This window comes from Arachis hypogaea, chromosome 1 (assembly GCF_003086295.3).
Source record: "Arachis hypogaea cultivar Tifrunner chromosome 1, arahy.Tifrunner.gnm2.J5K5, whole genome shotgun sequence".
Taxonomy (NCBI): domain Eukaryota; kingdom Viridiplantae; phylum Streptophyta; class Magnoliopsida; order Fabales; family Fabaceae; genus Arachis; species Arachis hypogaea.
Window position 1 is genome coordinate 2,244,319 of NC_092036.1, and position 70,502 is coordinate 2,314,820.

General features: G+C 31.5%; 8 protein-coding genes and 1 non-coding gene across 14 annotated transcripts in view; 5 read left to right on the forward strand and 4 right to left on the reverse strand.

Annotated features, from left to right (window-relative positions):
• Nucleotides 1-1,544: 1,544 nt before the first annotated feature.
• On the reverse strand, nt 1,545-7,881 carry LOC112790016 (uncharacterized). The gene is made up of 9 exons (XM_025832228.3): nt 6,988-7,881; nt 6,569-6,614; nt 6,292-6,370; nt 6,134-6,179; nt 5,945-6,043; nt 4,281-4,349; nt 3,852-4,185; nt 3,565-3,710; nt 1,545-3,480 (listed from the first exon to the last, which is right to left on the reverse strand). The coding sequence occupies exons 1-9, from the start codon at nt 7,402-7,404 to the stop codon at nt 2,095-2,097; spliced, it is 2,622 nt and encodes an 873-aa protein (XP_025688013.1). The 5' UTR covers nt 7,405-7,881; the 3' UTR covers nt 1,545-2,094.
• An 8,081-nt stretch (nt 7,882-15,962) lies between these two features.
• On the forward strand, nt 15,963-20,391 carry LOC112790024 (probable tetraacyldisaccharide 4'-kinase, mitochondrial). 4 transcript variants are annotated; one of them, XM_072235193.1, is made up of 8 exons: nt 15,963-16,168; nt 16,237-16,365; nt 17,590-17,865; nt 18,698-18,847; nt 18,971-19,180; nt 19,649-19,708; nt 19,916-19,996; nt 20,075-20,391. In XM_072235193.1, the coding sequence occupies exons 2-8, from the start codon at nt 16,303-16,305 to the stop codon at nt 20,234-20,236; spliced, it is 1,002 nt and encodes a 333-aa protein (XP_072091294.1). In that variant the 5' UTR covers nt 15,963-16,168; nt 16,237-16,302; the 3' UTR covers nt 20,237-20,391. The 4 variants fall into 4 exon arrangements, with proteins under 4 accessions (XP_072091294.1, XP_025688027.1, XP_072091288.1 ...); XM_025832242.3 differs by having other exon boundaries at nt 17,590-17,823; XM_072235187.1 differs by having other exon boundaries at nt 15,969-16,168; nt 16,242-16,365.
• An 18,871-nt stretch (nt 20,392-39,262) lies between these two features.
• On the forward strand, nt 39,263-44,612 carry LOC112790038 (GDSL esterase/lipase At5g55050). Its single transcript, XM_025832253.3, has 5 exons — nt 39,263-39,869; nt 40,744-40,889; nt 42,344-42,577; nt 43,339-43,585; nt 44,173-44,612. The coding sequence occupies exons 1-5, from the start codon at nt 39,608-39,610 to the stop codon at nt 44,391-44,393; spliced, it is 1,110 nt and encodes a 369-aa protein (XP_025688038.1). The 5' UTR covers nt 39,263-39,607; the 3' UTR covers nt 44,394-44,612.
• On the reverse strand, nt 41,271-41,343 carry TRNAF-GAA (transfer RNA phenylalanine (anticodon GAA)). Its single transcript has one exon. It is a non-coding gene; the product is annotated as a tRNA-Phe (tRNA).
• A 51-nt stretch (nt 44,613-44,663) lies between the features above and the next one.
• On the reverse strand, nt 44,664-48,387 carry LOC112790050 (DNA-directed RNA polymerases II, IV and V subunit 12). 2 transcript variants are annotated; one of them, XM_025832279.2, is made up of 4 exons: nt 47,684-48,387; nt 46,018-46,131; nt 45,782-45,874; nt 44,664-44,856 (listed from the first exon to the last, which is right to left on the reverse strand). In XM_025832279.2, the coding sequence occupies exons 2-4, from the start codon at nt 46,055-46,057 to the stop codon at nt 44,834-44,836; spliced, it is 156 nt and encodes a 51-aa protein (XP_025688064.1). In that variant the 5' UTR covers nt 46,058-46,131; nt 47,684-48,387; the 3' UTR covers nt 44,664-44,833. The 2 variants fall into 2 exon arrangements, with proteins under 2 accessions (XP_025688064.1, XP_072091522.1); XM_072235421.1 differs by lacking the exon at nt 47,684-48,387 and adding an exon at nt 46,827-47,075 and having other exon boundaries at nt 46,018-46,452.
• On the forward strand, nt 48,151-50,037 carry LOC112790046 (uncharacterized). The gene is made up of 4 exons (XM_025832266.3): nt 48,151-48,400; nt 49,243-49,350; nt 49,531-49,595; nt 49,687-50,037. The coding sequence occupies exons 1-4, from the start codon at nt 48,314-48,316 to the stop codon at nt 49,832-49,834; spliced, it is 408 nt and encodes a 135-aa protein (XP_025688051.1). The 5' UTR covers nt 48,151-48,313; the 3' UTR covers nt 49,835-50,037.
• A 2,252-nt stretch (nt 50,038-52,289) lies between these two features.
• LOC112790074 (small heat shock protein, chloroplastic) lies at nt 52,290-53,999 on the forward strand. The gene is made up of 2 exons (XM_025832310.2): nt 52,290-52,759; nt 53,414-53,999. Exons 1-2 carry the CDS (start codon nt 52,546-52,548, stop codon nt 53,893-53,895), a joined length of 696 nt encoding a protein of 231 aa, XP_025688095.1. The 5' UTR covers nt 52,290-52,545; the 3' UTR covers nt 53,896-53,999.
• A 203-nt stretch (nt 54,000-54,202) lies between these two features.
• LOC112790059 (uncharacterized) lies at nt 54,203-57,895 on the reverse strand. Of its 2 annotated transcripts, none has more exons than XM_025832287.3 (9): nt 57,621-57,895; nt 56,844-56,869; nt 56,424-56,508; nt 56,103-56,312; nt 55,544-55,666; nt 55,205-55,262; nt 55,053-55,126; nt 54,727-54,815; nt 54,203-54,649 (listed from the first exon to the last, which is right to left on the reverse strand). In XM_025832287.3, exons 1-9 carry the CDS (start codon nt 57,750-57,752, stop codon nt 54,580-54,582), a joined length of 867 nt encoding a protein of 288 aa, XP_025688072.1. In that variant the 5' UTR covers nt 57,753-57,895; the 3' UTR covers nt 54,203-54,579. The 2 variants fall into 2 exon arrangements, with proteins under 2 accessions (XP_025688072.1, XP_025688078.1); XM_025832293.3 differs by having other exon boundaries at nt 56,424-56,544; nt 57,621-57,871.
• A 7,864-nt stretch (nt 57,896-65,759) lies between these two features.
• Nucleotides 65,760-70,502, forward strand: part of LOC112790089 (uncharacterized) — an 8,515-nt gene continuing 3,772 nt past the window's right edge. The window contains exons 1-8 of the mRNA XM_025832321.3: nt 65,760-66,328; nt 66,626-66,720; nt 67,509-67,712; nt 68,061-68,158; nt 68,279-68,472; nt 68,618-68,796; nt 69,347-69,691; nt 69,783-69,847. Coding sequence (XP_025688106.1) covers nt 66,232-66,328; nt 66,626-66,720; nt 67,509-67,712; nt 68,061-68,158; nt 68,279-68,472; nt 68,618-68,796; nt 69,347-69,691; nt 69,783-69,847 — 1,277 coding nt within the window. The 5' untranslated portion in view covers nt 65,760-66,231. The remainder of the gene's footprint in view (nt 66,329-66,625; nt 66,721-67,508; nt 67,713-68,060; nt 68,159-68,278; nt 68,473-68,617; nt 68,797-69,346; nt 69,692-69,782; nt 69,848-70,502) is intronic.

Genomic DNA, 70,502 nt, shown 5'->3' on the forward strand with positions numbered 1-70,502 from the left:
AATCATTAGTGTTACATTGTCTTATTAGGTTACGCTTTTGGAATGAGTGGTTTCATGATATGATATTAGAGGTGAACCCCAAAATCAGCTTAAGTTTTTGGGATGAGTGATTTTATGACATGAGATGTTTATTTATCCTGGTATCCGGATGGTTATTCTGGATAATTACTCATTTCGTTATTATAGCATAAGCATTCCATGGCTCACAATTCACGCACATTTCAGCAAAACAACAACATATTTTTCTAAACAGAATTCACCATGTATTGCTGTTCCGATAATCGGTTACGTTGGGCTTCACCAATAAAATCATCTTGAGCGGGGAATGTGATTAAGAAGAAACAATAAAGGTGGGGAAAAAATCAAGATCCTTGTCCAATCTTGAAGCATGAAAGAAGCCCTCACAGCATTGTCATGGACAAACATATTCTGTTGCTACGTGAAATCCTCAGCGCCCAAAGAGTTGATACAAATTTGTAATGGCGATGTTTGCTATCTGGCCGAACGGAGGAGCATGAAGAATCTCAAGAGGGGGAAAAAGGCTAAATCAAAAAGAAAAGTCAAGAAAGGGCTTGATAATAAAAAAATTCGCAATGATTAATATTTAGACAACCATGTGGGTGTGTTTCGGCAGCTAATAATCACTTGTTTCATTAATCAAGTGGTTAGGAATTTAAATTTTACATTAAATTCTGTCATTTGTTTGCTTCTTAATGGATAACTCGCAACGAAGAAATTAATTGCTACATTTGGCAGTGGATAATCTATTAACTCGAGCCCTATCCATTTTCACAAAAGACAATGCGAACTCTAACAAAAAAAAGGACCATTTCGGACTTGCAATTCGAACTCGCAAAAAATCAAACAGACCACTTCGGACTTGTCCTCGTGAGACAATGCGACCCTTCTGTCACTTCCACCCTATTAATAGTAAGCAAAGACAGTGGGGAGTGGAGACAAAGTTGTTTGGGTGCATGGTACACCATAGTTCAGTCCTCAGATCCAGGTATGTGTTAGGATAATGATACTAAAACTTTTAGTGCTAACATGAATACCACATTCTAAGTTTCTAAACATTCATCTTGGAAGAGAAATTGAGAATCAAGTTTATAGGCTCTACAATACAATATCAATGGTTAACATTATAGTGTCCATATCAAGTTTATGGGATGGGATGTATTATACTTACGGATGTATGAGTTTTGAAATTTGTCACATGCTGGAGTGTCTTTTTTCAAGTTGTATTTTGTTGTCGATACTTGCTCCTTACCTTCTTGGTGAGTGGAGCCATGTTGTTTTGAACTAAAAGAGGGGAAAAAGACAAGACAAAACAAAACATAGATTCCAAATAAATTCTTATCTTCCCACTGAATACTGTCACAACAACTAACAAGTGGATCCCATGACTAATTTCGTATTTTCGTCCGAGTAGGAATAAAAAAACAGTTTAATTTGTCTTTGTAAAGTGCAAACTTATATATGGAGTAAAAAATTGTTAACTTCACAGAAGATGAAAAGTTTTGGAAAAAGAAACACAGACGACATGTCAATAAAACATTTAATTCATAAGGAATGGACGCGCATTTAACCAGAATTTGTTCAAAGATGCGACCCTATCAAGTTAGATAAGGAAAATGAAGCAAGCTGTTTCGCCTAAATAACATGTAAATTTAATTGTACAAAATAATAGAGAAGCTAAGAACTTGACCTAACACCAATTCAGATACATTATACATAAGCAATCATTAAATGAACTAATATCTACGCAACTGGATCTCATGTGTAAACAATGTACAAAGGCAACAATGGGATTCTTTTGGCTGCTTCAGTAATCAATTACCAGCAGATTTTCTTCTGTGGCTTCAACACAGAAAGTCGGTCATTAAGAGAGTAACTCCTTTAAGTTAATTAATACACCACGAGCCTTCCAAACTTGCAAGCACATTTTTGAATCAGCATTACCATGCACCAAAGCATAACCAAGGTAGACTTTGGCTCACATTTATGCAAGCTTCTGGGGATGAAAATTCACTATCCGATGATGGGACTGATCAGTCAAATTCCTGCCAAAACACCAAAGACAGCAATGCCACATCATAGCTGCAAAGCTAGGTCTGGTTGCTGCGAGTCAATGACCCCTGAAGACTGCTTCGCAGGTGATCCCGGAGATTGGAAGCCAATATTCAAGTCAGGAGGAAGTGTTTCCTGTTTTTGTCTTGGTTGGCTAGGAGGGCTTGGACCTCGCCAATGGGACTGCATTTGAAATCTAGATAGATCAGCTGATGCTAACTGAGGGATAACCATAGGTCTGTTTGGAAACGGTGAAATAGCAGCTTGCGGTACAAATGCCTGGAATGGAAAATTGTTCTTGTCAGACTGGAAAGGCGCTGCTCCAGGAGGAAAGTTCCCCCGAATTTGGGACATATGCTGATGCAGCTCTCTTGTCGGATTGTACAATGAATATGCAGATATCTGACTTTTGGGTGAGCTCGAATTGTCTGGTACTTGTTTAAACCCTCCTGCCCCTACAGACATCCATGCCCGCGCGGCTGCTGCTGCTGCTGAAGCATTGGCCGAGTCATCTCTCTGTACAGATCGATCTGATGGTGTCACTGGCGGAGTATTACCTGGGGAATGATTAGAAACCTGCTGTTTTTGAGTCCTTTCGGCAAACATTCTCATTAACTGAACTGGGTCACTGACACTCTGCTCCTTGCCATGGACAAGAGGAGGTGCTCTCCCTGCTTGGTTTGATGTACTTTCAGATGATGGATAAGTCACCTGTCTATTCGAATTAGAATTCATTACTTTTCCATTTGGCAATTCTCTACTAACCACTCCATTAGTATCTGGCTGCTTGAATGATACAGATGGAATGGTATTCATGTTCCTTGATACCATTTCTCTGGGCTTAGACAAAGTTGGAGAAGCGTTACTTGGAAACTTTGCAACTGAACTGGAATTATTTTCATTCATTGAAGGCGCAGAGTTCAACTCCACTTGTTTCAAAAACTGATTCTCAGACTTACCAAAATTCCGGGATGGAACATTCTTCTGCTGATTATTGAGGTCAACAGGAGCATTGGGTCTTATTCCACCAGAACCAAACAATGAGGGTTTTCCCTCTGATGCAAGCCCATTGGGAGGACAAATTGGAAACTGCTTCCCCTGAAAAACTTGCCGATCACCATTATGCTCAATGGTGGGTTCCACATTTCTACAATTTTTGTCACCTTTTATAGATGCACTACTACAATGCAACCTCGTAACCAAACTATCATCCTTTTGCATACGATTGCCAAACATTAATACTGGGGTTGGAAGAGGTTCATACTCTCCAACCCAACCACGACCAAATTTACATCCAGCTGGCAGCGCCTGCTGAATCTTATGCGAAGCAACTTTCCAAGCAACAGGTCCTAGACTTGCACTAAATCGAGCCAAACTCCTAGCATAGGAATACTCCGCATGAAGTCCAACCTAAATCCAAAAAGAGAAGAATGATATGAAAAAGATGAGTTGAAATTAATTCAAAAATTTGAAATCAGAACTATGGATACTTACAGTAACCAGATGCTTAGGTTCACTCTCAAAAGTCATAAATATTGAATCTGATCGTGTAATTGGTTGATTTGCCATATTATAAGATGCACGGCGATCTTCATCAAGAGCTAATGACCTCCTTCCCATCTTGGAGAGAAGACCTCGCCCTGAAAAAAATTAGAATGGAATAAAGCAAAAGAAGATGACGTTGTGATTATTATACTTTTCCGACGATGCATAGAAGTGAAGAATGAAGCCCTATCGTATAAGGACAGACAGTCAAGAACGCGATCCCTTGTTTGAGATACCTGGCAAAATATCTTCAGGTTTCTCTTGAGTTGCATCAATCATGAAAGCATTTGCCTCGAGAATGCCATCAATTATTCCAGGTCTCTCACAGCTACCGCCTTGCATTGGAAAAGAAGTTGGCTGTACATCATTAATGGTAGCAAGAGTTGCCCCTGAGGAAAAATCAGAGCCAATGGGTTCCTGTGAGGCTCGACCCAGTGGCTTCTTTCCTTGTTTCTTAACCAAAGAAATAGACCTTGTTTTCTGTTCTAGTTTCAGTTCAGCCTGGGAGCGTTCAAAGTCCATCCTTAACTTCTCGAACTTTTTCCGCCCTTGTTCCTGTATTGATCGTGCCTGCAAAACAGATACAGGTCCAAAAGTAAATACACAAAAATGATAAGCGATGCCACATGTTGGTAGGAAAAACAGGGTATGTATTGAGCCATTACCTGTTTGTGGTAAATAGTCTCTGGTGCATTGTATTGCATTGCATTTGAGCAGATTAAAAATACATCACTCTGCATCCAACAATTTCATTCGCAGATCAGTGAAGTTACACTATTTTTTTGTTGTCTTGCAATTTTTTACTCAATCAGGAAATAAAATTCAAGCAACAGAGGGATCTCTTAGTAGAAAAGTAAATTCATTATCATGTTTCTTGAATATAATGGATATTGCATAACAATTATAATTGATTATGAAAATTCTACAAATTCTATAGCAACGAAAATCCATTTTAGTCAAAGTTAAAAGCAAACTACGAACATAAATGTGCACCCATGACTGTGTAGTAAACATCATGTGACTAGAGATCATTGGATAACATCAATCAAATTATAGTCCATGGAACATAAACTGTTTTATCTGGCAAATTTTAAATGGAGATTTTTGTAAAGCTAACTAAAGATTTGAGGCCAAGAAGTGCTTAATATGGTTGGTATACCATTGCCGTAAAGAAGATGCCTCTGCTGTCCTAGTAAATAAAGCTTTTGAAACTAAGATCTAGGCTATCATATCATGCTGAAACTGTTGCATGTAAATAAATAAACAAAAATAAAAATAAAAAATAGAGTGGCATCCATGAAAAGATGGAAGCCAGACACAAAAACCATAAGCTAAAAACTGCGGGCTTTTCTTTAGAATTCCAGTGTATATATTTTCTATCCCAATATGCAAAACAAAGGCAATAAAGCCTTTTCTTACTAGGTGAGTTTAGCCATACAAATTAAATGACCCTTGCCCGTATAATAAATAGGTAAAATGACATCACTTATCATACTATGGGGATACAATATTTTAGCGTTAAAGTCGCTAAACAAAAATCTCCAATTTCACCACCAGGATACGATATCAAAATTTGATGCCAAACAAATTAACGGCTGAACAGAATCAAACAAATACAAAAGATTTTTTCCTCCTTCTAGGTCAACATAAAAAGTACATCCTTCGTAATTTTATAATCCCCAAATCAGAAACACACATATGTTGAGGCAAAAACCACAACTATATAATACAAGAAACCTCATGTGATGTATCACATATTCCCCATCTTAGATATACACACAACTTCTAACTTTAGGCCATCTTGAGCATGTATTAGCAGAAGATTCTCCATCCGATGAAGATGGCATGATGCATCAAAAAAGAAGAAAATAAAATAGCACAACACATTGAACATCTTCAATATCAATAATAACATAATATTGCAATGGCTGCCGGTAATTAATACTGCAGAAACTTATTACATATCTCATCTTTCCGACATGCATGCAAACCTTGACTACCAGTTCAATAAATTGACAAATAAGCCATTCTAAAGGGTTTGCATTCTAATTTCAAAGAATTAATATTTTTTTACTGACATTTGCTGACAAACTCAATCTTACAGAATCCACCAAATGAAAAGACGGGGAGAGTGTAACAAAAATAAAAAAAGAAAACTAGAGAGAAAGCAGTGCCTTAAATAATTCAATCTCAACTCCCAATTCCAGGAATTGTAAGCAGGCTCAAGATCACATCCCAAATTGCAAAATAATAAAAACCTCAAACAAAAGACAAAAACTCCTCCAAATACAATTCATAAACAATCAAGAAAACTTTGTTTTTAACGTACCTCAAATTGCTCCAAAGTGGGATAGGATCCATTTGCCAACTTCTTCCTGACCGTGGCAAAGTCCATGGGATGCTCAATTACATCGTGATAATCGGGAAGCTGCATGTCAAAATAGAATTTGAGCTTCCAATTCAGCAGGTGTCTTCCAATAGCAAGATTACCAATTCAAAGGAAGAAAATTTCACACACCTCTTCTGGATCAACTGGTTCTGCGAACACACCGTAAGTGTCCTTCCTGCCATCATACAGACCCAAAATGAAGGATCACTACGCAGTCATATGATAAACCAAAACGAGAGAGAGAGAGAGAGAGAGAGAGAGAGAGAGAGAGAACTGAGAACCCATACTTTTGAAGCTTGTCAAGGATCAATTCCAGAGTCCTCTTATCCGGCAGTGGAATCCCAGATGGAGGATTCGTTGGAGTTCCTAACACCAATGACCGAAAAACAAGGCAAAATAAGAGGGGGAGAAAAATCAAAGGACTAGACAGAAACAGAACTATGTGTATTGTATCCTTTTCAGTGCCCAAATCTAATCACCCTTGTAAACAAGAAAAAGAGAGAATTAACAAGTGCACCCCCAACAACAACCACAACCACAATACCCAATTGAAATCACACAAACCTGAAGCACAGTGGAGCCCTTTCAAATCCACTTTTCTGCCTTTTACCTGTCATCATAACAAAGAAACACAGACACCGAACACAATTAATAACTCCATTCAAAGGACCAAAAGACATACACTGCTTTCACAAGACAGAGACAGACATAACTTATATATATTTAGAGAGAGAGAGAGAGAGAGAGAGAGAAATCAGGTGTTGTGGATGGTAGTTTTGACAGTTGACTTGTAAGTTTCTCTCTCTCTCTCTCCTTAATCCCGACACAGACAGAGAAACCTAGAGAGAGAGAGAGAAAGAGAGAGAGAGAGAGAATTGATTATTTATAGCTAGCTACACGCTGAGTTGAGTGAGTTCTCAGTGCAACTGTGGAATTTTTTGCATATTTCGTTTTCCATTTCAACTTTGACTCACATCACTCACCATTTCTTCTTCGTCTTCTGCGTCCTCGTTCTCTTCTCCTCCTTCAATTTCGTCAACGTCTCCTCCTTCTTCATCTTCTTCAAGCGCGTGTTCAGCACGCGAATCGGCACGCGCGTCCTCTTCTTCTTCTGCGTCATCTTCACCTTCCCCTCGAGCTGCTTCTTCTTCTTCTTCTTCTTCTTCTTCGTCACTGTTGAGCTTGTCAACGAGCTTCAGCTTCTTCTTTTCGCGCCTCCTCTCGTCCTCATCCTCGTCAAGGTAATCGTCATCGTAGTCAATGATGTTGTACCTCACATTCCGGCGCCGGAGACTTCGCCGGATATCGGATTTCTCCGCCGCTTGAGACTCTCCGGAGCGCCGTGCCAGATCCGCCTTCGATGGCCTTCCCTTCTTCTTCCTCCTCCCGATCTGACCCATCAGACCAATTTCTCTCTCTTGTTTCTCTCTCTTGTTTCTCTCTCTAGAAGGTGCTGCTTTCTCTCTCTTGCTTTGCTTCGTCGTCTTCCATTTCCTTTGCTTTTTCTTCGCGGAGGCACAGGTTTGGCGTCTTTAGAGAGGCTCGGGTGCGGTATTGTTAGGGTCCGAACCTGGGTGCCGAGGGCACGAACCTAAGGCTCGGATCAGTGGGGGCAATACTAATAAGTAATAAGTGAATGATGAAGGATTTCCTTTTTATTGTTGTATCGGAGTCTGTATATAAAACGGCGCTTTCTGCTGCCCGTTGCCCGGGAGGGCTTGCGTGTCCCTTCTTCTGCCCGCAACTTCCGTCATTTTCATTTATTTTTCTCCGGATAGTAGTACAGAAAAAATCGATATTTTAATATTTTATACGAATTCAAAAAATAATTAAATATATAAAATATAATACTGCAATAAGATTTAAATTGTCGCTCCTTATTTTTCTAGGTCGCAGGAGTGTATATTACAAAAGGATGTGATAAAAGACGTGTTTTATATTGATGTGAATTGGCGCCTCTAATTTTTTTTAAATTGTTTAATTTTTTAACAAAAGATTACAATTTGGATTGTTCGATTTATGTTTTTGAAAATAAAAAAAAATTACATTGAAATCAAATACTATTATTTTTGTTACTAAAAATAAAAGATTTAAAATTTAAAATCAAATAATTTGATTTATAGTTCGTTTTTTCTCTTTAAACAAATCAAATGGTTTGATTTGATTAATATCAACTTTAAAAAAGTAATTTCATATAAAGAAAAAAATACCTAAATTTTTAATAATAAAGTATTACACACATATTAATCTATATAAAAAAAATTAACCTTAAATTATAACCTTATTTGATTAAAAAATGTTGTAAAGTCAGGTCACTTATCTAAAATCTTAATATATAGCAGAAGATTTTAAAAATTAAATTCAGATTATAACCACTATGATAGCATTTGCCATCTACTTGATTATTTTACGAAAATAAATAAACACATAACAATTAAGAGAATTTATTTTTGTTCATTATCTAATAACTCTTTTCTTAATTTTTACTTGTTTTAGGATTTAGCTAATAGATATAGTAATTATATTTTAATTTTGAAAATTTTTAAAATTATGACTAATATTTAATTTGAATCAATTTTTATTTGTTAACGTTTGAAATAAGTTTTTAAATTTATTTTTAATATTAAAAAAAGAAAATAAAAGACAAAAAAATAAGAGAAAAAATATTCAGTTTAGACAGTTCCTTACTCAAAACGACTTTATGAAATTTTGGCCAAGGTAATATCCATTCAACTTAGAGAAAATTTAGGAAGCCAATATTTTTATTAAAATTTGATAAGTACTTAACGAATAAATAAAAAGTAAATAATTCTACATCATTAAATATAATCTTATTAAAAATATTATTGATAACTAATTAATAATTACAAATTACAAAAATTATTGACCTAACACTCCTCTTTCAACTTAATCTTCCTCCCTTCTAGCTCCTCTCTTTGTTTGTCAGTAGGTCAACGATTGTGTTAGCCTCTCTCAACACAAGGCTAAATTGAACTTTCCAGTTAAGACACAATAACTCATAAATTTTGAAAATCAAATTAGAATCATTGCTTTACTGTCGCATTGGAGAAATCATGAACAACAAGGTAAGTATCAAACGAATCTATCTTACAAATAATCTTCTTCAAAGTTCAAACCACATCTTAGGCTACCATAAATTGCACTGCAAACCCAAGATTTATTACCCATCAAAATCTCAACAGTAATGCATTGTTTCATGACCTCAATGACTTTGCAATGATTAATATCAACAGAAGAAAGAAACCAAATTCTATCATTGTGCCCTTGAGCCTTAGAAATGCTAACAGAAGAGTATCCCAAACCATTCCAAAAAAAAAAAAATCATTCTATCATACATCACATGAGTCTCCACAACAATATAAAATGATGGGTGATATTTATGAATTATTTTTTTAAAATGACATGAGACATCTTCTTAGATGCTCCACTAACATTCTAAGCTCGCTACTATCTCTAAAAAAAATAAATAGTAGTGAGAAGATAAAACACCTGTATATGACTTGGAAGACTTTTACACCTTGTTTGTTTGATGTATGTGCCAAGTCAGGATATAAATATGATAGAATGTGCCTATTATTTGGTTTGTGGGATAAAAAAATGAGAATAACACATTTACACACAAACATACATAAGATATGTGTATTTCATATATCAATAAAATAGTGAGACACAGATTTTAAGTGATGGACATAGATTTACATTAATTTTTTAGACTTTTTTACCCTCATTTATTTTTTGAAATTTTAAATATCTCCTTTTTTATTATAAACCCTAACCAATGATAATCTCTTCTCCTGTGCTTCGAGAAAATCTTCATAGTAGTCCCTGAGATTCGCATGAATACTCAATGTAGTTCTCAAGATTCCGATTTTTTTATTGTAATCCTCCAGATAGCGTGGGTTAAGACGAAGCAGAATCCCACACCACTCTGGCCAAAGCGCCTAGTCGGGTATCGGTGAAAACTTCGTCTCGTATACCTTGAACACAGCCCCCTGCATGTACACTGGATGAACATATGGAGCCCACTCGATGCTTGCAGCGGCATAAGTGGCCAACGCATATCGACATGGGTAGGGATGGCAAAAACTCCCGGCGAAGTGGGTACCCGCGGGGATTTACCCGATAAAAGGCGGATATGGGAGAAATTTTGTACCAGCAAGGACGGGGACCCGTTGATTATATGGGGGAGGGTGGGGATAGAGGTCCCCGCCCCGTGGAGATTTTTATAATTCCCGTATATGTAAAAAGACAATAATATCTCATATATATATATATATATATATATATATATATCAAAGTGAGGAATTGAAAATTCCAAGTTTCCAACCTTAGTCGTCACTCGCACTCACTTACTCTGAAATCTGAAGCTCGGTCTCCCTCTTCTCTCCTCTCCTCTCACCACTACCAATCACCACTGTTGTCTGCCATCTCCTACCCCCTTACCGCCGCCAACACGAAGCTCCTACCCTCTCTTCGGGCGCCTAAGTCTCATCAGTCATCCTGTTTGCAATCGCAACATCGTCGTCGCATCTGGCCAGCCGAGGAGAACATTGCTGTCGCCGCCTGACCCAGCCGAGGCAACAGCGTCGCTTCATAGCCTCTTCGCCAACCTTCACCTCTTCGCGTCTTCGCCTTGTCGCCGATCTTCATTGTCAACTCAGCTGCTCTTCCTCCCGGTAAGTTTTGTAAACTACCATTTAAATTCATTTAGTTATGATTTTAGGGTTCATCTATTATATTATCTCTATAATTTTAATTTGCTTTGCAGAACTTGTACTGATTTATTTTAATTTGCTTTGAAGAATTTGTGAATTTATTTTGCTTTGAAGAACTTGTTCTGATTTATCTTAATTTGCTTTGAAGAACTTATTAATTTTAATTTGTAACTTGTTAATTTGCTTTAAAGAACTTGTACAGATTTATTTTAATTTGCTTTAAAGAATTTGTTAATTTTATTTTGCTTTGAAGAACTTGTTCTGATTTATCTTAATTTGGTTTGAAAAACTTGTTAATTTTAATTTGTTTTGAATAACTTGTTAATTTGCTTTGAAGAACTTGTTCTGATTTATTTTAATATGTTTTGAAGAACTTGTTAATTTTAATTTATTTTGAAGAACTTGTTAACTATTATATTATTTCTGATTTTGATTATTCCTGATTTTGATTTTTTTCGTTACAATTTAAATTCCTGTGATTTATGTCATCTGATTTTTGTGATTTTTTTTGAAATTTTATAATTCTTATTCTTTGGGATTTTTTGTTCGATGTAGGATTCAAATAAATTGAAATTTACCATCACTACCATCACAGGACGAAAGAAAGCTTGAGAATGATATTTTTTAGTTTTTGAATATGTTTGGTTGTTTTAATATTTTATAAATATATTTAGTAGAGATGTTTATTGTTTATTGCTGTTTAAGTATTTAGAGACAATAAAAAATATGTTTGTAATAACAATTGGGAATTATCTTCATTTTTTCTATTTTTATTTTTTTCGATTCTTATTATTTTTTATAAAATCTGTGGATATTCACGGAGACTCCGGTACCTGACGGATACGAGATCCCCGTTACCCGTCACGTGGACGGGACATGGACAGATTTTGGAGACGGGGGGCAGGCATGGGGACCCATTGCCATCCTAAGACATGGGAAGTGGAGAGATTGGAAAAGTCTACAATCACACTTATTCACCGTTAGCCGAACACGGAATGAATCTTGTGACCAATATTCGAACGGCTCTAACTCCTCAACGACAAACACTGAAGCCCATCTGTCACAATGGGTAACACACATCTTTAGGAAACACTCTCTGTTCTTTTCAATAGCTGCCATCAGCCCCTGGGAGAAGCGATTTCCAACCGCCAGCTATGTCTGTGTCTCCCTGCCCGTCGTGACGAACAACTTCTGCAGCCTCTCATATGTGATGCGCACGATGGCAGAAACCGGCAAGTACTGTATACCCTTCAGCACTGCATTGATGCACTCCGACAGATTTGTTGTCATGTGCCCAAACCGGTGATCGCCGTCGCACTGTTATAGCCATATTTTTTGTTGAATCTACCAGCCCAGTCCGCCATCTCTTGCGACAAACTTCTCAAGGCATTCATGTACCACTCGTACCCAACCTTACTTGGACTGTAAGCAGCGTTAATGAGGAATCACTTGCCCTTGTCGGACTTGAAACGAGACATGAAATTTGCGGTCATGTGTCTTACATAATAAGCATGGAACTCCCTGGGAGGGTGCCATCCACTATCATTGGCACTCAATGCAGCCTTGATTGCCTGAGATCTATCAGAAATAATCATCAGGACGTCCTGTGGGGTGACATGTCATCTCAGATTAGTCAGGAAGAAAGACCATGCCTCTGTATTCTCGGACTTTACAATTGCAATAAGCAACACACCACCCTATCTGCCATACAAATGGGTACCGTCGACAGAAACAAAAGGCTTGCAATGCTTGAAAGACTCAGCACAGGACATGAATGCCCAAAATACTTTGTCGAATATGCTACAGTCGCATACCATAAGGTGCCCATCATAGTAAGGTACAGCCCTGAGCTCGCATATCATTCCGGAACAACAACTCTACAGTGCTTGTAGAAGCTTTGGCACCTTGTTGTATGACTCTTCCCAGTCCCTATATATATGTGCAATTGCCTTTTGCTTTGCCATCCAGACCTTTCTATATGAGAGTTTGAAGTGATAGCTTTGTCGAACTGCAGCCTTCAAGACAGGGATGCTGATAAATGGGTTGGACTGTATCGACGGTAAAATGACCTTGCAGATGAGGCTACTGTCCAATTGTCGATGGTCTTGAGACATGGTGGGTGCTAAACACGTATGCGCTCCACCAACCCTCCAGATCTCTGTAACGAAATAAAACATTCATGGTTGGAAACTGCACTAGATATAACAATCATAAATGAGTAAATACGCCACAATTAAACTTGACCTCACCAGTATCCAAGTTTCTGTCGGAGGGCTACACTGAGACTCTATGGACATCCAGTTGAAGCTTGGCGACAATGCACACGGTACTTCAATCGGTCCGATTCGATCACTCGATAGTCAACACTTCTGCGAATGCTGTAGTTCTTCACACCCTGCATTACTACATCTCTGCTTTTGAATCTGTAGCCGACACGAAACTCCACCTCACCATCTAGGTTATAATCGTCTTCCCCGATATTCGAAAAAGGAGTTTTATCATACATCGCGTCCAGATCCAATGCATGATAGTGACTTGGTACATCTGATAGCGCCAGAATCGGGTGGGGAGGGGTGAGGCAACACATAGCGCATCGCTGGCTCAGCCAGCATCTTCGGTACAAACTCCTGCTCATCATCATCTTCAGACGAATCACTATCATTGCTATCCGCAATGTAATCTTCGTCGGAGTCTTCATCACTGACGTCCATGCCTTTCACTGGACTAGCAACATGAATCGGTGGTGGTGCAATAGGTGGGTCATCCTACACAAAGGTCGAGTGGGCAGATCCACTGCCACCAACATCACCAACCTTTGCGGAAAGCTCCATCACTTGTTCTGCCATAATTCTCCTATGGATGTCAAACATGAGTTGCACATACTCGTCGCCTTGTAGCCGAAACAGGCGAAACCAAGAAATTCTGTTATTCAATGGTGCTAGCAAGCTATACATCACCCTTCTGATCTCTTTTCTCCCTAAACCACCAAGGTTGCTCAATATCAAACTCGAACTTACTTGCCGAGTGCACAATAGCAATGGATTATCACACTCAAATATCACCCCATTGTTACTGTTCCTCATACGGCAATTGGGATGCAAACAGACAACCACATATCCGCTACTACTAGACATTTTTGCCTATTTTTAGGAAGAAAAAACGGAGGAGAAGAAGATATGAAATGTATGTAGAGAATGTCAATAATTGCGCATTCTTTTATAACTGTTGAAAGTTTGTCTTACTGTATCTTGTTTACATTGTAAACGTTATAATTTAACACGTATAAACGAGGTAAGCTTGTACGTATCTTGTTTATACTCGCTTTTATACTGTAAACGAAATATACACGTATCACACATACTGTCTTATCTCGTTTAAAATATAAATGAAATAGGTGTAAACTTACAGTAATCCTACGTATTTCTGTAATAAATTTTAGGAAAAAGACAGATAGGTCCATGACTTTTCAAACTTTTGACAAATACATCCCTGACAAAATTTAAATACAAAAAAGTCCCTGACTTTAACAAACGGAGGACAATTTAGTCCTTCCGTCTATTTGCCTCTCATACACCTAACGGAACTGGCTGACGTGGCTGAAACGGTGTACAGGTGTCCGTTACGGTGCCACGTTGGAAGGGAAAAAAGTTCGAAGGACAAATAAGTCATTGACGTCATTTTACAAATAAAGTTCGAAGGACAAATAGGTCCTTGAGAATTTTTTTTCATTATACTTCTATTATGCTTCTATTATGAGAATTTAGTTTATAAAATTAGGCTAATTTTTTTTGTATGAAAAAAATATTGGTGTTTTTGTTGAAAATAGGAGAATGTGGTGTAATTATAGATGGGTGGATTTTTTTTGTGGGAAGTCAACACGTGGGGGGCGTGGTGCAACACGTGGGAGGCGTGGTGAATACGTGGCATCATTCTGGCCAACACGTGGGGGGCGTGTTGAACACGTGGCAGCATCTTAGCCAACACGTGGGGGCGTGTTGAATAATTTTCACAATACTATAATACACTTCAAATGTCAATATTCAACCAAAACACCAATTTTCTTTCCATATTAAAAATAATTTCTGATAAAATTATGCTTATATTTTGAAATCTAGTTAACTTATTTTATTATACAATTTAAATTATTTGTATTAAAATTGTAGAAATTGGGCTTGTTATGTTTCTACTCTTTTTCTTAAATTGCATTAGTTTAGTTTTAGTACATTTGTGTATTATATTAGAATTTGTTAAATTGCATTAGTTCAGTTTTCATCATACCAGTGGCATTAGTTAGCATCAGTTCATTTATGCATCAAGTTAGCATTAGTTTATTTGTGCATCATTCATGTATTAAGTTAGCATTAGTGCATTTGTGTATTATATTAGAACTAGTACTTTTATGCATAATAACATTACGAGAATATTTTTTTTTTAAATTATAGTTCACTTTGTTCTAACAGTATAAATTATGCATGACACAAAAGATTTATAAAATAAAACTACTTTTACAAAAAGGTCGTAAGTTGACAAAAGTTTCTGACTAAGAAGACCAAGATATCTGCAGATAAAATATTAAATAATAAGATTTTTAGTTATTATTTTTATATGAAAAAGTCTAATTTTTTATTAGTAATTAATTTTAACATTCGTTATCTAAAATTTAAAATAATTTAATGTGTATAATTTTACATTTAAAATATTTTAATTGTAAAAAATATCGAATGACATATTTTGATTTGTCAAATTACTAATATAAAATATAATTATATATAGAGTAAAAATAATAGAGAGAAATATAAAAATGGAGAGAGGTAGATGAGAGAATTTAGGAAATGAGTTTATTAATTTTGAAAAAAAAAATTCTCAAGGACCTATTTGTCCTTCGAACTTTATTTGTAAAATGACGTCAAGGACTTATTTGTCCTTCGAACTTTTTTTCACTTCTAACGTGGCACTGTAATGGACACCTGGACACCGTTTCAGCCACGTCAGCCAGTTCCGTTAGGTGTATGAGAGGCAAATAGACGGAAGGACTAAATTGTCCTCCATTTGTTAAAGTCAGAGACCTTTTTTGTATTTAAATTTTATCAGAAATGTATTTGTCAAAAGTTTGAAAAGTGAGGAACCTATTTGTCTTTTTCCCTAAATTTTAAAATTATTTATTTTAGTAAATAAAATATTTTTTAATTTATTTAAATAAAAAATGCCGTGGCCATACCTTTCCTTCGCCGTCGAAAAGAAGCGGGAGCAATGATATGGAAAAAGTGAGGAGAGCAGCGAATGAGATAGCTTACGCTCGCAACCCTCGTAAGCTCTGTCGTCTTCACCGCTCTCTCATCCCTCTCCTTTCCATTTCCTCCTCTCTCTACAAACTCTCTCTCTCACTTCGCCACTCTCTCTACCGACACGGCTTCTTCCCAGTCCACCGGTAACCCTTCTTCTCCCTAACTTTGTTTCGAAAGGGCAGAGCTCTAATTTTGTGTTTTTGATTGCAAGATTAGTTTGCCAGTTGCTGTTGTTAGCGTTGGGAATTTGAGCTGGGGAGGAAATGGGAAGACGCCCATGGTTGAGTTTATAGCTCGCTGGTTGTGTCATGTTGGAATTTCACCTCTCATTCTTTCAAGGGTACTCTCTTCTCCTTCCTTGCTTGTCCATCTTTTTTAGTTTAATTAATGGACCTGAATTTTGCAATTTCCATACTTATATCATTATTGGGGAGATATCATAGGTTGTTTAGTTGTCATTGTTGGAGAAGACTAGCATTTACACATATTCTTACAGGTTGCATTCCAGGTGTATTGCCAGAAAAATCCTGTAATGGGAACATTAAAAGTATAGGATCTAGGCTAGCAATACCCTGCAGCAATGTGCATATGATTAATTATTAGGGTAAAGTATATTTTTTGTCGTGATGATTTCGAAAAGTATTAAAAATATCTGTATCTTTTCTTTGAATCAATTTTAAATGAAATGTTTTAATTTTATTCAGCGTCAATTTGGTGATAAATTTGCAAAATGGTGGCAGATCAGTAAAGAAAGCCTTAAATTTTTGGTGGTGAAAGTTAGTCAAAATAACTTTTTTCCTAATTACTCCTATGATAATCCCCTCTTAATCATCCTAATAATATCTCTCATCCGGTCCCTCCCTCATGATCTCCAGCACCCCACCTGCTTCATCAACATCAACATCAACATCATCATCTCCTCCTCATTATCACCATCACCCCTCCCTCACCCCGTTGCCACCCCACCCACCGTCACCTCCACCTGAATTTCGTCCCCAACCTCTCCCTCACCACCACCACCAACAACAACAACAATCTCGAAGGCTCTCTTCCACTTGGTCTACTTCTTTTATACACTATCTAAGGCCAATAGCTGAACTGACTTCAATACACTTCCTTTTCTTTGTACATAAATTTGAGAGTAAATATCTTGCCGACCGCTGACCATTTGCTCGAAAGACAGCTCTCCTTCACAATTTGAAAATTCCTAACTAGTTCCCAGCCATCCAAATAATTAGAGTCTAAGCGGCCCTTGTTACTAGACTAAGTGGCCCCTACTATTGGACTAAGCGGTCCCTGACATATCAGCAGTTCATGGTGTTATGCATTCATATTTTGTCTGATACATGATGTGTGTGTTACAAAGGAAAAAGTACACTTTTTATTTTTTGTGCAAATAGGATTATAATTTAATGATCAAATTTTAAGGCTTATCTCCTTTGGCATCATAACTGATGGAAGATATATTTGACCCTTCATGCCAAAATCCTAGCTGAAGCAATATTGTTGTGTATTTTAATTTGTAACTTGCCTATCTGGCTTCATATGTTGCTTATTCTGGCAGGGTTATGCAGGTGGTGATGAAGTCAACATGCTTCGTAGGCATTTAATTTGGACACCAACTAAGTTTGGTGTTGGCGCAAATCGAGCTGCGGTTGCAAGTCAATTCATCCAAAGATATGGCTATGTTGATACCAGAGAGAGTTCATGGTATAGGAAACAGCAGCTGGGTCATGAGTTGAATGTTTCTGTTGATTCAGAAAATATTGGTGCTGTAGTTCTTGATGATGCAATGCAGGTAATGCCAACTATTGCACGCACCAAAGAACAATATAGAAAAGTAATTTCCTTTGCAACCTTTTTTTGTTTATTGAGGTATGGTTTATGATTTAGTGTTAAGTATGGTAGTGTTTGGACACGGTGACACATGTCTGCTGTTTGGTTTGGTGAGACACAGATTTTTGATGGACACGGGAAGACACAGATGGACACGGAGACACTAAATTAGTGTACCTCCAATTTAATGAGACACTGAGACACAACTTGTGAGACACTACTTTTTTACTCTTTTATCCTTATTCAATTTTTAAATTTTCAAAATTTATCCTCTTATCTCTTCAAATATTTCTTTTTTTTTTACTTCCTCTTTTAAATTCTACAACCAAATTTATTTTTCTATTTTCTTAAAAAAATTATACATTTAATTTTTTATTTATTTGAATTTTAATTAATCTTTGATAAATTTCGGACTTTGATTTTCTATTTTTTTTTCCAAAAAAAATTATATATTTAATATTAAATGATAATTTGAGATGATATTAGAAGAAAAAAAATAGGGGAAGAAATAAAAATTTAATGGTTATGACATGTAGCCTTTGAGGTGATGGATGTGTAGCGGTATTGGTAAAATTTGTGGTTGAATGAAGGGCAATTCAGACTTTTTCAAATATTTGTGTCTTGTTCATTATTTTCACCAAACATAAACATAGACACAAATATTTTATGTCTATGTCTTTAGTGTCTGTGTCTTTGTGTCTATGTCTCATCCTATACATCAACCAAACGGAGCCTATGATACTGGAAATACTGAGCCCTGCTTTTGGCTTGCTTAATTACCTTCATTTTGTTTGACAAGAAGTTTCTGTAAATGTTATCTTCTGTATGTAAGGTAGCACTGGAGTTTGTGGCGTGATTTGGATATTGTAATGGTTAATGGATTGACTCTTTGGGGCAACCTTCAGCTTTTGCCACTTGGACCTTTGAGGGAACCCTTGACTGCACTTAAACGAGCAGATGCAGTTGTAATCCATCATGCAGACCTGGTATGCTAAAGCGATACCTTCTTCAAGGAAATAATTTGCAAATGTTTTTGTATCAGTTTGAATTTAGTCATTTGGTTGGCATATAGATTTGCTTACTGACAATGTACTTCGGGTGGTTCATAGGTGTCTGAGAATATTCTCAAGGATATTGAGTCAACAATCCGAGGAATCAAAGAGTCGATTCCACTTTTCTTAACAAAAATGGATCCAACTTACTTATTTGAGGTGGGTAATACCAATGCCAATATACCGTTGACAGCTCTCCATAAAGCTACTATATTATGTGTTTCGGCTATTGGTTCCGCAGAATCTTTTGTGAAGAAAATTCAGAAGGTATTCCTCCTTAATAATCGTTCCTCTTCTAAATAGCATAACTAAACATAAACATATCAATTGGCCAGTTGTATTTTCACTTGTTAAAACTTGTCTTTCATTTTGCTTGAATCATAAAATTCTATGATTCTTAATCATGAAAAGGTTCTACTAAAAGTAAAATAACTAAACAAGAGATAAATAAAATAATTAATTAAGTGGGCGTAGTGCTTGTCATAACTCAACTTTCTTATTATATATTAATAGTACACTAACATATACTATAGAAATGGATCAACTTCTATGTAGTTGAAACTTGAAAGACAGCAAGGGATAAATATATGTTCCAGACATGATTAGTAACTCACACCAACCCCCTTTTATGCTGTGCTATCTAGCTATACTTTTACTTACCTTTTAAGTGGTTTTTGCTTCGAGGTCCCTGTTGTTTGCTCTTTTCATCTCTAAAGTGAAAACAACTTGATGCAGATGGGTGCACGTTATGTGGATCGAGTAGATTTCAGTGATCATCATGCATTCCATGTCAAGGTACGTTATATATAACTCCTGAATTTCAAACAAATATTTTTCTGACTGATTACATACTATGTTATTTCAAGTCACCATTTAAACCTGTCATACATTCTTTGCACCTGCTCTGCCAAGCCACACCATTTAAATTTCCTCTTGTTTCTTAATTTTATTTTAAAAGAAAACATTTACTAGGATACTCTTTTTTTCCTCATACTAATCTAGGATATTGAGTTGATCAGAGCCAAGCTAAGAGAATTAGAGGGCAAGTTTGGTTCCAAGCCCATAGTTGTTATTACTGAAAAGGTATGCTCATATTTTTACGTATAGGTTTGTTTCTATATTCATAACCCCCTATTTTTAATTAAACTTTTGTCTTGGCAGGATTATGATAGGGACCCGGAGATTCTCAAACAGCTGTATCCATTTAAAACTTTTGTTCTGTGTTCTGCATTGATGGTTATGTCCTATAAAGGAAGCACAGAGGATAGCTTTAAGAATTTTCTAAAGGACCACTTGAGATTAAAATTTCCTGCAGAAAATTAGTCTTAGGTTGTTGTAAGCTCTGCTTTTCATGCATGCATATGGTTAAGTATCCCAGTATCATTTGATAGGCCCTCTCTTTTGCAGCCATGTTACTGGTCCCCGAAATTACTACATTGATTATGAGTAATGTTAGTTCTACATCATAATTTTTGAAATGTTGACATTTTCATCCACCATTTGATGGGGGGTATGGGCTCCATTCGAACCAAGGTTTTTTAAAGTGAAAGATTGGTAAAGCGAAAAATTAACTGATTAATCACTCTAACATTAAGATGATACGGTTCATATGTGATAGATTGAACATAGATCTTACAAATTCAATGATGATTAATTTCTTATTTTATATTTTTATTACTTAACTACTCTCTTCACTTTAGAGTTGAGAGTTTTTTTTCCTGCTCAATTCTACCATGGTCCACTAAATATCTAATAGTAGATTAGAGTACATGGGCATATGGTTTTTCACAAATATTCAAATAACATTATAGTAAAATTAGGAATCTTGTACCATTGCATGTAACAAGTGTTTCTAATTGTGTGTTTGATACTTTGATTGAAATCTAGAAAATAAGTTGAAAAAGGCAAGCAAGCGTTTTTATAATACTTCAAAAAAGAAAAGAAAAAGAAAAAGAAAAAATGGACTTGCTTTTAAAGTTTGGATGGTAATAATTTTATTTTTGGGTGTGATTAATTTAAATTAATTGAAAAATGAGGTATAAAATTAAAATGTGTGTAATATGGACGTGTGACTCCTACAGGCTACAGCCTACAGGAAATGTCACTAACAAGGTAGCAAAGCATGATGGTGTTTTCGAAATAGATTCAGGAGGCAAAAGAAAAAGTGCTTGTTGGAGTTTTTGATGGGAACTAGGATTGGGCATGGTAAAAATCCAAACGGGATCTATTTCTTAACCAGTTTTGTGGTTTATGAAACCAAATCTGAGTTGGATTGAAGAAAGAAATCGGTTTTAAAAAACAAAAATAAGTTTTAAACCAATTTTAAAATTTAAATTTGATTTTATTTATAAACCGGTTTAAATTCAGTTTTTTAATATCTAAATCTAAAATTCGATTTTTTTAGATTCAGTTTTAAAACCGAATTTTTATTAAAACCAATTTTTGGAAATCCAATTTTAAAATTAGTTTTTGAAAATCCAGTTTTAAAACCAGGTTTTTTAACAAAAAAATCCACTTTTAAAATAAAACCAGTTTTTAGAAATTCAATTTTCAAACTATTAAAATTAAAAAAATTAAAATTAATACTAAAGTCATTTTAAAGTGTATAGGTTCATTACAACTAGAATTTGATTCTTTATAAATCTAATGACAATAGCTAATCTATATAACATATAATCATTCTCAAAACATCACAAGGATACCACCAAAATTCTCTCTAAAACAACAACCACAAAATATCAAAAGATGCCAAGTTGCTAACAAAATCATCAAAAAATCACAACCTTTGAGAAAAATATATATGCAAATAACAAAATATACCTTTGTCATTTTGAGAAAAATCTTTAAATGAAAGTATTAAACCAAATGTGAATACTAAGCATACCTAGTCATCATCAAGATTATCAATTGATGTCGCCAGAAAACAAACACCATCATTAAAGGAAAATATATCTGCCAAGAGAATCAAATTAATTATCAAGTCTACATTCAACAACTTTTAATTGGTAACTAATACCTAAATTCTAAAATAGCAAGACGACAAAAACAAAAATAAAATAAAATGAGAAGAAATATGAAAAAAATCCTATACCTTGATCAACTTGTTGAAAAACTTCACCATCATCATCTAAAGCAGAGAAAAGATTTTTCTTAAGCCAATCTCCTGTACAGACTAAGGCCTCTACCATTCTAGGTGTTAAGGAAATGCGGTATGGATCGAGGACTCTTCCTCCAGTACTAAATGCAGACTCCGAAGCTACAGTAGAAACAAGTATAGCCAATACCTTACGAGCCATATTTCCAAAAATTGAAAATCGGGTTGAGTTGACCTTCCACCAATTTAGGATATCGAACTTATGGGAGTGTTGGCTTGAACATCTTGCATATCAGCTTCACTTGCTTCCTCGGAATTTTGGTATTGCTGATAAAGTAACTTTACGCACCTGGACAACTTTGACTTTAATTCGCTCCCATTTTCTTCTCCAAATAAGTAATCCAAGAAATAGTTGACGTACTCAATCTTTTGTATTGGATTAAGTACGATAGTAATCAATAACAACACGTACATATTCATCAAATCAGGATTGCCACAATATTTCTCATACTTAACTCTCATCCTTTCCGCCATTGATATAGTACTAAAATCAACAGAATCACAAGAATGACGAATAAATCGTTCAATTGCAAATACTTTCTTCATATACATATCACTGGTAACATATAAAGTACCAGAAACATGTACAGTGGCATCACTGAATACTCGCAAAAATGGTACAATGGACTCAGCATACTCCCAGTCTGAATCAGAAGGAACACCTCTCCCTTTTCCTCTATTCATCTTTTCTATATAGATATTATCTTTCAAAGCAAGCAACTTAGATGCTTTCGATGCTTCAAAGCTACCTCTAACATTTGATAGGTAGAGTTCCACCTAGTCTCAACATCCATGCAAGGCAAGCCTTTATATTGAATTTTTTCTAGTTCAACACACTTTTGAAACCTACTAGCTCTAGATGGGGAATATCTAACATATTTTACTGTACTACAAATTCTCGAGACTACTTCATCAATCTCTTCCAACCATTCTTTTACAATTAAGTTTATAATATGTGCATAACACCTCATATGAATAAATTTACCATTCAAAATAATGCTATTTCAAGAACTTAATCCCTGCTTCAGATATTTAATTGCAACATCATTAGACGATGCATTATCAACTGTCACACTAAATACCTGATTCAAATTCTAATTATTTAAACAAGATTCCATTATTGCTCCTATAACCTCTCCTGAATGACTTGCCACTTGACAAAAATTAAGTATTTTTTATGTAATTTCTAATCCAAATCAACAAAGTGTGCTGTCAAACTCATATAAGTAAAATTTTGAATTGAAGTCCAAGTGTCAGTGGTTAGACATACTCTACCACAATTTGTCGAGAAAAAATCTTGCAACTTCATATTCTCTTCAGCATAAAGAGTTCAAATGTCACGTGCTAATGTAGTTCGTGAAGGAACTTTGAATCTTGCTTGTAGGGCATGCACAAATTTTCGGAATTTTGGACTCTCAACGAAGCAAAATCGTAACTCTTCTCCAATAAACATTTCCACAAGTGCCCTTCGAGTCTCCTCTTAGTCAAATTTGGAAGCACTGGGTGAATTTAAAACACCACGCTCATCTATAGTCAGTGTGGTAGTTGTTTTTCTTCTTTTATTCGAATCATTATAGAATTTTGCTTGCATCTTCTCAAATGACCACCCATTGAGCTGGTTCCATTTTCATATTGTATTAAACTACCACAATATTTGTATTTAGCCTTCTTCTCGATAGCATTCTCTACATCAAAATGATCTCAAATAGCTGACCGATTTTTATGAATACCTGACGGTAGAGAAGATAGTTGAGTGCTAGCGAACATCTCTGTTGCTTCAATATTACTGTTTTTCAGTCATCTTACTCTGCATATAAAACAAGGTACATAACTCAAAATTTGGTGTCAAACATACTAAAATTAACACAAACTAATCTAAACTAGAGGTAACTAGAGGTAACTAGAGAGTACAACTATATTTACAAAATTCTCTTAGTCCTGAAACAGGTTCAAGTACCTAACATGCTACCTTGTCAAATATATGACACATGAGAATTCCAGAGGCATATCAGAGGATTCCGGAACCCCAATGAATTATGAATTTGTACGCAATACGTGAACAAATTGGTGAATACATGAAACTATGACTATAACAAAATCTAAAAGACAGTACTAATTTACATAAAAGCTACTTAAACATATTTATCAATATCTAAACTAGAAAAATGGGACAAAAAATATAAAATAAAAGGCGGGTAGGTTTAAAATTAAAAGGTTGAATCTTATTATCCGATTATTTAGCATTTAAAGCAATTATTATACTTCCTTACATTAGTTTTACTAAATTATCAAAGAGCATCAGAATCTTGAAGCAAATTCAACCTTTCATGCTAACATGATAGCACAACCTTTCAATCTTTCAACCTTTCAAGCTAACATTGTTATCCATTGAATATAGAAATGGAGGTTTGACTTGTTTACTCATCATCTATTGTAGTAGGGAGGGTGCTATATCAGTACTTCGTTTGCCTAGCCATCGCCGAAAAGAGTCGAGAACCATATTGGTTGGTGAACTTAAATCTGGAGGACTAGTATAAGTAATTTTAAATTTTGGGGACCAAATTGAATAATTACGTGAATCTCAGAGACCAAATAGGTATTTATTCTTTCTTTTCCCTCTATTTCTATATTCAATTTGAATTCAAAATAAGTAATTGTTGTGCCATGATTTTTTCTATAAAAGAATAGTTGGAAAATCACGCCTAATGCAAACATTCCAGTATCTTCTATCTTCTTTTAAGTTATGTTTATTTCTATTTGTTTTTGTTTATAGCTTAAGCTATTACATATAGTTGATTCTCTAATTTTTTAGTGCAATGCCTTCTCTATTTGATATGATTTCTAAGATGTATTTTTCTAAAGAGGCATGGAAGAGATTGCAAGTCAGGATTCTAAGACTTTGGGTTGTACTTTCTTTTGGTAACCATGAGGTTCCTAACTTAATAGAGATTATTCTTCTTGATGAGCATGTAAGCCCATATTAACTACTGTGTTATATTTGGTACTATTTGTTATTTTGAAGTGTTTATGTAACGTAATGTGATAGATGTTATTTTATTTTTTGGATTCTTAAAGTTATATGTCTTATTATTTTGATTTTGTTTTGTTGTTGAATTTTCAATCTGAAAAATTCAAGCTACAGTTAAAAAACTTTTTAATAGGTTTAAGGATCATATTCTTAAAGGTTAAGTTTACAGAATGACTGACATACTTCATTGTTATCTCAAATCATGGTAGTTATAGAATAACTCATCATGAATTCAAACTGATTTTTTTCACCGAACCACAGTTGTTCCAGTTGATAAAAATGTTATTCTAAAGACGTGTTTTAACATGTATCCTTTTTTTGAACAATTGAACATGAACCAAGATTATGATTATTTAGTTGGTATGTATATATTTGTGCTATTCTTTTATTCAAATTTGTTTAAAAGAGTTACAAAAATATTTAATAAGTTATGTTTTTTTAAACAGATACATCATGTCTTCTAGAAGGACCTCAGTAAACTCTCATACCACCGGAATTCGCTCTAAGTCAAGCTAGCCGCTAGAGAATATAACCTTTAAAATCACTACGACTAAGGTTCACCACTATTGAGTTCAGATAATAACTATGAAAAATACTAGGCATACTAACAGATGGAATCAAAGCAGTTTTCTTAAAGTAATTAAGAAAAACATGATAAACAAATAATCAATTTAATCCTAGGATAATATCAATACCAATTAGAGGCAAACAAATCAAGTCATGCATGAAAGATCTTTCCCTAATGATGGAAGACACACATCTACAAACTAGACTGGTCACCACATTTTGTATGGTGGGTGTGTGAAAGCCAAATCGGGGATTCTAATCCTAGCATGTGTGCACCATCTATAGATATAAAGGAATGAGATAGACCTAAATCATTCAGTGAATATACGCAATATTTTTGTCATTAGTAATATTATGATTTAAGGTCAACGAATTATAACTCAAATGACATAGTTTTTTTATACTCATCTAGAGGTCGGCAAATTCAATTCTTACTCCTAACTTTATAAAAAAATATTATAACTTAAGCATAATATTTTAATAGTAAAAATATTACAAAAACTATATGAAAAAAATAATTTGGATTTGAGAAAGAATTTTAATACCAAAATTATGTGTAAAAACATAAAAGTTCAATTAAGCACTGGGTTAATTATGGTGCACTACAAACTAATTTAGTCAAGAAGTGAAGACTAATAAGATATTGATTATGATTACTATAATTTTTTAAGTAAGGTTAGGAATTAATTTTTTTTAGTTAATATTAATTAATTTTTTAAAATTATTTTATTTGTTTTTAATTTTAAAAAAATTTAAGGTACTTCGTCTAGTATCATTGGTCACCACTATTGCTATCCGTTCTCGCAATCCAATTGTCTACGTGTTCATTAATTGCGTTGACTTCTGGGTTGGGGAGTTGGGCCATTCAAGAAAAATAAAATAGTATGCTGTTTAAAAATAACATAAAATAAAAAATGAAAATAATAAAAAATGACTAACTGATTCTCAAATAGTGATAGGAAACCTTTAATAATTTCTATTATTTTTTATTTAAATTTAATTTTAATATACGATTGGTATAAATAATTATATACGTATATCTAAACATATAAAATTATATTCATATTAATAAAAATAATTATTTTTTATATTAATTATATAATAAATCATTTAAAAGAACGAATATAATTATATGAATGTACAATTTTTTCATAATATCTTTTAATTTAACAAACTTATGATGACTAATTTTTTACGAAACAAAATTTCAAAATATTTTATATTTTTAATCTATTAAAATTAAATTCTATATCATTTATAATGTTACAATAAAATAAATATTTAAAATATTCTTTTTAAAATCATGTTATTTATCAAAAATCAAAACATTAAAAAAAATTATTTATTTATTTATTTATTTGTTTTCTGGACAGGACGGTGGGTAGATTAAATGAGAGAAAAAGAACATGTATATCTATAAATAGATTCGAAGTAAGTGGGTGAGTGCTGCAATGAATGTTGTAGAGTCCAAAGTGGCTGGATAATGATATGATTGGACCAGTTTGTGAATGCAACATACATATATAGGACCTTAGGCTGCGGCACCATTCCCTGTTTCAAGTGTGAATTAAATTAGTTGCAACCCAAACCCAACGCTGCGTGTTCTCTTCTCTTGTATTTCTCTGACTCAGTGGAGATCAGATTCATAATGCCCATCTTGACAATGCCGTCGCCATCCATGTGTATATGTTTCGGCCTTTGAAAATGGGTTCTTCAATTTCCTTTCTCAAAAGGTTTGGATGACATGTTACAAAATACTGAAAATAGGACTTTTGACAAATGATAACTCTATCAAACTATTGTATTATTTAGGTGATGATGATTACATCTTTATTTTGGACATAAATTATTATTTTTTATTTAATTTTAAGTTTGTTGTTACATCTATCAAGATACCTACTACAAGCCTACAATAGAGATGAATCTAAAAATATTATTATAAGAACCAATAATATATATAATATTAAAAAAATATGTAAAAAATTATATAATATAATATATATTACAAAAATATATTAATAGAGAATATATTTTAAAATGTAAAAAATATGTGTATTTTTTAGTAACAAAGTGGTCGCTTCTTCGTATCATAAATTCAACAATAATAAAATCTGTGTCAAATTTTGCAATAATTTTTTTAATATAATTAAAAAACAATTAACAAAAAAATCCTTTTTTTTTAAAAGGAGAAACTCTACACAACAAGTGGAGCATAATTAACAAAAAATTTATTTTTTATTTTGTTTCTAAGTCATTCTTCACAATATTCATAGCTGAAAAAGATCTTTCAGTTATAGCAATTAAAATAGAGAGAATTGATACCAAATAAATAAAAAAAGACGGTCACAAAAATAAAAAGAATCTACTTTATGAGATTTGAAAAATTTTATTTAATTAAAAAAATTAGTAATAATATTTTTTAAAATTTTTTTAAATATTATTACTTACTTTTTAGACATTAGAAATTATTAATATTTAAGTTGGATTGGACTTTTATTTATAATAGACAAAATATTAAATAATTTAAAAAATTAAATCATACTTAATAATTTATTACTATTAATTAAAAAAATTGAAGGAGAAAGGGGTCGAGACCTCCACTTGCCCCTATATATCCGTTCCTGTCTACACGCCAATGAATAGCAAATTTTTTTTTGGTATCTAAAAACATGAAACAAAACAAAACAAGCAAATTTTATTTAATTAAAATTTATTTCTATGTATCGTTTTTATCCCCAACGTTTTCGTCCTATTTAAGTCCATAACGTTTCAAAATCGTCTCAATTTTATCCCGCCGTCAATTCTGTAAACAGATTCTTAACGGCAGGCCAACATTGAGCCAATTTTAAAACGTTAGGGACTTAAACATGCCGATTTAAACGTTAGGGGCAACTTTAGAACTTACTCTAAACGTTGGAGACAAAAATAATACTTTACTCGAATGTAGAATAAGGAAATAACAAAGAAAAGGTTAAGATGCAGCGGCACAATGATGTTGCTGGAGCTAGAGGTGGCGGAAAGGTGGTCGCCGAAGGCTAAAGAACTCACTGGAACTGGGACAAGGGCTTCCTTGTTATGCTACGCTGAAGGTTGGACTCGCGGCAAAGCAGGGCAGTGGCGGCGCAATGATAGTGGGGGCGACAGTGGTTTGAGAAGGGAGGGGTCGGCGATAGATTGACGGCACCAAAGAGGGGCCTGTGATGGTGGCAGATGGTGGAGAGAGAGAGAGAGAGAGAGAGAGAGAGAGAGAGAGAGAGAGAGAGAGAGAGAGAGAGAGAGAGAGAGAGAGAGAGAGAGAGAGAGAGAGAGAGAGAGAGAGAGAGAGAGATTCGAATGAGCGGAAGATGATTCGCGCTTTTAATTTACGTCTCACCGTAAGATTTTTTCTACGGTAAACCATTGTGGGTCACAAAACACATCGTTTCACTAAGTTGTTTACCGTCAAAATTTTTCAACAGTAAATGTCGTTACAAGACGCAATAATATATCTTTATTTTTTTCTAAATATTACCGGCAAATTTACCGTCGAAAACTTAAATCCGCCGATAATTAAATAACCTTACGAATTCGACACTGTTATCGATGATAAATCCGTCTCTATTCTGAGTTGCTAAATTCAACGATATTCAACATTTTTCTAGTGAAAAATAAAAAAATTTTAAATAAATACCAATTTAATTGGTGGGCCAGTGATTTAATCCGTAGTTATTTAGAAGTCGAATAAAAACCAAATTTTATTTTGGGCAAAACACTTCAATAAATTAAATGCACATTAATATTACTTGAATGTCTCAAACCAGAAAATATAATGTCAAAGTCTCAAAACACATTTCTATATAAATCGAATTGATTAAATTCGATTTAATGAAATACGTAATAAATCGAATCAAATAGATTCGAATTAGGTGAAAAACGTTAATTGAATGAAAATCGAATCAAGTGGATTCGAATCCAATCCATTCGATTTATTAGCATTTTAACCATGCACTTAATTTGAATCCACTTGATTCGATTTTTATTTTATTAACGTTTTTTATCTAATTCGAATCTATTGGATTCGATTTACTACATGTTTCATTAAATCGAATTTAATCGATTCGACTTATATCAAAATGTGCTTTGAAACTTTGACATTGTATTTTTTAATTTGGAACATTCAAATAATATTAATGTACATTTGATTTATTGAGGTGTTTTGCCCTTTTATTTTTATACCTTTTTTCTTTGAATTTTTCATCATTTTCATAAAAAAAGTAAAATGTTATTTTGGGCATAAGAGATTCAGTTTTGACAAAAAGAATAAAAAATTTCTGTCTTGGCCCTCCAAATATTATTTCCATATGATATTTTTAAAAATTAGATTTTAATATAGTTTTTTTACAAGTCTATTTAGGAAAATGATATTTTTCCATCTTTCAAAAATCTGATAATTTTATATTTAATAGATAAAAAAACATAAAAATTAAATTTGCCATTAATACACCTTTGACAAAAAAATTAGGCCAAATACGTAAACGGTGAACCGCATACAATTAGTTATAATCCTGGAAAGCCAAATAATGTTTCTCCAAAATAAGTAATTAGAGCAACTAATAAGAAACGTCCAAAAGAAGACAAAACTTTTTAACTAATTTTTTGGTTTTCTGTCGAAAAGAAGATAAGAGCTGCATTAAATTTTTTGGTTTATTCAACTCAATATTGAGATTTCGATCTTTAATTTGTGTGAACAAAATCTTAAAATTTTGAATCAATTGTGTGTTTTAAGTTTTAAGGTCATGGACATCATTACATTACATCAATGTGCAAATAATCGTACACACGGAAGGTTATGTGACTGTGTCTGCAAGCCACGTTGAAACATAGTTTACAATCGAGGAATGGAAGAGAATCAATTTTTTAGGGTCCTCAAATTTGCCTCTAAAATTAAATCTGTTTAAATTTTGGGCTAAACAGACTAAATTCGATTAATTAAAAAAAATGACGGGTTAAAGGGACTATTCTGCGGGCTAAACGGGTGGTCCGTTTATTTTTTTAACATTTAAAAAAAAAAGCAGTATTTTTAGTCGATATTTCTTCCGATCCGATTCGAAAATCCAACTCGTCAACTAAAAAAATATTATTTTAAAGATTTTTGACCTAAAAATGGTATCTTTTGTCAAAATATTTTTCAAAAAATAAAATTAAATGATAAACAAATTGACCCGTTTAACCTATCGACTGACCATAAATAGTCAAGGCCATTTGACCCGCGAATAAAGTGAGTTTAAACGGATAAGCCTGTTTACCCGCGGGCTTAACGGGCCAGATCTAAATAGGCCGGACTTATCCGTTTAATAGTCCTACAATTTTTCTGGTTAATATCGATTAATTTTTTAAAATTTAAAATTTAAAATTATTAATTTTAATTTTATATTATAAATTAAAAAAAATTAAAATTAAAAAAATTTAATATTAACTAACTAAAATTAATTTTTAATTTTTGTTAATTTAGATGTGAGCAGATTTTTTTGACTATGTACTAAGTATTAAGATTTGATTTTAATATCACAAAAAAATTAAGAACATAGATAATTTTTGAAGAAGATGTCCAACACATTGAAGATTATGTATATTGATTGGTGTTGTATTTTAATTTTTTTGTTCTATTTTAATATTTGTATTGTAACACTTTATTTTTTTAATGTTAAAAGCCTGTGGAGTGGTTATATAATCTTGATGACAATATTAAAAGAGTGGTATAATCAATCCTAAATTATTCATAAAACTCTTCCGTCAGTTTGGATCGAGTGAAAATTTAGATGCAGTCGACTTCACATAAAGTTGATAGTTGAGAACCGTTAGATAAAAATTTAGTCAAATTAGTCAAATCATTTAACGACTCTTAAATATCAATTTCACGTAAAGTCGACTACACCTTAATTTCCACTTTTAGATCGAACCTTCAACTTACCAATAAAAAATATATTTTCTCTTTGCAACCAAAGCCACTGTCGGCAAAGTCAGTCCGTATGTGTGTGTGTGCACTGCTGTAGTGTGTTAGTCAAATTACATTTTTTTTTTGGGATTAAAGACTCCTTTAGTTATTATACTCCTTAAAGAAGCCTCTAGTAAAATGATGGACAGAATTGATGACATTAACACGATCACGGCAACTTAAATAAGAAATTAATATGGAATGGACTTTCAAGTCAACTTTTTGCAATGGAAACATGGATTTTCAACGTTTTACAATCTATAGTTTTACGCCACATAAAACAAGAGAGTTTGATCTAAGAATTTCATTTTTCATCGGTGCTTGTCTTTGCTGCTGCCTGCCTGGGCTGTTTATTATAGGATATCGCCAAACTTTTGTAAATTATACCGGCCATAAAATCCGAAAAACGAAAAAAGTAAACATTTAGAAGTTATGTCAAAAATTTGGTATAAATGGTTCACGTTGAAAAAAATTCGATGAATAGAGTTAAAGATTATATATGTATGAAACATATTATAGTTAAAAAAAATAAAAATGGATTAAATTTGATGGTCAAATTATCTTATGTTTGGTGCTATTTGAGGTTCAAGACTATTTGGGGTCAAATTTATTTGAGGTTTAAAATTATTTAAAGTTTAAAATTACTTAAAGTTTAAGTTTGTCTAAAGTTTAAGACTACTTGAAGAGCAAATTTACTTGAAGTCCAAAGTTATATCAATTAACTTAGATTTTTTTTCTTTAAATAGGATTAGTTTCAATAAGTTAGAAAGCTTTCATTCATTCATACACTCACTCACTCTAAAAATTTTTAGTCACACTACGAAACAAAAGTCACGAATCCATATAAATATTGGGAGACTCTATTTTTTTGGTCATTTTCAATTATGTTTTTTTTGTTCTGTTATTTAAATTCTATCATTTTCATTCAAGCACTTATCAACTTCTGCATATTTTAATATAAATCTTAAAATTTTGAATTTTTTATTTTTTGCACTTGTTTTTTCTTACTTTATGCTTTCTATAATTATTTAATTATTTGTTCTTTTTTATACTTTTATTGCGCACAGTATCTAAATTCTAAAAACAACCTATAAAAAGAATCGTACCTACTTCTCGAATTGAGATATTGATACAGGCTTGATTGACATTTCTTGTCGAAAGGTTAAAAAAAGAAAATTCAGACCAACAGAAGTAAGAGATCTTAAAATGATACTCTCTACCTTCCTTTCTATTTGTAAAATATACACTTTCTTTTTTTATAATTTTTAAAAAAATTTCTCTTTAATTTATTTTAAATTTTTTGTGTTAATTAATGTCTTTACTCATTTTTTAAGAAAAAATAAATTATTTTTTTACAAAATACTCTTTAGCAATTTTTTTTATTAAATTTTGTGTACCAAAACATCCTTTAACAAATTATTTTTCTAATGATTAAATTATATTTTTATCAAAATATTTTGTAATGATTAAATTATCTTTTTATTAAGATACCTTTTAATATTATTTTTATAGTGATATTAATGTATATTATTTTAACATAAATTAAAAAAATTCTTTTTTGTGAAACTAATAGAAAAATATAACAAATGTTAAACCAAACTTGTAAAATCATATTTAATAATATGCATTGATATCATGAGATTAACAGTAAAGCATAAAAAAAAATTGCTAAAAATTATTTTTTGAAAAAAATTATATGTATTTTTTAACATACAAATTTATTTATTTATTTAAAAATATTTTTAAAGTACAACTCAATTTTACTGTTTAAGTTTATTTTAAAAATAGTATTTTTTTTAGAACTTGAGATATATATAATTATTAAATAATACCCTAAGTTAGTCATTGAGAATTATTCGAACAGATCATTTAGTCTCTAACAATTTTTATACACAGATCAATCATGATATTTAACTTTCTTAATAAATTAGTTACAGCAGTCCCCAGTAAAATTTGTTTGTCAGCGACTAATGTCATACTGAGGTGGAATGTCAAGTGGCACAGTAGTTGTTATAATGCATAACAATCGAGACAAAAGAATGATGCAACGAACTTAACACTCTCCTATAATAAAGGATGTTAGTTATTAACGGATGAATCTAACAAAAAAATGTTCTAACTAACACTACTAAAAAAAAAAAGTGATTATATTTAGTAAGAAAGATGATCATAGGTCTATGGTTATTCTTTCGAAAAATTGTGATCATAGATTTTTTTAAGTCATCTTCTAAAATTGTGATCATAAATTTTTTTAAGTCACCTTTCAAAATCATAACTATAAACTCTTTTAGGTCCCTCTTTCAAAAAATTGTAACCATAAACTCTTTTGGGTCACTCCTAAAACTGTGACCATAAACCCTTTTAGGTCACTTCCAAAACCGTGACCATAAACCTTTTGAAGTCATCATTTTTTAAAAACTGTGACTATAGACCCCTTTTTTTGTATCCCGTTAGGTCACCCACAAAATCATAATCATAGACCCTTTTAGATCACTCCTCAAAACTGTGACCATAGACTCCTTTAAGTTACCTCCTAAATCCGTGATCATAAACTCCTTTTAAAATCATGATCATAGAATTTTTTTTGTCACTATAAAAAACTGTGATCATAGACTCTTTTAGATCATCCTTTAAAACTGTGACTATAGACTCTTTTAAGTCATCATTGTTTAAAAAATCGTGACCATAGATATTTTATGATCACTCTTTTTCCAAAAATCGCGACCATAATTTTTTTTTGTCACAGTAAAAAAAATCATGACCATAATGATCATAGTAAAAACTTTGACAAAAAAAACTATAGCCATAGACCCAAAATATTATAGTATAACAAAAAAAGTTAAACAGCAAAAATTAATTTATATATTAAAACTTTTTAAAAACTAAAATATTCACTCCAAATATTCTCAGAAACTTTAAAATATTACCCGTAATTATTTAAGTATAGTAATTTTTTTCTGCATCTAAAATGTGAAAATATGTTTTGAAGTGAAAGGAGTAAATAGTATACTTAATAATAATTAGAAAAAAAAGTATATCTTACATTTATAGTGCTGTTTTTTTCTTTTACTGTTTAAATTATATTTAATATGATCAAAATTTATGATGTTTGATGTACCAAATAAGCCTAACTTAGCTTGTATATGTTTACAATGACCATTTTCATTTAATGTAGCATGTGTTGCATGTGTATGTGCTTTGTCTTGCAAGCCAATATGAACTACCTAAAAATCGTAACACTTAAAACATGAGATTTAAGACTTCTTAACTTGAACACTACACATGTTTCACTAATTAATCTGAACTACTTTGCTAATTAAAGTGAGCAAAAGGACAAAGTACACTACTATTTTTCTTCTTCTTTGTTTTCCTTCTATTTTATTTCTTTCCCACTTGACAATGACAAGTTATGATTGTCTATCATCATTTAATAACAAAACACCACATAATCAACTTCAATCGGGTTCAGAAAAAGGGCAAAAATTCAAAAAAAAATTTCTATAACACAGGTTCGAATTTTTTTCTGTTGTGGTAGAGATTTTTGTTAAATAATTTATAAATATTATGCGGTGATGAATGCTGATGTGTTCTAAAAAAAATTAGGAGCGTAATATTTTTTAAACTCTAAATATTCTAAATCCTAAATTATGAATTTTATATTCTACGTCTTAAATTTTAAATCCTAAAATTATTAACTTTAAATTTTAAATTTTAAACTAATATATATTCTCTTATCCTGCATAAATAATACATAAAATTATATAAAATTTTTATTAAAAAATAAATAAAAATATATAATAATAATAATTACTATAAATATTTTATAACTTGAAATATTAAAAATAATTAGTATTTGACTTAACTAATTTAGGCTGGTTGAGTAGTTATCTTACTTGTTTGTTAAAGCAAGTATAAGGAGTTCGAATTTCGTCTTTGTGTGTGTAGCAATTCATTTGCTAGTGACATACTCTTAATAAATGGAGTATCAATACGTGGTGGATTAATTTTTGGTTTATCGAGTTAGAAAATACCGTAAAAAAAATAGTATTTGTCCTTAAAATAAAATAATTTCTCATTGATAGCAATACTTATGAAGATTTATTTTTGTTGAAATGTACCTGAGACAATTTTATTTGTTGGTATCATATTCATTTTTGAAATTAAAACAATATGATCAACGTTGTTACATGTTAAAACTTCATATTTTATAACATGATTTTTAAATTTCCAAACTTATAAACTTGCGTCATTACTGGAATACCATCATTGAGTATTCGTTAGTGTGAACAGAAACTAATAACAACTTTTGTTATTCAATATATAATTCATTCTATTGAAAAATAAATTAATATTCTCTAAATTAGTAACTACCTTTTCTTTCAACTTTTTTACACTATTTTATTTGATAATATTTGTCATTAAAAAATAACAAATGACCATATCATACTATTTTATAATATAATGTACAAAATAATTTTTTATCTTAAAATTTGTTCTGATTGGTGAGATAAAATTTAAAATAAATTTTATTTTCTTATTCAAATTTAAATTTAAATTCAGAATTAATTAACAACTCATCTTTTTTTAATTTTAATAACGAAAATAAAATTAGTTAATTGAAAAATATTTAACATTGAATAATTTCAATCATTTAAATTTTAATTATCAAAAATTAGATTATAAATTAATTATAATTTAATAATCAATAATACGTAAATAATATCTAATGTATTAATTATTTATTTTTTAACAAGACTAATGTATAATTTATTGAGGTTGATTTATTATCAATTTTTTTATAAACTTTATAATATGTGAAAATAATAATTTTTTATTTATTATTATTTAAAAAATTATTCATAATTTTTTTATTATATAAACAATTTAATTAATAACTTTTATTATTGTTTTTTTATTAAAAAATATCAATTTATACTATTTATATATTTTTTCAATACAAATAAATAAATAAATACTTACACTATTATACTTATTATCCTAGATAATTACTTAAATTGTTTATTCTGTATGTTAAATAATATTAACATTTGGTATCTTAAATTCATTAAATATTAAGAGAAAAAATTATTTAATAAATCATATAAATAGTTATTACAAAAAAATATTATGAAGATATATATAGTGTCATATATATATATTAAAATTATTTATTATAATTATATAAGTGATTATTGTTATTTTTATTTTTTCATTACAATAGTAAATAATATCTAAAACTAAAAGAGATAAAAAATAATTAAAAAAATTTAAATTAAAAAATCTCTTGTAAATATATCTAATTTTTATATATATTGAATGTTATAATATTTAATAGTATAATATTGATTACAACAATAACTTAAAATATTACTCCAATATATACTTGGGTCTAATAAGACCTCAAAGCAAGCAAGATCAACTTAGGTTTATTGTTAGGTTTCTAAATCCTATTTAGATTCATTACCTTAAGGCCCAATGCAAATGAAGTCTATGTTTCCCCTCTCAAATCGGCTCATATTGGATTGCCGTTGCTAATTAGATATGGTGTAATGGTACTCATGAAAGCGTAACAGACCCCTTTTTTCGTTCCTCATTCTTGTTTAAAAAAATGTTACCGTATATTTTTCGTCTTTTCTAGTCTTTGTTTAATTATCCACTCATAAAATGCATATCCTCTCGAGTATGTACGTATATTCTTTGTAATTTTTTAAAAAAAAATAACAAAAAATATATAATATAATAATAATAAAATAATCAATTCAATATAATTCAACTATTCGTAACATATTCATTATGAAAAAAATATTTTAAAGAAAAAATATAAAAAACATATTTCAATATAATAACATAAGTTACCTAACATAATTTTTGAGACGATACTGAGCGATATAGTGACGGAAGAGAGATATCAATAATTTTATATTCGCGTAGATTTAGTGAATACCTATGTGATTATGCCCCATTCCTGTCCATTTTACGTGGGCGGGTTGTGAAATTTTACGGGTCCTCATCCAGCTCCAAATCGTAAATAATTCTCGCAAATATTTGTTTTGGCTGATTTTTTTATCTTTTCTATTGTTAGTATTTGTTAGTTTGTGATATGGAGCTATTCTAACCATTCAGGAAATTCTCAGATAACCAAAATCTAAATTATATCATTTTTATAAAATCACATGTATTCTTGTTATAATAATATTAATCAAAGATAAATGAATTAAGACTAAATGAGGCACTTATCAATATCTTCTCATTTTGAGTATATTTATACATAAAAAAATTACATATTAAAAAAAAAGAAGAGCTAAAATAACAAGAACGATAAAAATAATTATTTTTATAATTTTATTTGACCATCTATATATAAATTAAAAGACAAAAAGATTGTGATTGTCTAACCAAATTAATTTGTATTTATTATATTCAATTTGAATAATCATCTTATTTTAATTTAGTCCTTAATTCACATTATGTGAATTTGGCTCAATACATATTATTTTATTTGATTTAATTATTAGTTAAAAAGATCTCAATTGCCTATTTTATTCATAGATTTATTATTTTAATGACTAATAAATTAATTAATTAATGCACATAATCAATAATTAATTTAGTTTAAAATATTAAAAGAAATAAATTAAAAAATACTATCAAAACAAATTGATATAAATTATAAAAAATTATGTGATATTTAAATATTTAATCAAATCAATTAGTTGATATAATTAATTCATTATAATAAAAAATTTATCTATCTTGTGTCCTAAGTAGGGGGTGCACATGGCATTGCCTCGGCCTGAAGACTCGGCCCGGCCCCAAATATTTTAGGGGCTAATTTGGTGTGATTTTACTGGATCTAGGGTTAGGATCTCAAAAATAGATTCGGTCATTATTTCGGGCCGAATTCGGTTCAAAGCGAACCCAGCTTCATCTGACCCATATACACCCTAAGGAAACTAAAAAAGATATATAGATTTTTTAAATTAATTTCAATATTATGTTATATTAATTATAAGCTTATTATTTTATTTTTAATCACACTTATTGAATTAGATAAAAAAAAACATCAAATTAGAATTTATGGACAAATTCAAATTCAAATATGGATATCAACTTTTCGGTAACAAGTTTTTTTCTTTATAAATAAACTTATCTCAAATAAATTTCTTTATAAATTGTTGTTAAAACTTTAAAGACCTAGTTTTCACTCGGTTTGGACCCGGCATAGTTGTGACTTGAAAATGTTTAGGATTCATCAGGTTTAAAGTCGGATTATGATCTAAAAAGTAGACCCAGTATATATTTAAAGTCGGGTTTGAATCAAGACAAATTCAATTTCACCCGATAAACACTCCTAGTCCTAAGGACATAGGTTAAGTTTACAAATTAAAAAAAATAAAAAAAATAAAAAATACTCTAAAAACAATGCCGTGTCAGCTTTATTTATTAAGTATAGAAATTCGATTTTTATATAATAAAATAGATTTTATATTATAAATTTTGAATATAAGTCATTAATATAAATTATAATACATGAAAACTTAAATTTTATTTAATTAACAAAAAGATATAATATTTTTTATATAGTAAAAAATGTTTAAGAGTCACCAAAAAAAAAAGTTTAAGAATGAGTCGTATTTTTATTAGCTTGTTGAGTTGAATCATATATATTATACAGGGAGTTGACGGGTACTAAATTTTTTTGAAATATATAGACGAAAAAAAACACCACCATAAAATCAGTGTTGGTTGAGTATATGGACAGTACTCTTTTTTTGCTCCACTATCTCTTAGTGATTCAGAATTCTGTTCACACATATTTATTACACATATATCATCACATTCACATACCCACCACCTTTTTTTTTCTCCTTTAAATTCTTGCCAACCATTCTGAGCCTTCACATACCATAAATTAATACAAAAACCTAACTCAATTCCAATAATAATCTAGTGAGTAGGGTACATCCCAAAATGGGGAAAAGTGTTATTATGCTTTGGAGCTTTTCCCTCCTCCCCTCTTTCTTCATCTTCATGAACTTGTTGGGATTCTTAGAGGCTCAAAATAAGACTCCAATTGTTTATGTGTTTGGTGACTCTCTTGTTGATGTTGGTAACAACAATTACTTGGCTCTTTCTATTGAAAGAGCTGCTCTTCCTCACTATGGTATTGATTATCCTACAAAGAAACCAAATGGGAGGTTTAGTAATGGCAAGAATGCTGCAGATTTTATTGGTGAGTCATTTAAAATATTCATTAGTTCATTACAAATATAAAAAAATGATAATATTTGTTTTTCAAATATTACAAATCAGCAGTTCATTCTTATAATTAATCATATTATATCATCAAGTTATGAATATTACAAATCATTAAACTCGTGTCTGTCTCATATATTATTATATTCTCGCCGTCTCAGTTTATAAATAACTATTTTTTAAGGTTAAAACTGTAATTTTATCAAAAAATACATGTCATTTTAGAATTTATATATATAATATTAATTTGTTTGTTTCTAATTTAATCGTTATTTTAATGGTCTCTGTTAATTTGTAATAGTTATTTGATAATTTTTTTGCTAAAATAAATATATTTCAAATACTTTAAAAAAACACACACACAAATTTTTCTGTTCGAAATTCGAATCATTCCCTATTTGATATTTCCTCAATATTTTTTCATCTATGAAAGTAAGAAATTCATGATTGATGATGGGATGACTCCCAAAAAACATATAAATAGCATAACATGAGAGTCAGTTTCATGCACTAAATTTAAAAAAATTGATGTGTGAACTGTGAAATATAAATAAAATAAATAAAGTGGATTAATAGTAAATATAATTTTCTATCACTGCATTAAAAAATATATAGAATTTTATTTACTAACCATTTTGCAATATATTTTTTAACTTTTTAATACTATCTTTCTATTAATTTAAAATAAATTTGTAGTTTTTTGTAAATATAATGGATTTTTATTTTAATCTCTATAAAATTTTTCATTAATTTAACTCCAGAAGTTATGTTAGTTATCATAGTTATTGAAGCATGAAGTATATATATAACTTTGGTTCAAATTAAATGAATGATGATTGGGTTGAATGAAGCTGAGAAATTGGGGATCCCAACTTCACCACCTTACCTCTCCCTAGTGTCCAAGTCCCGCAACAACAAGAATGTGTCATTTTTGGGTGGTGTTAGCTTTGCCTCTGGAGGTGCTGGAATATTCAGTGATAAAATAGATGAAATTTCTGTAAGTTCATTCAATCTTTCTTATTCCTTTCTTCAATTGCTTTTTTTTTTCTCCCTTTGTTTTACCCTGTTCATACATTGTTATATGTTGAAAATAATGGGACCTAGCTAGGATTACTGCATTAGGAGTTGAATAGTCTAGATTGAGGATCCAAATATCATTAATATCAGTTTTTGTAATCTCTGTTTGGTAGTTAAAGGAACTGAAAGAGACCTTCATACAATCCAATTTATTTTTCCACAAACTGGGACAAAAAGTGGGGCATGGGAAAGGGGTGGATTTTATGGAAGTGGGGTCCATGAGAGAAACATTGATTAATTAAAGAGTGAGATTCAAGGGACAAGGATGACCAAATACGCGTATACACGATTAAAATAGAATTGCGGTGAGCGTGGATCGAACACGCGACCTTCAGATCTTCAGTCTGACGCTCTCCCAACTGAGCTATCCCCGCATGCTGATATTATTGCATTCAACGATAAATAAAAAGTATAAGTAAGCGGAACGACAAAATACCATTTCCATTATAAAAGAGAGAATATTTGCATGTTTGGGCGCCGTTATTTTGTTAAAAAAAGATCTTTTTTTATTTTTAACATGTTTGGCAAATTTCTAGTAGTAAAAGTAAAAGCACTAGTAAAATAAAAAAAAGATCTTTTTTGAGAAGCTGTAATTTACATTTTTTTTAAAAGATCTTTTTTTCTTAAAAAAATTTTTTTTTCATGTAATAAATAAACAAAAAAGTACTTTTATATTGTTATACCCAAACATAATTGATAGATAAAAAGACCTTTTTACATGAGATATCCAAACATAAAATTACTTTTACTTCTCTATAAGATCTTTTAAAAAAAGATAATTTAAAAAAAGATCTTTTCTTAGAAGCTCACCCAAACAAGCCCTATATAATAACATATTAACATGTGATATTTGAATATTGGACAGGGTATGATATAGAAGACACGCGTAATCAACAAATGTCATATTTAAAATGTGTTTAACAAACAAATATAGTAACTCACCAAAGCATCCATATTTTATAAATAATAACGAAACTATTTTACAAATAATATGGAGTTGAAATTTTATACTTAATAAAAAATTATAAAATCTCTCATGACAAAATTGATTAAATGTCGGTTAAAAACAAATATATAAAAAACGATCTTGATCTTTCTTATGATGCTGTCCCAAAATAAGCAATCCCCACTTAATTATTATTATTAAAATAATACTATGAAATTAACATTTTAAAAATTATTTTATTTATCTTAATTCTAGAATTTAAATAATAAATTTTCAATCCTAAATTCTAAATCATAAATCTTAAATTTTCTAAAAAATAAAATTGTTTAGAATTAAAAAATAACTAATATTATTGACTACTAAAAGTTAACTTTCTATATTATTATTATTATTATTATTATTATTATTATTATTATTATTATTTGCAGAGGCAAAACATACCTTTGCCAAATCAAGTGGACTACTACATCAAAGTGCAAGGGCAATTGACCGAACAAATAGGAGGACCTGCACTTCAGTGTCATCTCTCGAAATCCATCTTTGTTGTTGTGATTGGAAGCAACGATCTCTTTGGTTACTTCAACTCAAAGGATCTTCAAAATAAAAGCACCCCTCAACAATACGTTGATTCCATGACTTCCTCCCTAAAACTTCAACTACAGGTAAAAAAAAAAAATCTATTTGAATTTGATTCTAATATGTCGTCTATTTTAGCTCCCACTTTTAGTAATCCATTAATCTTATAAATAATTGTATGCAATTGGATGCTTAAAACTGTTTTTGAGTGAAAATGCACTAAACCATGCTTAATAATTATGATCAGAGCATTATATAAAAAAAAGTTTAATTACTCTGTTGGTCCCTATAGTTTTGCGAAATTTTCAATTAGGCTCCCTATATTTTTTTTCCTTTCAATTGAGTCCTTGCACCAATTTTTTTTAATTGGGTCCCCACAATTTTTTTCCTTTTATTTAGGTCCTTATACCAATTCTTTTTTTTTTAGTTGGGTTCTTATAAAATTAAGCCAATTACTACTAAGAAGGACTAAATTGAAGAAAAAAAATTAGTGTAGGGACTTAATTAAAAAGAAAAAAAAATATAGAGACCTAATTGAAAATTTTACGAAACTATAGGGACCAGCAGAGTAATTAAACCTAAAAATAATACGGTTAAATAAGTTTTTGTTCTGGTCTTTATAAATAAATTGGTTTCGATTAAAAAAATTAGATGTTATCTAATTTAGTCATGGCAAATTAAAATCTTGGCATGACAAGATATAGTTTACCAACATTTAACCGCCAAATGATCACTTAAACATAGTAAACAAACAACAAAGAATACAATAGATCATTTTTAAATTTTATTGGGACAACTCTTATCTTGCATGCATTTTATTATTTTTGATTTGGTATTTATTTGGCAGAGACTATACGAGCAAGGTGCAAGGAAATTTGAAATTGCGGGAATTGGTGCAATTGGATGCTGTCCTTCAAACAGGCTTAAGAACAAAACAGAGTGCTTCTCGGAAGCCAATTATTGGGCACTTAAATATAATGAAGATCTTAAAACCTTGTTGAAGAATTGGCAATTGGAGAAAAAGGACATAAGATACTCCTACTTCGATACTTATGCCGCTATCGAAGATCTCATTCAGAGCCCAATTTCTTATGGTATTGTTATCACATGCATATATACTTATAAATCATAATGATAAATAAAAAACTCATATTGCATATACATCTTTTTAGTATAATTAGCATATATATATATATTGGGAGTTAGGACACTAGGAAAATACCTACAAAACTTGTCTTATATAATTTCAGTCTTTTCCTTTTAAAAAACAATAAAAAGTTAGTAACAAATAAGAGAACTAAACAACACAAAACAACAGTAACCACAGTTGGTACTTATCGACTCCTAATCATTTCCGTGGATTTAATGAGTATTTAACTGCTCGATAGATAAAATTTATCGTGCATAAAAAATTATTCAACTGTGTAAGTCAACAAAATTTACGCTAAATATAAACAAATATTATATATATAATCTTAAGCTCTCTTCTTAAAAGACACTTCAATTTATAACTCATTAAAAAAAAGAGAAAAAAATGTAAAACTCTACAAGTTTGTTGTCCTTTATGAATTTGTGAATTTTGATTCTGGTCTCCATTAAAGAAAAATAATGTTCCAAAAAAAAAAAGTTTAGATTTAATCCCTATATCTCATTTTTAAGAGTTCATATGTGCCATTTTCAGGATTTAGAGAAATAAAAACTGCTTGTTGTGGAATTGGTAAGCTGAATGCTGAACTTCCATGTCTCCCAATTTCCATTGTTTGTTCCAACAGACAAGACTATCTTTTCTGGGATCCTGTCCATCCTACCGAAGCTGCTACTCGCATCTTTGTCGATAGACTTTTTGATGGACCTTCAAGATATGCATCTCCTATTACCATGAGACAGCTTGTAGCTGCTTGAATTTCTTTTTTCTTTTTCCATTTTATATCTTAATTTGTCCTCAATAATACAATATGCCATTGTTCTTTTAACTTGTGATTGTCAAGTAGCTCAAAAAGTTCAAAAAGGCTGACCAAAAGGAAATAGAAGAGAGGGGGCAACAATGATAGAGTAAAGAGGAAACATAGTTTACATATATGTTTTGTCTTTATAAATTTGGGTTATGTTGATTTGTTATCCTATTTTTTTTGTACTTTTTTCTTATCATGCCATATAGTAGTAGGTGATCCATTTGCTTTAAAAAGTAAGAATTATTTTAATAGTTCAAAACTCGAAGGATCATTGATGGTTATATTTCACAAGACTTCGGTAAAACAGAACAGCACATTCACATCACAATTTCATTACAAGTCTATAACGGTTGCATTGGAAAATACTTGCCAACGCCACAGCAGTTTTCGTCAACGTGCCTCATACTGGACAACTGCATAAAAACCAAAGAAAGAAAGATGTAAATGAACAGTGTAGATAAACTGCATGTATGCCTTAAAGTAGTGCATCAAATGCAAGCATGTCATTCTCAGAAGAATCCCAGTCATTAATAATTTTCCATTTTTCAGTTACCTAGGCACAGCGAAGATGGTCAGCATTCAACAATAACATATGATGTTTTTGATTGATCTATATTTCATTTCACATTGGGTTTTGTTGTTCTTATTGGGTTATATTTGAAAAAGGAGCATTGGAGCAACGGTTAAATTGTTTAAGGTTCAGTGCTTCCGCCAAACTCTTTTAGATATAACTTATCAGATGAGCAACTACCCAAAATGATGAAGAGGAACAAATCATTGCTGACATGATTGGGTTAATTAAACTCCTAGACCCTCCTTCATAATTTTCTTTAAAAAAAGCATCAAATTCGAACGGTGTATAGTTGTTAGGAATCAAGCAAGATTTCCGAATGCTCGGATGAAAACTTGAATCTCCAAATAAACACAAAAATAAGCCATGTTACTACTTCTAAATACGAGTACTTGTTATTGTACTAACTTCTAAGGAGGCAGAGACTCAAACCCTATGTCAAAAATCAAAGGTCAATTATGTTGACTAATTTGGAGCCTAAACATGCAACTACATTTTAAAACCTAAGAGAGCTTAACTGTAAAGATATATTTCCGAATGAAACTCATTCGGGTAAGGTGTTCCCAATTTTACCCCCAACCAAAATTAGGGTTACGATTACCTCCATTATTCAAAATAAACCATCCAAACAAAGTGCACGTTTTCACGTATTGAAAAATTAGGCGTCCATGAACAACACATTACATAAACTAAAATTATGAGAAAACAAGAAAGGAAAATTGAAAAACAAGGATTATGAAATTCAAATTGTAAAAGAGAGGGCTTACTGCGACGAGTGCGCTTCTTGTAAAGGATACGGTAGCCGCACTCTCTGCACTGTATAACATCACCTGGTTTCAGCGTATTCTCCATACCACAATCTGCACAACGAAGAAACAAATGAAAAAGAAAACTTCAAAAACACAAATTGTCTTTCAGAACCCTAAAATCCAAAACCACTCATAGGCAGAAGAATTATCAAAGAAACAAATATGAGAGATGAGATGAGAGGAGAAAGAGAAACCTCCGCAGATGTAGCTAACTGGCTCAGCTGGAGGATCCATCGATGGCGCAGGTTTCTGAGTGATCGAGAGACTAAAGATTTTAAGTTTCAGGTTTTGGTGCAGCCAGCAACACACTATAAAAGAGGGCAAAGAGATATGTTTTAGCCACTATTCTGAAAACCGAATCAGTCATTGAACCGTTATAATTATTGGTTCATTAATTTATTAGTTTAACCAGTTTAATCATAATTCAACCGAAAAAACCATTTTTAATAAAATAATAAATAAATTATAAATAAACACTCTTAAAACATCATTATAATCTAATATAAACTTTAAAATATCTTCTAAATTTAAAACACTTCATGAAATGTCTTCAACAAAAGTCTTAAAATCTTTAAAAAAACTACAAATTTAAAAGATAAATAAAAAATAGGTTTAATTACCGTTGGTCCCTATAGTTTCGTGAAATTTTCAATTAGGTCCCTATACTTTTTTTCCTTTTAATTGAGTCCTTGCACCAATTTTTTTTTTAATTGGGTCCCTACACTTTTTTTCCTTTTATTTAGGTCCCTATACCAATTTTTTTTTTAGTTGGGTCTCTATAAAATTAAGCCAATTACTACTAAGAGAGACTTAATTAAAAAAAAATTAGTGCAGGGACTCAATTAAAAAGAAAAAAAATATAGGGACCTAATTGAAAATTTTACAAAACTATAAGGACCAACAGAGTAATTAAACCTAAAACATATACCTAAACATAAAATGCCAACATAAAAATTTGTTATCAATCATCCTAAGTTAGTAAGGCTTGGACCATTGTTGGAGCATACAAATTTTACTCCCGAGAGAGTATGAGGAAGAATGATAATGTTTTCGAATCTCGTGGGAGAAAGTAGTAGTTCGATTTCTACTAAATCCAACACCTAAATATATAATACATTAATCAATGTAAAGATAGAAACATGCCTGTATTCATTAATGCAATTGCAATGCTTTGGTTTCAGTTACATGAAAAATTTTCATACTTGTGCAAGCACAATTGTCATTTTCTTTTACCCCTGTTGTTGCTGTCAAACTTACACGAAAAATATCTCAGATACACCTCAGTTTAAGCTTTCAATTTCAACAAAATAAAAGCCATAGATTATAGATAAGAATACAATCAAGATTGGAGAGTATTTGTGAACTAAGAACCATAAGGAACGGTTGTATTTATATTTAATCTGGCAATTCCTATCTGTAGTTTACATTTTGAACTAAACTAGTCCATCCAAGCCATCATTTAATCTAATCAAAAGTGAACCACAAAATCATTTGACAAAAAGAAATAGCACTTCAACTGCTATTGTCATCTTTAGGATTCCACTTTAGCTTCCTCAGGCTGGAAAAATAAATAAATACATAAAAAGGAAGGAAAAAACCCTCCAAGTTTTATAACATGTTCTGTGTTCTGAAATTAATTAATTGTTAAAACTTAGGTCAATATCAGTTAACAACTCTTGATACAAACTGCAAACCATTGGTTCCAATCCAATTCCAACTAACCTCCATGCGAACAATATATTAAAATTAATCTCATAAATAAATAAATCTGATCCAAATAATCAATAATCTCAGTAAATTAAAATCACAACACAAAAAAACCCAAAAGAAAACGAACAACAAGCGATGATTGCCACTGACCTTCGAAGACGATGCCGACAGAACGTTGATTGACCGGACGGACGGCGGCACTGGCTCAACGGACGCGCGGCGGCACTGGCTCGAAGAGAAGAGAGGCTAGGGTTGGAGAAGGGGGAGTGATTCACACTTCAGAGTTCTGGCTTCTGGTCGAGTGAGAGACTGGGAAGCACGGTCGCGTAAAGCAGTAGGGACGACGGGTGGACCAGATTCGACGGCGGCGGTAGGACGGTGGCGGTGACACAGCTTGAAGAGGAGAGTGACGGAGGCTAGGGTTTTCTTAGAGAGGGGGAAGCAAATGCGTGAGAGACAGAGAGGGTGAAGCTGGTTCCCTTTATCTAATACCCAAAACGGTAACGTTTAAGGCTGGAAGGTCAAAACCGGCCGGGACCTGGTTCGGTTCGACCGGAGGTTCAGGCCGGTTCATCGGTTCTACAAAGAAACAAAAGGAAAATCATTAACATCCTTACAAATTTCAATTTCCTTTCTTTTACTCTTGTTTCAGTATTTCACTATTTCCTTTCAAATAAACACAGTATCAGAGCCTCATTTCTTTCTTCATAATAGAATCTAGCCTGAGTTAGGGATAAAGGAAAAGAAAAAGAGAATTCGATCAAATCCCTTGCTACCTTGATGGCCATGGCTGCGATTCGGAGCATCAACACAGTAGCAGAGGCTATGCCCCGACTCACCAGGTTCTCTCTTCAAGCCCCAAAATTGGTTAGCACTTCTTCCCTTTTTTAATCAAAAAAGGAAATTTTTCTTTGTTATTTTTTTTAATATTGTTTACTGCATGATTGAGTTAGAATATGAAAGTTTATTTCTTATCTTGCCTTGAAAAAATGTACATTCCTTTTTTCCGAGAATAGGGTAGAAGTTTAGAAGAAGGAAAATTTAGCTACAAATATAACAAAATGTTACTTACTATTAGTACAATGTTCCTGTAATTTACTAATTTATTTGACTTATGCACCTTTAATTGAATCCCGAAGGAGAGAGAGAATCAAATCTTTTTGCTATAGTGCACTATACACCATATCTGAAGTATTTGGTTGGAGTATAATTCACCATGGGATAGGATGAGTTGTTTGGCTTCTATTTGGTGTAAAGGTCATGAATTTTTTGAATGTGTTTCTTTCACAAACATGTTGAAAGATTAGAAAGGTACACGCTGTAAATACTGAATGATATTCTTCTTATATATCATTTAGTTTTTACAGAAAAGAAAAGAAAAGAAAGAATGTTGTGTATTTAACTAGGGTATAACTGGGTTGAGTATTGTGCTATTTGGGTTTGAAAGGGTGTTTTATGTTGTATCATCATTACACAAGTGGAAGCTGTAGAAAAGAAGGAAAGCATTGTTGTTTTGTGTTTTGTGTTAATTGCACTGAACTCTCCTAATGTTAGCTGTTGTTACACTATACACGACACGTAGTGGTTAAAGGCTTTGGTTCTGTTGTATCCTTACTTGTCATATTGTTCTTGCATCTTGAAACAACTTTCTTTTGGAGAAATTATGCTTATTTCCCCTACCTTATGCATGATTCCTGGACTGTTCTCAGGTGGAGGTGGAATTTGCCGATGGTCATGTATTCAAGTTGTCGGCTGAGTTTCTAAGAATAAACAGTCCTGCAGTTGATGGAAAAATCAGATCAATTGGAGGTGAAAAGGTACTTGCTTTCTGCAACTCAGAATGCTTTTTCAACTGTGCACCATTTGGAAACTATATCCTGAGTTTTAGTACACTTTCATAATTGAATCAATGAGGTCTCTTGTCTGATTAATCTTCCTTGTTACTTCTTTTTCTGTTGTTTTGATTTGACTACATTCCAATTGATCCCTCGAACCAGGTAATATCTGGGAGACGGCACGTGGGAATCATGTCTGCAGAACCGGTAGGGAACTATGGGGTAAGGTACATCAAACTTAGACATTAGATCTAAATTTCAATATCTAAATCCCTCAAACTGGAATGTGATGCATAGTTGATGAATTGGATTGTTCAGGCTTAATTTTGATGACTTGCACAAAACCGGAATCTATTCCTGGGATTATTTCTATCACCTGGGAAGTAACAAGTTTACCCTCATGAGAAATTACATCAAAACACTGAAGAAATACGGGCTAAGCCGGGATCCAAGCAGAAAAAAATGATGCAGGCATCCGCTTCTTGATTGGCCAAAACTGGTTTGAAATTGTGTCAGTTGACATCATGAAACTTGTGTTTGTCTTTGGATAGCTTCATCTGTTGAAATTGCAAAACTGAATTTTGTATGAGATGTGAAGAATATTGTTTCAGTGAAGTATTCATTAATTATGAAAGGATGAAAGAAATAAAGGAGTATTCTTCTTGACCCTTTTCTTTTCTTCCATTACAATTATTTGCTAGAGTCATCTGAACCCTGCCAAAATCCCTATAACGTTCGTGTATCTTATTCCGTATGACTATTTCCGTAAAATTGTTGTTATAATCTGTGTCCCCCAAAAAAAAGAATATTGTTCCTGTTCCTCGTTGCTGTATAGTTTTTTTTTTCTATTTTTAGTTTGTGATTTGATTGATGATCTATGTTATGTTTGAAGTATGAAATTGTAATTTGGATCATAAAACTTGGGATCCCAACATCAATTGTTGCAACTAACAGCATTGTGGTACATTGTCAAAAAATGTAAAGTCGTTAAGGCATCCCGTGACCTTATTCTCATTCTTTCTCTTCAAAATTATTTGTGGTCCCTCTTTAATCTTCTATCCTTGTGCCTTCACAAATTGGGGCTTGAGGTTTTATTTGGGTGAAGATGAGAAGAAAGAGTTCTTTTGAAGAGTGTGTATGAAGCCACGATGGATACTTTGACAGTTACCATGGATCATAACTAATGCTCTCTCTCACTGGTTTAACATTTGGTTTAAGTAACATTTAGCTTTAATATCTACTGCAACAGCTAGTGTAAGCATTAGGTCTTGTTAACTGCATTGTTAGTTTTGTTAACTGCATTGTTAGTTTGTCATTCTTTCTGGATGATAATGGTATAGCTAGAAGTCAAGATCTATTTGCATTGTTTGCAAATACATTTATTTAGTTATGTTCATTGTCCATGACTTTGGATATAAGTTTGTATTTTATCATGTTATTTTTAATATTTTCTAGTTGTAATTAATGTGATTGGAAAATGATGGTAGTGTACTATATTTTGTTTTAAAATATTTCTTTTATTTTATTTTTTTTTTACATTTTTAATGATCAGTAGTGTAATAATAATATAGATTAATTTTAAAAAATTATATTGACAGGTTTGTGAAGGTTTGAAACCTCCACAAAATAGCTGTTATTTTTAAAATGAAAAGGTCTTTTTGTGGGAGTTTTGAACCGTCACAAACATTGACCAAGAACTGCCACAAAAATCCAATATAAAACTTCTACTAAACACATACAAAATCTCCACTAAAGGTTTTTAAAAATCCCGACAAAAGACTTCGTGGCACGTCAAATTTTAGGGGTTTTAGTAACTTCCACAAATAAGAGAAAAAACTCCCACAAATAAATAAAAATCTTTGTAGTGAAAATCACAGGTTCACAGGAACACACAGCAAATTATTCCAATCCAATAATCTCATAAGTCAAAATGATTCGATAATAATTCAACCTAGTAACAAGTTAAAACAACAAAATTCACGACTTAACTAACAATAATTATTCATAATTATTCAACAATCTTTCAACAAAATTCATTTGTTGAGTACATCTTTTTATTGAGTTATTATTGTGTCATTATATATATTCTGAGTATAATTTATGAATATTGTAGAATAGAAATGTAAAACTATAAACTTGTTATATATGCTATATATGTAGATGATATGAATAAACTTAACATCAGATATGTGCATTTTAATTTGTATGATCATCATTTAACAAATAATGTAATTTTGAGTTTTGATGTTTTGTATTAACTTCAATATAGGAGACAATTTAATTATAATTTAATGGTAAAATTCAAATTCGTCTCACTAAAACTATTAACCTAAGAGTCCGAATTTGTTCAAATAACATAAATATATTTTCTTATAAATTATAATTAATATAATAATATTAATTATTTATAATAAAAAAGTACGCAAGTTAAAAGTTTAATTAATGTGAATTAAATACATATTTTAACAAAAGAGACAATACATTAATAAAAAAAATATATTTAAAAAAACATATCCATCCATCAGTTAACATATTGAATATCTTTATCACAAAAAAAATTAACATTTAATATTTATTTTATATAAATGACTAATTTAATAATCAATTTTAATATATAAATAACATAATTAAAAAAAATAATGGTTTTTATTATAAAAAATTATAATGTGCGAGATGCTAACTTACACATAATTTATGTATTTTAACAATTCAATACCCTGTTTGGTATGTATGAGAAATATAATGGAGCCAACTTACTAACAAATAAACTAGGTTTAATAACTTTAAAGTTGGCCTCTGTAATATATAAATTCTTGGAATAAAAAACTAATTTTTTGATAATTGATACAGAAATTTTTAAAAATTAATTTATGATATTTTTATTATTTATTTATTTATTTATTATTATTAAGGTGAGAATTAGGAAAGCTTGCTGTGGGAAATTGTTTTTTCTTTTTGACAAAAATAGGTTTCATGATAATTCTCTTCAAGCCCAACCAGATAAATCAAAACTGATGGAATGTGGAACATGCGGCTACTGGAGTGGATTGCATGGAGAAATCTAGAACTCCAACCTGAGATGCCTCGAGAAACTTCCAACATATCCTATAAATTTCATCAATGCTAACGTCATCTTCTCCCGTGATCATTTCTTTACTCTCGCAACAAGAAAATTAAATGGCCTCAACACTTCCAAATATGAGTTTCTGTGCTCACCCTTCATCTATAAGAGTTTCCAATACCAAATTGTTACCATTCTCAAGAGCAAGGAATGTAATTTTCCACAACAATGTAAAGGCTACTGCCGGAAATGATGCAAGCTTCCAGAGGACAAAGCAGCATCAACAATTGCAGCCTAAGATGAATAAGGGACTACAGTCTTCCCCCAAAGGTAATGGGAAAAAGAAAGGTCTGATTTACCAATACTTCATTCCCTTGTCATAATTCAATGGTTTTGTCGCCTTTAACTGTTTTTGGGGACTTTTCTATAGTTTCAATCTTCATGTTATTTATCTTTTCATTTTATAGGTACGGTAAAAATTAATTATTGTATTAATTATTTCAACTAAGATGGTTTCAGTAAAAACTAGCCAAATGCGTGAATTTAAAACCTCTATATGGATGGTATTTATGCTAAGTATTAGGATATTTTTTTCTTTGTAAATTGGATGGTTCTAAATCTGTTTTCTAATTTATCATATTTTAGGCATTTAGAGAGGGAAGGAGGGTGTAAAGACAGAAGCTAATTGAATCAGTTTTCGTGTTTTACGTTGCAATAATACTTAACTTATCTCCTCTTAATTTAAATATGGTAAAACATTTAGTAACCAATATTTTAAATCATAAATAAATAAAATTAATTATTATATTTATAATTAACTAAGTTATTTTATTTTTGGCTGATTTAGAGTTAGTTTCATATATTTTTTTAATTATTTTATAAATATATGATAAAATATAAAATATATATTAAAAATATATGTATTCATACAAAAGTATAGTGAGTGGTTTGATAATTAATTTTTTTCATTTTTTTGAATTGCAGTGCTGCTGTTGAACCAGTTTCCAGAAGCAAGAACAATGAGACAAATGTTGGACACAATGGAGAGGATTGTGGAGAATCCATTGTCATACAGCAGCGCTTCACCTTTGATCATAACCGAAAACGGTGAATACAATAAAGGGAAACTGCCGTGGTTAATAAAAGAAGGGAAGAAAGATTACAAGATGAGGTTTAATATGCCAGGTATGAACAAGAACGATGTAAAGATATGGGTTGAAGAGAACATGTTGGTTGTGAAGGCAGAGAAGGAGCAAAGAGTGCACCATGAAGGTCAGGAAAATGGAAGTGAAGGGCATGAAGATGACTGGCCTGCCAGTAGCTATGGTAGATATAATGACAGGATTGCCCTTCCGGAAAACATTGAGTTCGACAAGATTAAAGCGCAGGTCAAAGATGGAGTTCTTTACATAACAGTTCCAAAAGCAAGTAACGCTGCAAAAAAGATTGACATAGATGTAGAGTAACCGTAATCTCGTAGTAAAGTTTGTTTCATGGTTATTAGAAAACTGCGATGGAATCTTTTGTGATTAAATTACAGGCCTATAATATTCCCACTCGAGTTTATGAATTGCTTCCAAAATCATTACTTAGGTAAACAAAAGAATCAAAGCAACTATGGTTTATTCATGGCTACATTCAGTGTTGTCTAATTTCCGACTTTTACCAAGTTATGATGACATCTAACATTCGTTGGAAATTAGAAATCTAAAATCTGTATACTTGTTTTTAACACACGTTTAATGAATCAGAACATTAGTGGCTAGTATCATATTTAAAAACAAAGAATTTTAATAGAAGTTTACACTGATGCTACACAATGAAAAGGTTTGCAAATAGATCCTGATCAAGTTTCAACAAACAAAAAGAACACGATGATAAGGTATAATTTTTCTTGTTAGTGATGTCAGTTAGAATCAAATACAAAAGCCACCACGGGCGAATTCAATCCTGCAGCTCAAATTTGTGTTGAAATTGGCTTACAACAAACATGCAAAACGAGGAGCAGATTTGGCGGTCTTTCTCGCTCTTCTCCAACTGCACTCGTCTATGGCCGAATTGGGAGTGCAGTTGTCACAGATTAGTAAACTTACTATGCATTCTGAAAGTGTTTGAGAAGCGAGAACTTCCGAAGGTGACAGATCTATCCATTAAGATGGTTTTTTCTTTCTGCCAGTTTGAGTGATGCGCCTCAACAGTTGAGTTTCCCTTTTCATCCCTCTGTAAGACAAAAATCAAAACCTTATCACATCCATTAGCAAGTTGCTTGGAATCTCTGATAAATGAGTTATATATACCTCTGATATAAGTAGATATAGAGATAGTAAAGTAGCAGCAGCATCAAAAGCAAAATGGAAGCAACGATGTAGAATGCATTTGTCTTCTTCTGCATATACCAAGAAACCAGTTAAATGAATTCAAACGAATTATATTAAATAGATTCATTTCCACCACATAGTTGGACAAAGTATTGAGGAGTCTTTGAAAATCCACTCTCTCATTATTATGCAATTTGTCAAGTTAAATTCTTTCAGGATTTCTGAATCTTGATTTTTCAGAATGATCCTCTTAAGGTAAATTAAAGAAAGGGATAGAAATCATTTATATATTTTAATTAAATTACCCGGCGGCCTCTGGAGAAAGGTTTCCTGCTTCCAGTGCAGCTGTGCGCATCACAGAATTGGTGCAAGAAGAATTCTGACAAATTGTGAATGTAAGAAAGCAGTAGCTGCCAATAACGCGCAACATTTTACAGAAAAGAAACTAATATCGTACCATGGAGTCGGCTTGCTGCAGGACCGTCATTAACAGGAAAACAACTATCTGCTAAGCTCTGTAGAAAACAATTAGAGACAGACATAAATTGTTTATACCATCAATTTAGCCCTTGAATACTTAATAACATAGACAATTTAACCTCCGAATAACTAAATAAGTCCATTGTGTTCAAATGATTTACTCAATTTGATAAATTTCCCAAACCCACATAGCAACTGATGTTGCACTTGTTTAGTCCTTCAAGGGCTAAATTGTCAACTTTTCAATCTTTTGAGATAAATTGGTGGCTTGAAACAAATCTGGTTAAAACAAATGAATAGACAGACTGATGCACACCTCGCACAGATGTTTATTTCTTGCAGCAGCAGCAGGATTACATTTTGATTTTTTCAACCCAGAATTGATTTCAATGTCACAGTGCAATGCGCCACATAGATCTGCTAAGCACTGGCTCTGATTCTGGATCAAGCACAATGATCTTTCGGTTAGTGATGCTACTACATGTCTACATGTCATGTTGAGCAAAGAAAGCCATAAGTCTTTTTTATTTCTTTCAACAGAATTTCTAGTTTGAAAATTCAGACAGGCCAATATCCAATATCTTAATATCAAAATGATAAAAGAATACTATTGACAGGAAATCGTTTATGCTTAGGGAAATTAAACAATCAAAGCATCCAACAGACATAACCCCAAATAAGGGATCTTTTTTTTCTCATCCTTAAGAGGATCAACTAGTTACTATCAGTCAACAGCAGGTTTCTCTATAGTAACCGTTAAAATAAGAAAGCATAGAGAAGCTTAGCTTAAATAAACTAGAGTGACCCGATGACAAAGCCTAGATCTAACAGTGGTAACCTTTTAAAAGAGAAATTGTATTGAAGAAACATCTTACCAAATTTAGCAAATTGGAGTGTCTGTTATCAAAATGTTGGTCAAGATATTTCTCTTCATAGAAAATTTTCTTACAGTAACCACATTGCCATTCATTTATGTTAATGTGGGATTTATGTTGTTCCTGATCTCTGTATAGATCATTGTCAGGGTGAAACTTACAACTTCTTGAGATATGATATTTTTCTTTCTCCACGAACGGCATCAAATACTACAGCAAAATCAATGTACGGAGCAAATGAACATCTCATCAGTTATATCATAATGATACAACAAGGTCATAGTAGCATCATGCAAATCACAAATTTGAATATTCTAATACCTCCTGAATGATCTTCTGTGCTGCTCTGCTTCTTTCTCTAGAGCAATGTATTTGATGATTACCATCCTGTTCCTGCTGCAGAGTTCTGAATAGTGACATTATATATTAGGCACACCAATTCCTGGAAAGTGAAAAAGGAACGAAGCACAAACATATCGATTGAACAAAAGTAAGAAGAAAACAATTATTCAAGTATATCAAAATAATGATTTCTTTTTTTATATATATTTTTACTTTCTGGACAAAAGATACATAAAACAAAAGATGGGAGTGTATTAACTATAAAGTATGAGCCACACACAATTTATGTTATTTATTTACTTCACCTTACTAATAATAGTATCACAAGGGCGTGAAGAAGTTAATACTGACACACAAACTAAAATTGTTGTTTCATTGCTCAAGATTAAATTCACTCACCTTCCAGCATTTGAATCTATATAACCCTGTAACAAAGGAACAATAAAAAATTATTTTCACACTGCCACGGAAATGGGAATTGAAACAAATTTGCAGAAGTCTTGAACAAAACCAAACAACAAAAAGTAACCAGGGATCCAAATTGTAACCAAGGATTATTCCAAATTTAAAAAAAAAAAAATAGAAGAAAGAAAGAAAGAAAGATAAAATGGCGCACGAAATCCTTATGTACCCTTACGCAATTTCAATTCATTTCTGTTCTAATACATATTCGTACTCATACAATACAAGCAACCCATGGTAACCAATGAAACGCTTCAGTTAAAAAGGTGTAGCCAAATAACAATTACTAAAACACAGCATGATCTCCACTAGAAAAATCATACACTATGCTTATTGGTTGTCAACGAACCAAATCATTTTCCACACTCTAGAACCTAATTTCATAAAATCCAAACACCGCATGAAAACAGAATTAAGCATTCAGGCAACAACTTGAAGCAATTACTTAACAAGAATCAACATACACTATGAAATTAGCCTCTCTATTTTCATATAAATAAGAAGTATCACAACTTAAACCTTTATATTGCTGCAGCATAATGAACCAAACCCTCACATATTTGCATTCTATGGTAAATCCAAAATCATACAATTCAAACAGACAAGAATTTACTTCAGCAAGATTCTCACTCCATAAAAAATTGCAACGTTCAATAATATAAAACAATAAGAAAAATAAATAAAACGAATTTGTATTTATTTTTGGGGAATTACTTGATCAATGCCTTGAGAAGTTGAAGAAACCCTTGCAGGCTGAAGAAGAATGCAGAATAGAACCAACGTCAACAGCATCTCCATTGTTCTCGAAGATTCTTCTTTCTTTTCCTTCCAAAGAGACGAGAACATCTCCGAATCCTTGATGAACGGAAACGATTGAAACTTTGCATAAGAAGAAAGAAAGGAAGAAGGTAAGAGAAAAGAAAAAAGGGAAAAACTCTAACGCAGTATTTCTTCTCTTGCGAGTTAGGAAGTGGAAGCACGCCGTGCAGACACGAGAGTGTAGCCTATTGGAATATGCCACGTGTCCAACCCCAGAAGGCTAAGATTTTCGTTTGACTTCTTTGGTCTAACCGTATTGACCTTCTAAATTTGTAACTTTGAGTCAATCAATAATCTTCTACTAGTGGATGTAATTTTGTGGCTAATTTTTTTCATATTGGTTAAATATATGTCTAATATATTGTTATTAGAAGATTAGGTATTTTTTTATACGGTGTTTTATTTAAATCGGACGGTCCGATTTGTTTAAAGAAAAAAATACACTACAAATCAGAGGGTCCGATTTGTTTAAAAAAAAAACTACAAATCGTAGAGTCCGTTTTGTATTTTGTATTTTTTTATTTTTTAAAATAAAAATCGGACAGTCCAATTTTAACATTAAATTTTTTTTATTTTCGAAATCACAGATCGAACCGTCTGATTTGTGATTGTTTGGAAAAAAATAAAAATAAATCGAAGACACCGATTTGTAACTCTATAGCAAAATTAAACACTTCTCTTTTTACATCATTGGAAGATACACTCTTCTCTCTCCCACACAAAAAAGAAAAGGTGTAATTTTGTATTATTAATTTGTAAGATTATTTTATATATAGTCACACAAGTGGCCAGTGACTGTTTTAAATTTATTTGCTAAATTGAACGATAAATACAAAGCATGATAGCTTGTTAGATGTATTGGATTATGTTCATAATAGACTTTTTGAATTTTGTTTTTTCTTTTAAAATGGGTAAAAATTGAAGAGTACATATGATAGCTATTATATTTGTTTAAAACTCTAAATTCTTATAGTTTTTAAAAAGGCATTCCTCTAAATAATATATAATGCCTCACATTTCAGAACATATATTCATAGAAATCTTTTACCCAATAATATAATTTAATAATAATTCTTGTTTTAGACTTTGTTTTATATGTTTAAAAAAGAATAAATAAATTGTAAATGCATAACTATTAAGTTTTTTTTCACTTCACTTAATTATTTTTACAAAAATTATTATTTGTATACTACTTTCAATCATATATATACACGGTGTTGTAAGTGAGTTATAGATAAAGTAAAAGAAAAGCTTAACTTGTGGAAATCAAAGGTCCTTAGCAAGGCTAGAAAATTGGTACTTATAAAGTCAATAATAAACAGCCTACCGATTTATTACTTGAGTTTGTATAAGATGCCAAATGTAATTGCACATAGAATAATCTCATTGTAGAGAAGATTCTTTTGAAGGAAGAAAGACGGACAACCTGGCATGGCTCTTGTTAAGTGGGAGATGGTTCAAGCACCAAAGAAGCTCAGAGGGTTGGGGATGGGAGATACGATGGTACGTAATACTGCTTTATTGTTTAAATGGTGGTGGCGTTTCTCAAAAGAAGACTGTCCGTTATAGAAGAAAATTGTATGCTCCTGTAATAACTTAATTTCTGATCAGTTGTTGTCAACTTAGACTCTATCAGTGAGAGGAGGCCCGTTGAGAGACATATGTCAACTGCGAGTAAAGGACCAACAGGTCCGACAGAAGATTATTGATGGTCTGGCTATGAAGGTGGGGGATGGTAGATCTGGGAGGATACTTGGCTCCAAATGGAAAAGCTGAAAGACTCCTGTCTGAGACTCTTCTTAATTTCAAACAAAAAAGGATCAGTAATTGAGAATTGTGGGTTTCGAGATGGGATAGAGTAGATTTGGAACTTCCAATGGAGGAGGAAACTTTGCCAGTGGGAGGTTGATACCTTAGATCAGATGCTTCATGTCTTGCAATCTATTAGATCAATAGCAGAAGTGCAAGATAGAGTGGTGTGGAAATTTGACAGGAAAAGTGTTTATTCTACTAACTCTTTTGTTTAGGTTTTGCAGGAACAGACTATGACCGATGATATTCTGAGCTACAGATTCACAAAAGAGATTTGGAAAGGACTAGTTTTGCCTAGAGTAGAGTTGTTCACCTGGTTTATACTAGTAGGCCGGGTAAATACAAAGGAGCAATTAATTAAGTAGGTTTGGGATCATTGAAGGGAATGATAATATGTGCGTCCTATGCAACAAGGATGTTGAAAATGTACAACACTTGTTTGTTACTTGTGAGTACTCCTGGCAGGTGTGGTGCACATGGATCAAGGAGTTTGGAAGGGAGTGGACTATACCAGGAACCTTAAAAGAGCACTTTGAGAGTTGGCGGACTGTGCCGTTGACAAAAGACATGTGCAAGTGTTGCTTAATTGGATTCTTCTCAATTATATGGAATATTTGGTTACGGAAAAATGATGTCATTTTCGAAAACAAGGTAACAGACGTGACTGATTGTGTTGCTAGATCATTATGTTGGTGTAGTTCTTAACTCATGTTGTTGATGGCTATGTCGGATATGACAGTGGAGTTGCTTGGTCTTTTTTATGTTTTGTATCTGTAGGTTGTTTGCTCCACTTTATGTGTTGAGCTTTTTCTTTAAAAAAAAATATACGGTGTTGTAAAAATAACTACAACACACCTACGCGCCAAAATAAGCAATCCCACCCAATCCAGTTCTTTGATCGCATGCAACTGCTCCTCACTCCTCAATTTCTTCTCTTCTCCGCACAACGCTTCACTTTCCTCTTCTCTGCGCGGTTGAGTCTCTTCTTCTCATCGCCGTTGAGTCTCTTCTCAGTGTGTTACTCTTCTATTTTTAATGGGATTCATTCTCTTCTTCTCAGCTCGCTTGACTCTCCTCTTCTAATCGAATGTGAGATTCTATTCTAGTTTATTTTAAACGCATTACGTTGATTTGTGTTAGTTCTTCTTCTCTTAAGATTTTGAATCGATTTTATTGGCCAAATTAGGAAAGTTGCTCCTTATTGAAGTAAAGTCAGAATTTAATGGAATCCACAAGCTCTAATGATGAGGTTTGTGCTGTGTTTAGTTCATATGTTAATTTTTTTATTCTTGATTTGATTTTAAGTGTTTTTGACTTGTTATTTTTCTGATTTGTTAATTATGAGGTTTTTTATTTTTCATTCTGAAATTGCTGTTAGTAATCAAACATTTTTTAACTTTTTTTAAGTGTTTGATTATTTATGTTTTAGGTTATTCCAAGTATAGAAATGTCATTATCGTCTGTGAAGGACTATGAAACCTTTTATAACAATTATATAAAGAGAGTTGACTTTTTATGGGATATAAAAACTACTAAATATGATTAAAATAGACAAATTACATATCAAATAAATTTTGTTATATTCTAGAGCTAATTATTGAAGATAAAAAAAATGATCTACTAAAAAAGATAAATTCAACTTCTGAACAAAATTGTATTATATGATTTTGATTTTTTATTGTAGTTTGTAGCCAAGACTAAAAAAGTTATGTTGTTGTGATTAGAATCCATTGGAATTAGAGCACAAATATTTTTTTTGCAAAATAGAATTAGAGCACTAATGCTGAATACGTATGATTTTAAGAGGGATATTTGGTTATGATGCCATTCATTTGGAGGCAATTCTTATGACTTCGCAGCCTTTATATACAAACAAATTCATTTTTTACTTGGTTTTTGCTTTTCTACAATACTTTATTGAAGAACTTTTTAACATTTTTAATTACTACATCTGCAACAAAATTCTAATGTGTAATTAACTAGTAAGAATATGCTATAGACATTCCCAAAGAACCTACTTTGGACTATTTTTTGTTTTAATTTCTACAAGATTGGTTTTTGTTAAATTTATTAATATAATCATCATCACAAGAATAATACTCATATCTCATGCTTATTAATTATTATGCAGAGAAATGAAGGAGGAGATTCATTTAAGTTGTGGACACTTTCAATAGAAAGCTATTGTGTGGATAATGATGATGTTCATATATGTAAGGTAAAATTTTTCTTTAATTTATTATTATAAACATAAAATATTAATATAGAGCTACTAAAACTAATTCTGATAGTTTGTTCTTTAACAAAGAAAGCAAAATAGCTATTGACTAGTATAAATTGTTGTCAATTTACATTTAATTCATTTTAAGTCATTATTACTTATAACTGTAATTGGATATTTGGATCACATACTACAATTTTGGAGAAAAGTTATATATACCAATATTTGTTTTGCTATTCTGAGTTAACTGAAAATTTTTTACTTAACTACTATGATCTTATTTAGTTTTTATGTTGTGGTCTCCAGTGTGCTTTTTTTTATTGTAATATTGTTTTTATTAATAATTTTAAGATTGTTTTTTCTTTTTGTATAAAATGATTTTGTACTATTGCAATTTAAATAACAATTTGTTCTGGTATAAAATAACAAAAAAAATATATAAAAATGATGATATTTAAACGTTTGACTATTTTTTAATTTTGACTTTTTTTTATTTCTTCCTAAAATTTAGATTACTACTATTGTTTTTGATTTGTCACGCACCTCAAATTTTTTGAAAGATATTTAATTTTTTAAAGTTTAATTTGATGCTATAATCAGATAACCAAACTGGTTCCAAATTATTTTATAAAATTTGTTTATAATCAAACACGTCCAAAATAATAATCAAACTCGAGAACGTAAATTAAAGTTCAAGCTCATGTTATAATCAAACACACTCTAAATTAAACTGTAAAATTTTGTCTGTGTTTGAATTAAGTTAATTGTGTTGCAGTTTATTATGTAATTTCGATTCATTTGAGTTAATTGTGTGTTTATTTGGGTGCCATTATTTTGATAATATAAAAAAAGATCTTTTTTATTTTTTAGCGTATTTGACAAATTTCTAGTAGTAAAAGTAAAAATAATAAAAAAATATTTTTTTTTGAGAAGCTGTAATTTACATCTTTTTTTAAAAGATTTTTTTTCCTTAAAAAAAAGATGTTTTTAATGTTATACATAAACAAAAAGATACTTTTATATTGTTATACTATACCCAAACATAACTAATAAATAAAAAGAAATTTTGCATGAGATATCCAAACATAAAATTACTTTTACTTTTCTATAAGATTTTTTAAAAAAAAAAGATAACTCAAAAACAGATCTTTTCTTAGAAGCTCACCCAAACAAGTCCGTGTCGCAATTATTATATAATTCAGTTCATTTCTGAGTGAATTAAGGTGCATTTGGACTGGTTGTCCTACACAATTCAAAAGTCTTTCTCCTTTTCCTATTCATCTTCTTCTTCGTTTTTTCATCTTTTTCTTCTTCATCTTCACATTTTTATTTTATTTTCTCAATTTTTTTGGTTTACTCTCTTGGGATGAATAAAACAAAAAAAAAGAGAAAAAAATATTAAATTAAAATAGAAGAAGAAACATATTAATGAAGTTGTCAGATCCAAAATTGATTTTGGATGTATTTTTGTTCATGATTTAAATTTGTTTGTGTGCTTGTTTTTGAATTGAGTTTATATGCCGCAATCATTATGGTAAATTTCGGTTAATTTTTGAGTTAATTGTGTTGCAATTGTTATGTAATTTCGGTTAATTTTTTAGTTAATTGTGTCACAATCCATTATGTAATTTCGGTTCATTTCTGAGTTAATTGTGTCATAATCATTATATATTTTCGGTTCATTTTCTGAGTGAATTAAGGTGCATTTGAACTCGTTGTCCTGGACAATTCAAAACTTTTTCTCTTCTTCCTCCTCATCTTCTACTGCTTATTCTTCTTTTTCATCTTCTCCTTCTTATTTCATTTTCTCAAAATTCTGTTCGATTTACTCAAATTTAACACAATTTTTGAATTTGTATTAAATTTGAGTTTAGCTCTTGGATAATGTCTTAGAAGATCAGTACAATAAAAAAAAACATAATAAAAAATAATGAATACAATGAATATTTTTTAAGTATTCTACAAGACTAAGAAAAAAGCATTTCATCAACTTTCACAACCCTAAAAAATAAAATCTCCCAAACCGTTCTAATATAAATTATGAATTTAATACAAACTACCATGAATATATTACTTTTCTTTAAAAGGCCTTTTTTTCCAAAATCTTTTCCTCTGTTATAGCTGAATTTTCCTTAGTTAAACTCGAAATCCACATGCAAAAATCTCTAAGTTCAAGTTAGGAAATCTTTTACTATTAACATCCATTGCTTCTCAGATTTGCAGATTCTTTACCATTATTCTTTGCTTCTCTTTTTTTCTGAGTCAATTGAGTCGCAATTGTTATGTAATTTCGGTTCATTTCTAAGTGAATTAAGGTGTATTTGGACTCGTTGTCCTGTACAATTCAAAACTCTTTCTACTCACCTTCTATTGCAATAAAAGCAACAACAAAAGAATGACGATGAGAAAAAAATACGCAAAGAAAAAGAAAAAAGAGAAGAAAAAAGAGGAGGAGGAGGAGGAGGAACGCAAAGAAGAAGAAGACGATGATGACAATAACGTAGCGCGTGTAATCAAGCTCTTTTTAACGAGAGTGATTTTTGTTGATGTTAGATCTATTTTATTGGACTTGAGTAACAATATTTGAATATATTATCTATTGTTGAAATTGCATCTCCGAGTTTGATACAATTTACTAAAACTGAATTTAAATTGAGAAAATTTAATATCATTATGTGCTCTCCTTCAAAGACTTTTATGCAGACGTAGAAAATATGGAACAGATGAAATTTGAACGTGGCCTACAAAACTCTGTGAAAACAATTCCTAAAATAAAAAATCGAGCTCCTCCCAAGAAAACTAACTTTACCTACATTACATTAAGTTGGTCATAATATGTGAGTAGATCCAACTATTCTTCGTTAAAATAGAGTTTACTATCCTTTCGACTTGAATAAGTGAATACAATATGAGATGATATTTAATGGATGTGGTGCATTATAAATGATTGCGGCAAAAGACAATTACACTGAAATATTAGACGAAAAGAATAAGTTGGAGTAAGAACAATCGTTAAATTATCAAAAGAATAATATAATAAAATTATTTTTCTAAAATAAATTTAGAAAAGAGAATATTACTTTCATTTGAGAGAGAAAAAGAGTTCATTAAGTAGATAAATAGATATTTTTTATTGTATCTCAAAGAGAAAATTTCATTCTTGTAAAAATAATGTTAAAGCTATCATAGTTAAATAAATATAGTAACTATTATATTGACGTTGGATAATATTTACTTTTTTATGATTTTTGATAATTTTAGATGTATTTACAAAATATTTGAGTTATTATTTGTTATTTTAGATGTGATATGTTTACTTAATTTTACCAAAAAATTATATTATATATATATATATATATATTCAAATGTATTTTAAAAATACTTTATTATTTATTATTTTGCATATAAGATAGGTATGTGTTTAATTAGTTTGGGATATTTTTTTTAAAAAAAAATGTTTTTAATGTTCTAAAATAAAATAATTAACAAGAATTTAATAGTATAAAAAATATAAAAATTAAACTAAATTTTAATAAATACCTATTTAAAAAATAATATTTTAAAGAATAAATAATATTTTTCATTTTTTATTTCCCTGGCCAAAATTTAAAAAAATATAAATAGACAATGAAAATATTAAACAACGTGAACAATGAATACGTCTAATATTCAATGCAATAGATATGCAGATGATTATGTTTATTATTTTTAATTAGATAGTTATTTATTTTGATTTAATTTACTCATATACAATTAACAATAACTAGATGTTCAATTCTTAAGTATATAAATAATTATTTTAATATTAAAATTTAAAAAATAATTTATAATAAAATATTTTTTATTTTATTAAATTAATTCTAGAACTTATTATTTATATTATTTACAAAAGTCTTTGTTAATCTAAGAAAACTTAAATTAAAATTCAGAAACGGATTAAGACAACACAAAAATGGTAAACTTGTTGTTTTTTTCCTTACAATAATCACCGCGCTGAAATTCAGACCTCTCTTTCCGCGTGCGTGTGTATGACTGTATGTAAACTGTGAACTCTGAAGTGCTGAAATAATAATACTAATAATAATAATAATAATAATAATAATAATAATAATAATAATATATAATTCAAATTAGTTGGTACTACTCCATAGAGGAAGAAGCATCATGAGTATCATCTACTTGGTCTTCTTCAGCATCACCACCATCCACCACCACCATCACTAACCTCTTCCACCTTCTTCCTCATACCCAGTCTCCATAGACTCATTCCATTTTGCTCATCACTACAAAATCACACACACTCTCTCTCACTTTCTACCAATCTATCTAACTAAATTCTATGCTTCTTTTTCTTGTTTTCTGTTTCTGTTTTTTCTGTTAGCGATTCTCCGAGGATAGAGAGAGAGAGAGAGAGAGAGAGAGGAGATTTAGGTACTACTACTAATAATTAATTAATTAAAAATAAATAACAAAATGGAATCTCATTCGTTGGTGTCGAAAGCGAGAACCGCGTTTCACTCTGCGGCTGCAAAAGCGGAGCGTGTTATCATGGATTTCAAATCCGATCGAGGTACAACTTTTACTTACTTGGAATGCCGTTTTTGCCCCTCTACTCTTTCCCTTTTTCTTTTATTGTGAATGCTTTTTTTGTTCGTCGTTTTGATTTTTGTTACCCGTTTTCACCTTCGTACATGGCTCATTGCGCGAAAACAGATTTGTCTTATCCTTTTTGTTTTTTTGTTTTCCTTCTTCTTTTCCTTTTGTTGGAAATTCGGTTTTTTGTTTTGGATTTTTGTTTTTTTCTTTTTTTATTTATATTACGTTGATTTTGGGAATGAGCATTGACTCCACTTTCTGGTCGGTGAAGATTCTGCTGATAAACAATCGGGGAACGATTTGAGGAGGCTGCAGCAGCAGCAGCAGGAGGGACAAGAATCTGTTCATAACGAGAACGATTCCAAGGTAAAATGGTTCTGAAATGAGCTTAATTATTCATTTATTCTGCAATTTTTTAAGAAAATAAATTTGAAGCTTTGAACTTTGATGGAGAGTTTAATTGTTATTTTATGAAATTTGGGTGATTCTGTTGGAGGGAAATACAAAAAGAAGCTGAATTTAGTTTGAGTGCCTGAAAATTTAAATTTTAAATTCTTGCATATTGGGGATGAAATGTGGTACGAACAGATTCAATTCTGGGTTTGTTTTTATTCTTTGAGTTTTTATTTATTATTTTGTTTTTCATTGAAGCTCAATCAAGGGAATGGAAGTTGAGAATGAGGGTTTAGGGTTTGGATTGACTTATTTTAGAGGTAGCTCTTGGTTGTGAACTTGCCCTTAAGTGCGAGAAATGAGTTCATCCAAACACAGATGAAGTAGTTTATTGTTTTGATTTTGATTTTGCCCTGAAATTTTATTCTTTTTTGTTTTGAGCTTTAAATATGTTGAAGCTAATCATTTTGGTAAAACTAATTGTGTCCTGTTTATTTATTTGCTCACCATCTTTAGCTTCTTTGTACACTAAACATGAAAATTTTTCACTTCCCAGTTTTGTCTGATATTAGTTGCAACAGAGATTTTCGTAATCTTTTGATTCACTTGATTTCAATATTCTAACATGGAAAAGTGAAAGTACAGTTTACTTATTTGTGTGTATGATGTCTAAACAGTATACATACTTCTTAGGTGACATTTTTCTTGTAATGAGTGGTAGTTTGTAGTTACATAATTGACTTATGTAATGTAATGGGCAGCTTCGCAGCGAATTGAAGAATATAAAGTGGAGACCTCCACATATAGGGATAAAGCAGGATTGGCAAGATAAAATTAACAACCTTCGAAAGGCGAGGAAAGAAGTCGAAGATACAGACAAAGTAGGAGATACAAACATGGCTTGTGTTCCATTTTATGATGAAAATCTGTACATCCTAAATATGAAACAATATCAGGAAGCCAAGGTAAGAAGATCTGGGCATTTCATTCAGGGTTTTGATCTTCTGGTACTTTCAGAAGTGCCTGAAATTTCAAATTTCTAAACCTGGCAATTGCCCTAGCATATTAGGAAAATTTGATAACTTATGCTGCCTATGAACAGTAGTGCCTGATAAACTGTGTCGCTGTCCATGACTCATTAGATCAGAATAATATTCCGATTTTTTTTCAATGGCATATGTGGTATGCTTGTGATGCGTTGATGATTCATGCTTGTTGAGAATGAACAAAATATAGATTTTTTTTTTTAAATTTCTGATATGATTATGTAAATGGGTTACTTTAGTGATGCATGATTGAAACCTTTAATTTAGGCTTCTGAAGCAATTCCAACAGTTGAAGGCTTAACTGTTACAGCAAAGGAACCCATTCCTCCATCATCTGTCCTGAAGCAATTGGCTATAGCAGTTGAGTAAGTCATCCTCGCTTTTTTCTTGCCAATTCATGAATTGATAATTTTAAACTCTTTCAAAGTGGATAACAAGATGTTGTTATCTATTAGCCTTTTAAATTTTTTTGGCCTTTTTACTAGGGCCGGAAGGAAAACGAACTCAATGAAAGATTTTCTAGCTTCATCAACAAGTTCTTCACCTGGCAGAGAGAAGGCAGGCTTAAGTTTCTCTGCTGTTAAGGCTTTAGTGATGCGTGAAAAGGAAGACAAACTTACCTCTGAGTTTAGCAGCGATGAGAAAGTTGTGCATTTGATTAAGTCTCTGTTTGATCCAGGTATATAAATTTTAGGTGGCTTGCTGATAATAAAACTGCATCAACCTTTTTGTGTCTGTAAAACATTTTAAGTACTTCACTGCGTCAATCTTGATTATCTTCCACTTGAATCACTTCGATTGTAATATCTGTAAGATATATGCAGAGGGAGGGCTCCTTAGCAGGAAAATCAACATGAATCCCGAGGAAACTGCTATAACATCTTTACTAAGAGATATTCATGGTGCTCCTCCTGAAAGCCTAGTTGTTAAGTTGGCAGAAGTTATTGGAAACTTTAAGACCCTCCGAAAAATGGCTCTTTTTTGGTGCAGAGTTGTTGCTGAAGTATGTTTAACTCAATTATTTGTAGTTCTAATGGTCATGTAATCATTTATAACTTGCCCAGAAGTATGTTTAACTCAATTATTTCTAGTTTGATGGTGTTTTAAAACAATGATGGAATGAATTATAATCAGTTTTTCGTTTTCTTCCAAGATGATATTATTATGAACAGGTAACTGAATATATAATGATGTAATGCCATGTTGAGAAAGAAGCTATAGTGTTTAGATCTTTCTTTCTATTTTTTTTCCCTTTCCACTTTTAAAAACTATTTTCAAATGTTTGTTTGTTTTGTTCCCTGTTTGGGTGGGATCCGTGGTATGTTCTTTTCCTTGTTTACTGCAAATTGCATGCATGCTATATATTGGAAACTAGGATATTTTTAAACCTCTTAAATTTTACTGTACTTGTCCATGAAAAAGAAAGAAAGAAATCCTGTACAAACTCCTGTTTTAACATTTTAACTTGAACTGAAATGGTAAACATAAATGCTACTCTTCTATTTTCTTTATTACCAGCTGATAAAGAAGTTTATTATTCTTTCATTATGCAGCTGAAGAAACATTGGTCTGAAGAAAAATATTTACCCGGAGTTCCTCTAGATGACATTCCAGATTTAAACTCATGTCTTCTATATCAGCAATTTCAAGTAATCAATTGTTGCATCTCTCGGAAAATGCGCCATATTATTGCCACCGAATCCCTGGAGTCTATGATGAAAGAGGCCAATTCAAATATTGGAAGATCTGACAAATATACCGACAGAGCTCCCACAAAGCCTTTATTATATGCTAAATTAAGTACTGGGGAGCTTGTTCTTCGACTTGGTGCTCATTGCCCATCTGGAGATCTGACAATGCTAGAAACTGGCGAGCCTGTGTACTCTCCTATCACCCAGGTTTGATATATCTTCCTTTTTTTCCTGCCCCACTTGTAAATTGCTGTTTAGACATGCTCCAGTGCTTGATGTTTCTGTCCATTTCTTGCAGGAAGGACCCTTGCTTACAGAAGATCTGATCAAAGAAACTGAGGAGTTTGTGCTGCGGACAGGGAGGTCTGTACAGTAACTGCATGCAGTTATTTTAAACGAAAATGATTTATCTTCCTAAACATCCCTATAATTACTGAATGAAGAAAGAATTGGTTGCCTTCTTAAGATACTAAGACTGATTGCATTTACTTTTTACTTCATTTAGTATTAAGAGGATATTTAGGGTATTTTTAGGATTTTTTATAATCACTTTTAAATTCTCAATTTCTTTGCCATTTTCCTCACTTATCTGTGTTTCTTGTAAGCATATTTTTGTCACCAAGTCAAAGGTTTTTGAAGTTCTAACTAAAATATCAAGTCCATCTTACTTCAGGGGCTTTTTAAATGCTTTTCACTTTTCAGGCATGTTTATTAATGCCTTTGCAATATTTTTATAACTTGTTTACCTATATTTTAATATGTACTCCTTGAAGCAAAGCCTAGAAATTAGTCACCGTCTATTTGGTAAAATTTCTATCTGTATTGGAGGCAGCAGTTGATTGGGATTGACATTGTCTTATCCTCTTTTGTACTTTCTTTTTGTTTCCTAAAAAATTTCTTATTTTGAGCCATATGACTTGTAAGAATAGTTTTTCAGCGTTGTTTTCATCATGTCATGATTCCCCGACAATGTGTAATTAAAATAAGACATGGCTCAACATGAATTGAATCTATGCTT

Coding starts and splice junctions, on each gene's coding strand:
- LOC112790016 (XM_025832228.3), bottom strand. CDS start 7,404: ATGGGTCAGATCGGGAGGAGGAAGAAGAAGGGAAGGCCATCGAAGGCG. Junction 4,350..5,944: donor CCACTTTGGAGCAATTTGAG/GTACGTTAAAAA, acceptor TGTTGGATGCAG/AGTGATGTATTTTTAATCTG. Junction 3,481..3,564: donor AACCTAAGCATCTGGTTACT/GTAAGTATCCAT, acceptor TTTTGGATTTAG/GTTGGACTTCATGCGGAGTA.
- LOC112790024 (XM_072235187.1), top strand. CDS start 15,996: ATGGAAAAAGTGAGGAGAGCAGCGAATGAGATAGCTTACGCTCGCAAC. Junction 16,169..16,241: donor GGCTTCTTCCCAGTCCACCG/GTAACCCTTCTT, acceptor TTGCAAGATTAG/TTTGCCAGTTGCTGTTGTTA. Junction 17,866..18,697: donor CCAAAGAACAATATAGAAAA/GTAATTTCCTTT, acceptor TATGTAAGGTAG/CACTGGAGTTTGTGGCGTGA.
- LOC112790038 (XM_025832253.3), top strand. CDS start 39,608: ATGGGGAAAAGTGTTATTATGCTTTGGAGCTTTTCCCTCCTCCCCTCT. Junction 40,890..42,343: donor ATAAAATAGATGAAATTTCT/GTAAGTTCATTC, acceptor TATTATTTGCAG/AGGCAAAACATACCTTTGCC. Junction 42,578..43,338: donor CCCTAAAACTTCAACTACAG/GTAAAAAAAAAA, acceptor TTTATTTGGCAG/AGACTATACGAGCAAGGTGC.
- LOC112790050 (XM_025832279.2), bottom strand. CDS start 46,057: ATGGATCCTCCAGCTGAGCCAGTTAGCTACATCTGCGGAG. Junction 45,875..46,017: donor AGTTAGCTACATCTGCGGAG/GTTTCTCTTTCT, acceptor TTCGTTGTGCAG/ATTGTGGTATGGAGAATACG. Junction 44,857..45,781: donor CAAGAAGCGCACTCGTCGCA/GTAAGCCCTCTC, acceptor GTTTTTATGCAG/TTGTCCAGTATGAGGCACGT.
- LOC112790046 (XM_025832266.3), top strand. CDS start 48,314: ATGGCCATGGCTGCGATTCGGAGCATCAACACAGTAGCAGAGGCTATG. Junction 48,401..49,242: donor CTCTTCAAGCCCCAAAATTG/GTTAGCACTTCT, acceptor GACTGTTCTCAG/GTGGAGGTGGAATTTGCCGA. Junction 49,596..49,686: donor GTAGGGAACTATGGGGTAAG/GTACATCAAACT, acceptor TGGATTGTTCAG/GCTTAATTTTGATGACTTGC.
- LOC112790074 (XM_025832310.2), top strand. CDS start 52,546: ATGGCCTCAACACTTCCAAATATGAGTTTCTGTGCTCACCCTTCATCT. Junction 52,760..53,413: donor ACTACAGTCTTCCCCCAAAG/GTAATGGGAAAA, acceptor TTTGAATTGCAG/TGCTGCTGTTGAACCAGTTT.
- LOC112790059 (XM_025832287.3), bottom strand. CDS start 57,752: ATGTTCTCGTCTCTTTGGAAGGAAAAGAAAGAAGAATCTTCGAGAACA. Junction 56,313..56,423: donor CACAGAAGATCATTCAGGAG/GTATTAGAATAT, acceptor ATTTTGCTGTAG/TATTTGATGCCGTTCGTGGA. Junction 54,816..55,052: donor CTTTCTCCAGAGGCCGCCGG/GTAATTTAATTA, acceptor TGGTATATGCAG/AAGAAGACAAATGCATTCTA.